The 72,089-nt window shown below is 35.6% G+C and overlaps 4 protein-coding genes across 5 annotated transcripts; all 4 read right to left on the bottom strand.

Moving 5' to 3' along the window:
• Positions 1-1,621: 1,621 nt before the first annotated feature.
• On the bottom strand, positions 1,622-2,782 carry LOC109184072 (dof zinc finger protein DOF5.4-like). The gene is made up of 2 exons (XM_019334103.1): positions 2,763-2,782; positions 1,622-2,726 (listed from the first exon to the last, which is right to left on the bottom strand). The coding sequence occupies exon 2, from the start codon at positions 2,715-2,717 to the stop codon at positions 1,941-1,943; it is 777 nt and encodes a 258-aa protein (XP_019189648.1). The 5' UTR covers positions 2,718-2,726; positions 2,763-2,782; the 3' UTR covers positions 1,622-1,940.
• A 26,131-nt stretch (positions 2,783-28,913) lies between these two features.
• On the bottom strand, positions 28,914-29,918 carry LOC109184065. The gene is made up of 3 exons (XM_019334097.1): positions 29,788-29,918; positions 29,333-29,513; positions 28,914-29,233 (listed from the first exon to the last, which is right to left on the bottom strand). Exons 1-3 carry the CDS (start codon positions 29,848-29,850, stop codon positions 29,160-29,162), a joined length of 318 nt encoding a protein of 105 aa, XP_019189642.1. The 5' UTR covers positions 29,851-29,918; the 3' UTR covers positions 28,914-29,159.
• Positions 29,919-30,732: 814 nt separating this feature from the next.
• On the bottom strand, positions 30,733-32,294 carry LOC109184064. Its single transcript, XM_019334096.1, has 2 exons — positions 32,017-32,294; positions 30,733-31,777 (listed from the first exon to the last, which is right to left on the bottom strand). Exon 2 carries the CDS (start codon positions 31,735-31,737, stop codon positions 30,865-30,867), a length of 873 nt encoding a protein of 290 aa, XP_019189641.1. The 5' UTR covers positions 31,738-31,777; positions 32,017-32,294; the 3' UTR covers positions 30,733-30,864.
• A 12,368-nt stretch (positions 32,295-44,662) lies between these two features.
• On the bottom strand, positions 44,663-51,776 carry LOC109184202. 2 transcript variants are annotated; one of them, XM_019334258.1, is made up of 2 exons: positions 51,549-51,776; positions 44,663-47,561 (listed from the first exon to the last, which is right to left on the bottom strand). In XM_019334258.1, the coding sequence occupies exon 2, from the start codon at positions 47,490-47,492 to the stop codon at positions 44,784-44,786; it is 2,709 nt and encodes a 902-aa protein (XP_019189803.1). In that variant the 5' UTR covers positions 47,493-47,561; positions 51,549-51,776; the 3' UTR covers positions 44,663-44,783. The 2 variants fall into 2 exon arrangements, with proteins under 2 accessions (XP_019189803.1, XP_019189802.1); XM_019334257.1 differs by lacking the exon at positions 51,549-51,776 and adding an exon at positions 51,074-51,157.
• Between the last annotated feature and the right edge of the window lie 20,313 nt (positions 51,777-72,089).

A 72,089-nucleotide genomic window follows, 5' to 3' on the forward strand; every position in this document is an offset into this window, starting at 1 on the left:
CTCCTGGGTCTCTCGGAAGCAACGCACAGTTGCGTGCTCTTCGACAGAGGCTGAATACAAAGGTCTGGCTGATGTTTGTGCCGAGGTCACCTGGGTTGTGTCTTTATTACGGGATCTTGGCTTAGGTCCTACCACTGCGCCCATGTTGTGGTGTGACAATCTAGGCGCTACCTACCTATGCGCGAATCCGGTTTTTCATGCCGCACCAAACATGTCGAGGTTGACTACCACTTTGTCCGGGACAAAGTGTCGGCTGGTGAGTTTCAGGTTCATTTTGTGTCGGCTGGTGAGTTTGGTGAAGCTTGCAGATATCTTCACCAAATCGCAGTGGAATCAGTGGTGGTGGTGATGGTCGTGATGGCATACAGGGGAGGTGGCAATGGCGATAGTTTTGGTGGAGATGGCCGGAGTCTGGAGGTGTGATGAGCATTAATTTCAAAATACTATTGGATAATCTCAGTCCTTCGGGGCCAGATTTTGAACTGTGTAAGCTAGACTACAACACAAAGCTCCAAATTTTAGAGACCCAATATTTAATCTTTTTATCTAGTTAGTTTAGAAATAAAAATTAAAAGTTTTTAATTAAACTTAAAACGCTCCATGTAGAAACGGTAGGAATGTGTGTTTATTGTTATAATTGTAATTTATTTCATAATGTCTTTTGGCTTTAAAATTGTGATTTTGATAGGACCTCATTTATTTATCAGAGCAGGGCCACAAAAATCTAAAAATCAGCCTTGCAGTCTTCACAATTCCCTCCGCATTCATGTAATAATTGCGGTGCATGCATTTGTTCAATTCACACTTTCACATTGAAATGACCGTTCGTAGTGATCCCAAATATATATATATATATATATATATATATATATATATATATATTGTGTGTGTAGACCAAAGCTATATTCTTACAAATTCAAGAACTATATATACATGATCACGTATTAAAACAACCATTGAAACATAACTTGGAAATTAAAGTTATGTTTACAGTTAGATAATTTTTTAAAAAAAAATTTTTAGAAAAAGAAAAACAGGGAATTTGTTTAATTATACATCAATATATCTTGAAAAATAAAAGTACTAAAAAAATAAAGAATGGAAATTTTGGAAACACTACTGGAAATTCTGAAATTTCCGACCACCTAAAAGTTATCTTAAATCAAGTCGAAAGTCTTGTTCCGACCACTTTTGGTATCCGGAAAAACCCTTGTTACTATTTCCGACCACTTTTTGCTTTTAACTTGATTTAAGATCACTTTCAAGTGGTCGAAAATTCAATAATTTCCAGTAGTGAAAATTGAATTAAAAAAAAAATAAAAAAGAATGGAAGTAAAGCCACGCAAAACTCACTTTAGCTAAATCTTGTAGTTCCTCGTTGCAAGGAAGACTCGTTGTTTTGGGGCGTTGCCCCCCCCCCCCCACCCCCACCCGCCCTACTCGTTGTTTTGGGGCGTTGTCTCCCTCCCCTCCCCCACCCCCCCCCCCCTCCCCTAACTCCATTACGGAGTTCTTGATTTAATCTACTCAGTTATTAAAAAAAAAAAAAAAAAAAAACTCACTTTTCCCTTAAACAAATATTGAGAGGGAGAGAATAAAAAAAAAAAATCATCCATGAAGGTTATATAATATAATTAATTATACTGCATATATAAATTAAGAAATAACTACCAAACCTTAATCCAGTTGCCAAGATCTAAAAGCATGACTTCAAAACATCATATGAAATGTCTCAATAATCCTCCTAGGTGGTTAAAAGAAAATCCAAGAAACCAGAAAAGAAAACGTGGAATTTGTGAATATTAGAGTAGTTAATAGTGTACTCAATGACATTATTAATATATGTTTTTTTTTCTTTTTTTTTTCCATGATTTTGTCTATTATTACCTCGGAGTTGAAGTTCTGAAGAGCTTAATAGCTAATACTGGACAGAATAATGATTAAGGGAGGTAATTAAGGGTGTGATCATCATTCCAGTATGATTGATCAACGGCTCCGGTAAGATCAAACAGCCCGTGGCCTTGCCCACCTCCGATTTGCCAATCCAGCGGTGAGAGTCCACCGTTGCTTCTCCTGCTCTGCGTAGCATCGTCTAAAAACCCGGCTGCCGTGATCTCCTGCATCTTTCCATCCTCGCCGTCCATCTTTGCCTGCGGGCCCCACTGCAACCGTAGCGTGTCGGCGGCGGCAGCGTCGGTGAACTCCACGACGAGAGACGGGTCGTCCGATGACGTCATCAGGGTGGTGAAGCACCCGAGCTCCTGGAAGATCTGACCGTCCGTTGAGTGATCCATCAACGGCTGATCGTTCGCACTCTCCGCCACCACTTCGGTGGCTCCGACCGCCGCCGCCGCGGCGGCGGCCGTGATGCTAGAACTCTCGCTACTGGAATGGGAATTGGACTCGGGCTGCTGCGGCGACGACGACGACTCGGCTGTTTTCTGCTTGGAGCGCTTGGTGGTTTTCCGGCTGCCGCCGCCGACGGGAACGTTGCGGAGGACGCCGCCTTTGGTCCAGTAGCGCCGGCAGCTCTTGCAGAAGTGGCGCGGCTGGGAGAGGTTGTAGTTATTGTAATAGCAGAACTTGGTATTGAGCGAATCGCAGCGGGGGCACTTCAGCTCCGCCGTCAGGTGGTGGTGGTTTGGCCGCAGCCTCCGATCACCTCCACCGGCGAACATCCTAGCTCCGCCGCCGCCAATTGGATGAACATCTTGCATATCTCAACCACTTCACAGGTAAATTAATTATCCGCCAAGCTCTTAACTAAACGCGCGTACCCAACAACGTGCAAATTAAAGCTCGATCTTAATGTTAATTTAACACAGACTTTATAGTAGTAACTCGAGAATTTGCCGGCGGCGGCGGCGAGGATTCACATTTGCCGACAATTGAAACCAGCTGCGCAGTATGTGGATTTTGTGTTGCAACACTACTAACGTAATCACCTTATTATATATTTTCATGTTTCTACCATTCTTTTCCGTACTTCTATGCCTTTAGAATGACGAAAGTACCCTTGCTCCAATATATATATATATATATATATATATATATATATATATATATATATATATATATATATATTTTATATTCAGAGTTTTTACCGTCGAACATAGTGACTAATTCTCTTGTTTTATTGTCATAAAGTTCAAATAACAAATCCAAGTGAAGCAGTAACAGATCCATCAAATCTTAAGAATTTACCATCAATCTACTTCTTCATCTATCAAAGTGTACCTATAACTCCTCAAAGAAAAACTTATAATTTGCTATAAACACTTCCATTTATTGCATCAAATTTTAAAAATCTACCATTGACCAAACTATCGAAAATGCTTGAAGAATTAAAATACTTAAAACTTCAGACCAACTTGAGCAGAGCCGAACGACCTCAAACCCGAGCTTGTATATATCGTCTATTTGGGTTCGATACGCATTTCGAGTGACGAAATGCACGACCTTGGGCTAAACAATCCGGCCATATTTCCCATCTGTCTCGCCATCGAAGAGGTGGGCGTTGTTTAAGGTGAGCCAATGAGATGGATCAGCAACTCTTATATCATGGAATAAGGTTCATATTGCATTATGGATACTGGTTCATGTGTATGTGTTTTGTGTTGTGACTTGTGTTTTGCGTTATGAAATTGTGTACCGAGTATGCATTTTGTACTTGAAACAAATTAGTAATTGTGTCTTGTGTTGTTAAATTCTGTGCCTATAAACACAAATTTATGTACTTAAATCGTATTTGAAAAATAAGTAAATATATAACATGCGTATATGTCTTGTGTTATGATTTTTATGTCTTGTGTGTATGAAATTATGTACCATACGGGTATGAATTAGGTACCTCGTCTTTACAATCCAGTTGGGTTTATAATGCTCTGCTATGTGTCTTGCGTTGTGATTTTTTGTGCTTGATGTTATGAAATTTTGTACCTCGTTATTTCAATTCAGGATCCATATATAATGCTATGTGGAGCCTGGTCCATGATATAGGTTGTCATTGATCAGCAACCGGGGCAACATTCGAAGATACGAGTGCCTTCACAATAGCGTCGTCGCAGTACTATGAAGATCCAATTGTTATGCCGTGGAATCGTGTCCACCTTGCAAGGTGGACACTGTTCTATGCTCATAATTACTGAACTCTATGTTCATAATTATAAAACTCTATGTTCATAATTTTTAAACTTCATATTCACAATTATTGAACTCTATATTCACAATTAGTTCATAATTACTAAACTCTATATTTATAATTATAAAACTCTATATTCACAATTATGAACAGTTAAGATGGTAACGGTTCGACAACATAATTTGCCGAGAAGATCAGGACAAATAAGAGAAGAAGGCCAACTGGTAATTTTGGGAATTTTGGGATTTCACTAATTTGAGTATTGTGCTTCTCCATCGACCGTGGTTTTACTTTCTTTCCTTTTCTTTTGTCCTTTTTTTTTTCCATTTAAATTTACTTTTTTTTTTTTGTTGTTTTAATTTTCTTTTTTACTTTGCTTCAGTGGGAACCTAAATATGACTGTTACATAAACTTTTGCCGAAGGTTATCGAGCGCGCGATTAACCAGCTGAAAGAGTAGATTGTACTAAAATAATCAATTCATATACTCCGTATTTAATTATAATGTTTGAAAATTTAAAGGCCTAATTGATTTTTCGTAAAAGATACACAAATCCGACCATTTTTTCAAATACTTATAAAATCTTTACTTATTTCTCTTTCAAACTTTCATACATTATTGTGATTGGAAGTCCTCCAAGTCTACCATTTGTCCATTTGGCGGGTCCTTCAGGAGGAATTAGGAAAGTTCCTTGTCTTGTTTAGTTTAGATTTTTTCTTCTACCGAGACTCATCATTTTTTATCGAAAAATATAAAAGAAAAAGGAAAAACTCCAATGCACTGTGACTAAAAAAAAATTATATCCCTAGGTGAGATTTTTATCCATTTCAAATTTATCAATATCTTGTACTTAATAAATTAATTATAATTAGTTTTCAATTGATTAAAGTTAATAAAATAATAACTATTTAAACATCCATTAAGTATATATGCAAAATTTATGCCACAATTTTTTTAAAACCGTCTAATTTTGTAGTTTTATTGATATAACTAGCATTGTGTACGCGCGATGCGCGAAAATTCATGCCTAATATTAAAATATTGATAAATTCAAATAATTAAAAATTATAAATTGAATGATATATATACAAATAATATATGTATTTTGTACACACACATATATAATTTATCATTCATAGAAATTTAATTAAAATATAATTAAGTATTAAATTAATATATAATGATTTTAATAAAATGATAATTAAAAATAGGAAAAAGATATGATAGATATAGGTGTATGGTAATAATGATGTGTTATTAAAGTTAGAATTAAAAATTAACGGTGTTATACCGGTGTAAGGGTAGTTTAGTCTAATAACATTGGAATGTACAACATTTAAAGTAAAATTTACACATTTATTTGCATTCAAAAAGAGGGACATAAATCAAGGATATAACTTTCATTGAAGCTTATTATGTTTTTAGATTTTCATTTCAAGCTAAACATTCATTATATCAAAATTAATGGCTAATCCACTAGTAGTGAAGTTGTGGACCTTGTGGTGAAACACATCAAGACTAACTTCTCTTTACCACCTAAAATACAATTAATATATAAAGGTATACCCGCATGGGTAGCTCAACTGGTCATAGAGGTGAAACTTTGGAAGAATAACCAGGGATCGAGTCTCACCAGCGGCAGTGTGGAAGCAACCTCTCAAAGTGAGGGGGGCTCCTTGTGCGCAGTGAGCACCGGTCTAGCCTCTGTGATTGGTAAAATAGTTACTCTATAGGATAATTTTGACTATAATTAACTTTTTGATTTGGTTAAAAATTAATATAAGTGTTAGGTTAATTAGTTTTTTGTAACTTCAAAATGTTATTAAAATTCAAAAAACTGCTCAAAGTAACTTTTTCAATTAGCTTTTGAGAAAGGAAATTATACCAAACAACTATCAGCTAACAGCTAATTTACCAAACACATTTCTACAATCAGCTAATGTTATCAACTAGTTATACCTTCTAATTAACCCAATCAGCTAACAGCTAACGGCTATCAACTAACAGCCATTTACCAAACAGAGCCAAAATATCATCATTTTTTATTAAGATTAATTCATTGTAAATTTAACGTGTACGTGGAATATGATCTTCTTTTTTTTTTAAATGAATGATGATAGATGTTGAATTAGGAGATGTATTTTTGTGGGATTAAATCGGTCACTTTATTAAGTAATACATTAATAGCAAGAATAGTTTATGATGAATTAAATTTGTTACTTTGATAATAATTGAAGGACTAAATCTATAATTTGGTCATAATTGATGAACTAAAATGTCATTTTTTTTCATAATAATAATATAACGTTTAGCAAATATAATTTTTGGTCAAACAATTCTTGAGGTTGATATATAGAAACATATGAATGAATCGATATATATATATAGGAGACATTGGACGGTGATTTGAATCTTTGATATTCATGTAAATTGGTTGGGAAGTCCCATCATCATCGTCCTTATGTCCTTGTTCTAAAACCTAGGCATCCATATATAGGATACTATGGGCTCCACCATGCACCAATGCTATAATTCATAATGTTTGTGTACAAAACCAAATTTATTTTCCCACTCACAAAAAAAACGGATTCTACACTAAAATTGTACTAACGACATTGGTCCAGTGTGAAAACGACTAAAATTTTCATTTTTCATATATTCTTTACGACATATGATTAGAAAAAATTGTAATTTATGTCACATACAAATGTGTTAGTTATCGATATCATTCATATATTATTAATAGTATAAATGTTGTCCATCAATTTTTAAAACGTGACATATATTGTTACTCTCCTGAATTATTAATGATGTAAATATGGTTACCCATTGTTTTCTTTGTTTGAACCACATTTTTTTCCTCTATTTTTCTTCCTTTGTTTGTTGTCCTTCCGCCAATAACAATATATATGACGTTTTTGAAAATTGAGGGACAACATTTACACCAATAATTCAGGAGTGACATTGATAATTAGTATATTTGTAAAGGACATAAAATACAATTTTTCTTATGAATTATACAACTATATATAATTTAAAATCAATGTCTAATTTAAGTAATTTAGTACTAAATTATATGTTAAATTAAAAAAATTCAAACGACATTCAAAATATGTTACACTTTGAGGCCAATTATATTAATTTGTACAACTGGTTTTCAAAAAAAAAAATATTAATTTGTACAATTAGCTCAAAAAAAGTATTAAATTGTACAATAATTCGCGTTCGGATGGACATATATAGTTGATAGAGCAACACACTCCCTTCATAATTCCTATTGCTTCTAGGCTTCTAGCCAGTGACAAAATAGGAATCTCACATTGCGCTTGTAATAAATATTTCACATAGAGTAGTCAAAAAAAAAATCACATAGCAACTAACAAATCAATTTTAAAATCAAAATTTGTTGTCGACAAAATATACTTTAATATTAAATCATATACAAAATAAATAGTTGACGGTTCACTCATGACCATATTTTAGAAGAATTTTCATTTTAATAATAATAATAATAGTAGTAATAAAAGACTAACCCTAACAAGGCGTTTGTTTGCAACAAGGGAACTAAAGTGGAAATGAATTGCAATTCAATGGGAGATGAATAATGTTGGAATAAACTGGTACTTAGTTGAGCTGCCCATGCGGGCCAAAGAAAGTAAATCTCACTTAGAGATGTATGATTCTTTTTTTTTTTTTTTTTTTTTTTTGAAGCCGATGTATGATTCTTTTTTCCAAGTGACTGAAAATATACCAAATTTATTTAATTACGTATTTATCATTTTTGACATCATGTTAAAACTCTCTTATAAATAATTAAATATAAGGGAAAATGGTCAAATAGGTTCTCGAACTTTACCTGAAAAGTCAATTAGGCTCTCAAACTTTTTAAAGTTGCAATTAGGTACATAAACATGTCAATTTAGTTCATAAGACCAATTACCTGTTAGTGACGTGTAATACCAGATCACTGAAATTCCGGCGGTTGTCCGGTAACAAAAATTGACGACGAAGACCAAGGCGTCATCGGAGAAGGTGTGGCCATCTCCGGCAATTGGAGATGGCGAAAAAACTGGCCGCCATCTCTCAGGGACAGAGAGGGCAACCAGTTTGGTCACCATCTCTAGTAGATGGAAATCGCGACCAAAATAGTCGCCTTCTTCGTCGACGGAGATGGCTACTAACCTGTCGCCATCTCAGTTGACAAAGAAGACGACCAACCAGTCGCCATCGCTGTGACGAAGAAGGCCACACCTTCTCTAGCGACGCTTGGTCTTCATCGCTGATTTTTATTGTTGGACAATCGCCAAAATTTCAGTGACCTAGTATTACATGTCACTAACATGTAATTGGGCCTTGATGAACTAATTGATATGTTTATGTACCTAATTACAACTTTAAAATGTTTGAGGGCGTAATTGACTTTTCAGGTAACGTTCAGGGCCTTTTTTTTGAAAGCCAATCAATAAATGATTGTATTAATGAAGCAAAGCTGCAACAAAGTCAGGTGGGATTGAATCCCACGTCACAACCTGATCCTGAGTAAAAGCTAATGAAGCTAAAACATGTGCATGTAAATTAATCTGCCTAGAAACATAACTTAATGAACAATAAGTAAATGAAGCCATCAGCGACCTACAGTGGTCGACTGTGACCTTAACATAAGACATAATAGTCGTTGACTCCTGGCTCACAACACTCCGAAGTTTCAAGCAATCCGTGCGTAGATCCACATCAACCATATTCCTCTCGAGCAGCCAGGATAAAGCCTCCTTGCAAGCCAAGGCCTCTGCCATAAAAGGTGAGAAACAAGTTGGTAGCCTTCCGTTCCGCGCCGCTATGAACGATCCATTTGGCGAGATTAGGACCACACCAAAGGATGCCTCCCCCGTAGCGTGACGGTAGCCTGAGTCTACATAGCACCGTGGCCTGGCGTGAAGACCATGCTCCGGTTCGTGCGGTGCCGGCAGCGTGAGACGGTGGTTGGCGAGGCGGAAGGAACTCATTGCCGCGGATGCTCTCCTCCACAGACCGGCAGGATGAGGTAAAGACTTCTCCCACACGGCTGAGTTGCGACTCTGCCATAAGTGATAAAGAACCACCACCAAGGTACCACTCTGTTCCTCTGTCGAAATTGCAAGCGCGGCTGTTAGCCAGGCAGGGAAAGAATTGGTAATAATATTTGTGATAGGTAGACATGCAATATTCCAAATAAGTTTAGAATAATCACAAGCAACTAGTGCATGCATAACATCTTCATTCATTAAACCACACTTCTGACATGTAGGATCAAAATATATCCACCCTTTTTATAATTAAATTAGCAGTGGTAGGGAGGATATCACAAACTACTTTCCACAGGAAAGTTCTCCATTTTGGGGCACCTTCATTTTCCATATATTCGTCCATTTATCAAACACCCTTTTTGGGGTCATGTAACGTTCAGGGCCTATTTGACCATTTTTCCTAAATATAATAAATTTTTCTCTCTCAACATTATGAAAGATAACAACACTATTTATCGAAGAAATTTTTCTCTTTCAACACTTTTTTTTTTATACATACGTATTGTTTTGACTAGTCTTTTTTATGCGTGATGCGCAAAAACATATGCCCAATATTTATATTTTTAAAAATAACTAACAAATTTTTACTACTTAAAATCTAAGTGAAATAAAATTTATTTATTATATATTAATTAATCCAATATATAATGTCTAAGGTTGCAAAACACATTAGGCCTAGGGCGCCAATTTTTTATTTTTTTTGGTAATTTTTTTTAAATTTTTTATTTTTTAAAAAATAAAAAAATAATAAAATTTAAACCTAAAAATTTTAAAATTCACTAGTAAAACATAAGGTTCCTTTAGTTTTTTCTTACAAATTATTTACGTAAGTGGTTGTAAAATCGTTTTGAATATTGTTAAAACCATCTAAATACATAAAAAAAAAATTAAAATTAAGAGCAAAAGAAGCATTTTTTTTGGAGAAATTAGAGGGCCAAACGGACAACCGAGTCAAAAGTTATGCCTTACCAAAGTTTCTACACTTTTCAAAAAAAAAATTAAAAATTAAAAATTAAAAATTGTTCGGCGGTTTAGCCGGCTAGGCGGTCTAGCTGCCCGGCCGCGGAGGAGGCTGATTTCGGCCAAATCGTCCGCGGCCGGGCGACGCCTAGCGCCTAGGCGCGATTTTTGTAACACTGATAATGTCTTACAAATATTGTTATCATTAAAGAATATAAGAAAAAATATGGTGGATGAATGTGCATGGTAAAAGTAATGGAAAAGATAACGAAAATTATAACGGTAAGGGTATTATTGTTCAAAAAATTGTATAGTAAAATTCAAAAAGCATAATGTACAAAACGATTAACATTAAAAACATGAACATAAATGCGAGAGATATAACTTTAATTATGTTTCTAAAGTAACACCATGTTAATCAAATTTTCGGGCAAAGTTATTCCTATCAAATACTTACAAAAATACCAAACACCCTCTTAATGTTTTTTATGTGCAAAATAGAGAGAAAAAAAAAAAGAACTTTTTGTCACATATTAATTTTCTTCCTTTTACAATTTGATCGATGTAATTTATATACGTACTCTTGTTGTTTATATTTGTTGAAAGAGGCACAAAAGTCAAAGATATTTGAAAATTTTCTATAATATTTGATGATACTAAATGTCGGTTTGGAAATTCCGAAATTGACTTTTGGTAGTCATATTCAAGGAAAATATTCATTGTGTTCAATAAAAAAAAAATAAAAAAAAAAAAAAAACTTCAATTTGGCGGAAAATTTCTTCCTAGAATCTTAGTCGAAAGACATTTTTTGAATTCTTTAATTTCCTGCATTTATCTTTTATCTCATATCTTTTCAAGCTAATTTCCGAATTATTATTGCCAGAATCACTACCACCACCAACATATATCACCACACAACCACAACAACCACCACCACCACAGCCGCCACCATCACAACCACTACCACCACACGACCATCACCACGACCATCATCATCACCACAACCAACATCACACCACCACCACTACTATCACAACCACTACCACCATAACTGTAACACCCCCGATTTTCACCACATTTTTAAAACTTAAATGCATGAGCAAACATCTAATCATCAAGGCATAATGCAACGGAAACTATATAAAATCAGGGTATGTTATGCCACACCTATCTCAGACATAGGTGCACAGGCAGGAAAAACTAATCAATTCAAACAAGTTATTAAATGTCAAGGCACACAGGCCGCTAAAAAGGCTCACAGGCCATCAAAACATAACGTCTAGACAAGGTAGCTAAGCTATCTATCGATCCACGTCTAGCGCTCTCAAACCTCTACCCAAAACCTATAGAACAAGGAAAACATAACATGGGGATGACACCCAGTCGGCGAATAATGCTGGTAACCCATCAATACGCGTTAAATAGCATATATAGATAAGTATAAATCAAAACCATTTTGAAACGGAATACAGTATATATCATTTCAAAAGCCATACAGATAAGTCAACTTCAAGGACTCATTAAACACTCTCAAAAGGAAAAGGAATCACCATCCTTACAACAACAACAAGACAAGAACATGAAAGACGATACAACTCAAGATGCATTCTACTGATCACAAAGTAGAATACATCAAAAGACATGCTCATAAGCAAAGAATACACATTCACACATTGGTAACTACATGCCACAGTGACAACTACATGTCACAAGTATCATAATTCCAACCTTATGCCCTGTTCCAACCTTATGGCTACCCCCGGCCTTATTTCGGTTCCAACCATTACCTCCTAGTGCCACCTTGTACTTCTGAGACCAACCTTTCGCCTCTGGGGACCGTCGTCCCCCCTCCAACTCTCCTATTCACCGCCGAACTCTCAGTACACGAGGGTACCATTAATTTCATTCACATAGCCTCCAACAGGTGAGCCAAGCTCAAATAACACACCACCAATTTCAATCATAGTCACACAAGATCATCATCATTACCAAAAGGACTAAGGCTCAACAATAACCTTAATCAAGTATCAATCAAAGGGTACAACAATTACATACGTTCACATTATAGGAATCAATCAAAGATCACAACAAAGACATGAGACTATACTCAACAATAAAGGATCACAATCCAACAGCAAATAATTGTCAACACAAGTTGCCAATCCCAATAGGAAGGAACAAACCACACATACTAGCATTTCAACATCAAACTAGCATGCTTATCAAACGGGTAAACCAAAAGTAGTTCCAAAGAACATTCAAGACTCACATTAGCCCAACGAATCACAAAGTCGGACCCTTAGCACGATTCAAGACACCAAATCCTACATGGATTCCTAACATACCGTTCTAGACATACGAAACATCAAGAAGACTCACAAATAGCCCAATAAAACAAGATCGGGAGGTCAAAACATCAATACCGAGTCAAAAGAATCATGGGGAACAAATCCCCGGCCAACACCAAAATGGTATCCTGCGGGTGGGGCCACGGGTAGACCTCCACTCGCGGGTACATAACCCACGAGGCCATTGTTCCCCGCGGGTGGGGCGGCGGGTAGGCCTCTGTCCGCCGTTTCGCCCGCGGGTACACCCTATACACCAACATTTCCCTTCGGAGATTTTCAACAAGTCCAAATTCAAGTCCAAAACACCCAAAATCTCACACACAAAAACAATATGACTTGAACCCAAGAAATAGCCAAGCAATGGCATTCAAGAACCCTAAGAACAAGCTCTAAACATGCATCACCACAAGACAATGCATCAAATCTCACAAATCAACACAAGAATCACAAGTAGAAGCCAAGAATCATCATATAAGTAAGAAAATAGATTTTGTAAACCATGGGTTACCTTTGTTGCCTAATAAGTTCCTCTTATCACCCTTAGAAAGCCTTTCCTAAAGCTCCTCTTCCACACCAACTTCATACACAAACCAAAAGACAACAAAGATTCTATCTTTAGAAAAAGACACCAAAGGAGGTTAAAAACATCAAAGGACCAAGGATCTTACCCTCCCCTATGCTCAAGATGAAGAAAGTAGGAATCTTGAGAGACAAACTTGCAAGACTTAGATGCTCAAATCCTAGCTTGGAGAAGAAGCTAACTCTTTTTAAAGAGAGGCTAGAGGTTTTTGTGTTTAGATTTTAGGGTGAATGAAATGAAAGGGTGTTGCTAGGTTAGCTTGAATCACAACCCTTAGGAAGAAAGACATTCCTACCCTTACTAAAGTTGGAAAGACAAGGGAACAAGGGCACAACCCAAGAAGCACAAGGTACAACCCTTTGACTTAAGTGGCTAGTCAAAATCTAGCCCCTTGACTATTGAATTTCAGGATTTTTAGGAATAAATTAATAAAGAGACTAGGATTAATTCTCTAATTAATCCTTGATTAGTGTTTAGATTTACGGGGTATCACAATAACCACTACCACCACACCACCACCACCATCGCATCACCACAACCACCACTACCACTATCACCATTACCACCACCACCACCACAACACAATCACAATCACACCACCACAACCACACAACCACCACAACCACCACCACAACAACCACCACTACCACCATCACCTTATTATTATTATTATTATTATTATTATTATTATTATTATTATTATATAACAAACAATATGTTCATTTTCAGGAGAATGAACCAAACATTTAAAAAAAATGTAATTTCTTAACATTCAGTCATAATTTTCTAACATTCAATCAAACATTAGAATATTAAATCATTTTTCAGAAAATGAGTCATTTTTCAAAAATTATTTTCCATAAAACATTTTCCAGGTTTCCAAACAGATCCTAAATTAATTAATACGTAGTACAATAAATGTTGAAGGATTAATATTTGATGCACCGCCAGTGTATAGATGCTATACACCGGCGGTGAATGAAAAGACGCCACCTCATTTAAAACTAAAATCAACATTAGTCAAGTCCTTGTTTGCAAAATTTATATTCCTTTCTAAATTACTGTGTGTTTAATAAAGAAACTCTTTATTATTTATTAACATAATAAAAATACTTAATTTGAGGTCGGCATTCATGATTCTGGTTTCAATTCACCTCTCCATATATATATATATATATATATATACTGAATCAGAATTTGAATCAATTCTGGCTTCAAACTGAACACGGTGGATGGGCAATACTGAATAAGACAACTTGTTCAAGTTCATCGGCACCTTCCACATGCTAGGTGGAAGTTTCCCGCGGGTTTTTGACTTCTTCCATTGTGCGTGGATTAGAATGATAAAAGAACGAAAGAGATGAAGTTGAATGCTACTGCCATCATTATTATTTATTAGTGAAAAATTAAAGCAACCAAATAATGACCAAAAATAAAATTTTTACGTTAAATTTTTTATTGTATATTTGGTTTCAGAATTTTTACGACATAATAAGCCATCAGGGTGATTGTTGTTTGATTCAAATTCTGCGTTTGTTGTTTTATAAATTAATTATGAGCAAGCACGAAACAACCTTTACTCGATGTGTTTGTTGTTTTATAAATTAAATATGAGCGGTACAGTAAGCACCAAACAACATTTACTCGATCTTTAGGCTGCACAATATAATGCAATTACTGTTTGAGTTTAGCTTGATCAATGATCATTGTATATATACAGAGGTGAATTGAAACCAGAATCATGAATGCTTGACCTCAAATCTAAGTATTTTTATTTTGTTAATAAAAAAAAAAGAATTTCATTATTAAAATTATAATAATTTAAAAAGGAATATAAATTTTGCAAACAAAGACTTGGTTGACGTCTTTTCATTCACCACCGGTATATAGCATCTATACACCGGCGGTGCATCAAATATTAATCCAATCTTGAATGTAAAAAACATGTGCCAATCTTTATAAATGGAAGCAAATATATAAATGGAATGAGGAGAGTATCACTTTCAAAATTTTTATGCAGGGAATTAAAATTTTACTCTCACCTAATTGTGAAGGCAAGTAAATTTCTTCATTTAGTTGGAGGAGATTGCAATTTTCAGAGTTACGATTCTCTTATTTTCATTGAATTAGAATCTTATGCTATATGCTTCCTTGGTATTTTCAATTCTGCCGTTTTTGAAGAAAAAAATATCATTGAGACAAAATTACCATTTTCTTTTAATTTCTAACCTAAAATTGATGTTTCATTTGTATGCTCACGTCTCCCTCTCATTGTGTATCTTCTCCTTTGGTTCGTTAAGAAAGAATGCCGGCTCGAAGACTTTCTAACACTCTCGTTCTTATTTTTCTGAGCAATAATCAGTAGTCCAACCTCAAGCAAGTATGTTTTCTCAAAACTCCCTTATCTCTTTTATTATTGCTTTCAATTCAAACCTAGGATTAAGTAACTTTTGGGAGCTAATAAATATGTTATAGCGATACAAGTTTATATTCAAAGTAAACAATCAATTTAAGATATGAGCATATTTCAAATAGAGTTTTTTGCACTTTTGGTCCCACGACTATAGTGGCACTTTAAATAACAAGTAAATTTTAAATAACCAGTCCTATGACTCCTATGAAGAAGGGTGCCGTCGAAGGAGAAAAAGATACTTTGAAAGATCCGATGATTGGGACTAGTACAACGGTGTTTGAGAAAGTATAAGACATATATATGTTTCAGAATAAACATGTTATTGTACCAAATAATTATGTGTGATTTTTGATTCCTTTGTAAAAAAAAAAAAAAAAAAAAAAAAAAAAAAAGTAAATTTGTGTTAAAACTATAATGAAATGCAATTATTATTTGGACCCTTTAGATATATATAAACTGGTACCGCTAGAACATATTTAATAGCTTCCAAAATTAAATAACATAATCATGCAATGTTAAGTTTCATAAGCTCACATCCAAACAATCAATTGAAGATTTGCTACCTTTTGAGGTCCTACATACTTAGCGTGAACTAAATTATTTTCGGTGTGTGGTTGCTAATCAATGAGCTTAGAAAATATGTGGTTAGACAAAAATAAGTAAAAGTTAATATACAAAAATTAAAATTATAAATACTTGGAATCATGCTATGCACATATCCTGAATTAAATGTTGCTATAGTATTTATAATTTACCTTACATATGTACTTGAAAATATTTAAGTATTGGACTGCTACTATACCTATGCAAGTTGTAAGGAGTAATAAAATTTTCAGACAAGCTAGGCTGTAATGGCAGAAGAGGTATACTTGTTGAATGTTCACGTGCTGACATGCACATTTCATGCATGGTGGGGACTCATCAATCAAGAATTAGGCATCCATTCTGGTACTTGTGCATATCCCACAACAAGTTTAGCTCTCTTCTACCCATACTATTAATGTATAGCAGAACCCATATAATGGGCACTTACATATAACATATGGTGAACACAGAAAACAGATAAGGGTTTCATGTGCGGAGGGAAACAAGGCGTTTCCATGGGTAATTTCCTCGGTTAAAACACATGCAGGAAACAAAATGGGATTTTCTCATATAATATATGTTATATATTAACGATTTAATGATATGATGCAAGTTGACTAGGCTTATTGAGTAGTTTGGTTGAACTGAATGACTAAAAGTTGTTTGACTACGGTATGTTATTAACCAGAAAATTAAACCTATATTGATGGAATATAGGATATACAATATATAGCACATACACATTCAGCTCAATGTACTCATATTGCTCAAAATAATCTCAATGCACCATCTAAGGTTCGGAGTAAGACAAAATGTCTAACCTTATACCTACAGTTCTACCACTCAAGCTAAGAGGCAACACGACTGAGAGGACATCAACTATGGTTGGAGATTAATATCGCTTCTGCTTCTTCCACTACAAGGTTAGGTTTCTCTGCTCGTTATCAAGTTTACATTCAATCAATGTTATATTATATTTATATCTAGCGTTTGGTATCATAGCCCTTATAATCTTTGCCTAGTTGCGTTTGTATTGCCGGAATACAATGTTTTGAAAATGGATATTAATTTGATATACACTCATAAATGTTTTGTTTTTCGAAAATGCCCAATTTTTTTTTTACTTGCTGGATATGTCCGTTGTCGGAGCTCTTCTACCAGCACCTTTAGGAGCGGCTATACAGTCCAACAGCACTGTGGGGTGCTGTGACGACCAACCCGCATTTGATTTCTTGGTGACAATGATAAAATATTCTTTATTTTTAAATATACTATTGACTCTATTACAAGATACGTAGTATATCTGTTTAATATACTTTCTCCATTTATTATGGAACAAAGTACGGGTTATTTAAACACGAGAGTCTTATTTAAAGAAGAGTAAATACTCAAAATGGTCCCTCGACTATAGCTAAATTCACAAATTGGTCCTCAACTTTTAATTTCACCCAATTAAATCCTTAACTTTGTAATTTTAACACAATTTGGTCCTCTGTCTATTTGACCGTTTGTTGACTGTGATTTTTGAGGATATATATGTAATTTCATGGTCCATCGTCGGTTTTTTAAGGTTCCGGTTGCATTTCCAGACCGCATTGTTACATTTGAATCCACTATCGAAAGCAATCTACCAAACCCGGTCACCTTCTTCATCCTCCCTTTGGATTCAATGTAGTTGAATTCGTACCAGAGCGAAGAAGACGACGTGTTTCCGAACCGGTGCAACGTCATCCTGGAGGCATCCACGTGCTCCGACGAGAGCTGAAGGTTCTTCTGGAGATCGTCGATCACGGTCAACAAACGGTCAATTAGATGGAGGACCAAATCGTGTCAAAATTACAAACTTAAGGACTTAATTGAGTGAAATTAAAAGTTGAGAACCAATTTGTGAATTTAGCTATAGTCGAGGGACCATTTTGGGTATTTACTCTTTAAAGAAGAATCGAATTCTTCCCACTAGGGCGGGCCACAAGTTGTTGGTAACATAGGGAGTTTTTGACTAAGGAGATGTTGGATGGAAATGCAAATTGAAAGGTGTCCATTATATTATAGAGGGTCTTATCCATCTCAATCGTAGAGATTGCAAAAGATATGGTGTTGCTTGGTCCTCTTGTTTGTCTAGTGGAAGTCACTGTCTGAAGGCACCCATTGCAGTGGATGCGCCCCACTGCCTTCCTAACCACACATTTCTCCGCCTAGGATTCTTACTGTACGTGCATCTCTGTATTCCACCGCTACGTATGCTTGCTTATGTGTTTCATTATACCACAAATCACTCTATCTTACATTGTGGAACATGTTTTAAAAATAATATTCAAATTCTGTACTACTTATTTTTGTATATGTAAACAAATTGAAGATACATTACATTATGGTAATTATAAATACATAACATGATAACTACAAACACATAACATGTTAACCAGCATCTTATATGTGTTTACACTTAACATATGTTGTATATATCTCCAATTAACAATTTATGTGTTTGTAATTATCATGCTTTGTATATATAATTATATCATGTCATATGCCTTCAATTTGTTTACAAGTACATAAATTGTTAGCTGTCATGTACAAAATATGTTAAGACACAAGTCATGTTCCCGTGCGAACAGTGCTTCCCGTAATCCCGTGCGGTCATGCACCATTAGGTACGCATAAATGCACCACAAAATATTCGAATATGCACCATTAGGTGTGGTGCATTTTGTGATTCATTTGTGCATTTTTGAACAATGAGTGGTGCATTTATGCATACCTGATAGTGCAATCCACACCAACTACACGGGAAACCCTATCTTCATTTGAATCAGTATCCTACAAACTAGTGTTGCAAAAATCGCCGCTAGGCGTTCTAGATGCCCGCCTAGACACTCTAAGCGTTTTAGGCGGTCCCCAAGCGCCTAGCGATTTTTTCAACATTGCTACAAGCACATACTTTTTAAATCATGATTTATAATACAATATAAATCCTGGTGGATGATATATCAATTGGTGATTTAGGAATCCAAAGATAGATGTGACGCAGGGGTCAAATCAATGTACAGAATCGTAGGATGCAGAATCAGGTGCGTCCGAATAAACGCTTTCTAATCGACAGTCATTTCAGGTTGATATATGAAATTTTGAACTGATTTGATGATCTTATAGTTCTAGCAGCTAGCTAGTCGTGCCAATAGCATTATCACGCTCTGTTCCCATTTTCTAATGTTTTTTATGGTCCCACGCAGATACAAGAGATCTGCCTATTTTGTTTTCAACGTCACTTTTCATTCAATTTAAGAATGCAAGGTTTATGTCAATGCATGATTACTATTATATTTCCAACAATTTAAAAAGAATCCCACATTGCACAATTTGAATCTTAATTGAAATCATACCAACTATTTTAAATTAAGTTTCAAAATTAGTATCCACGGGACTCCAATTCAAGTTCTTGAGTTTTTAGAATTACAACGTACAAATGGATGGAGACTTATACTTAGTGACAAAACACTTTTTTTTTTTTTTTTTGGTAAATTAGTAAAAGTTTGAATGAATAGTAAATTATGTCTATTACTCCCAATGTGATGTGCGTTTGAACTTCAAGATCTTTGCATGTTTATTTAGGTCAAAACGATGTGAATTTTGAGTAAAGAGAGGGGACACCCCAGGAAACATTCAAACTTCTCTTACAAAAATAATTAGGGATGTCACTTATACCCGCACCTGGCGGGAAACTCAATTTCCCGTCCCTACGGGGACGGGGATGGGAACAAAAATAGGGGATCGGAAATGGTCGAGATGGGGGCAATTTTGAATTCTCCGCCGGAGACGGGAGTGGGGATGGGGAGTACTCTCCCCGCCCCGCCCCGTCTCCGACGTACGTACGTATGTATGACCACACAACACACACATATGTATTACTTTGTATATAATATTACATAATTTTAGAAGCATTCTTGTCATTATATGTCATACTTATGAAATGCATATTTAGATAACATGTTTAATGGTAAAATATTGAATACTACTTTAAGTTGGGGAAGAATATATATATATATATATATATATATATATATATATATATATATATATATATATATATATATATATGCATTATTTATTAAATATTTTTAAATTTTTAATTTTTTTTTATAACTTATAAACGGGGTGAGGATTTTCCGTCCCCGAATAATCTCCATGGGGTAGAAATGAAGAGATTTTTCCATTTTTCCGTGAGAATGGAAACAAAAACGGAGAATGGAAAAAAAGTCGGGGACGGAGATGGGGTATGTCCCCGCCCCGTTGACATCTCTAAAAATAATCCTCGTTCACATCTTCCCATCCTTGTACATTGCTTTCATTCTCACCTCTCTAGTGAGGATTCACAATATCATACCAATCAAAAACTTCCATGGAACGCATGACAAATGAGCCAATCCGTCACTCCATTTTATTCCCAATAAATATGATAAGGAATAAGGGTCAAATAGGCCACTCAATTGCACATCAAAGTTGGAGACGGAGGTCCGTCTCCGGCAGTTCAATGGCCTAATTGCATTTTGATGTGCAGTTGGGTGGCTTATTTGACCTTTATTCCATATGACAAACTAAGAAGATGTCCCAATATTTGCTCATCCAATTTCTACTAGCCTCAATCACACTCTAAATAGAGAGTATAGTTCATTCCTTCAAATGTCTTTGAAGAATTTTGATCTCTAATTCTTCTTTAATATCAGCCATAGCTCCTTCCTTTTAATAAAATTTGAGCATGGTTCATTCCTTTTTATTAAATTTAGAGCGTGGCTCTTATTTAATACTTCATCTGTCCCATTTTACCTGTCCGATTTACATTGGGTCAAACTAATACTTTCTTCTTTGTTTATTTTCTGTAGTATTTTTTACTTATTTTTAAATTTCATTTTTGTGTTTAATAATACTTTTAGTGTAGTTTTTAAATATATAAATTTTGTATACTAATACTAAATTTAATATTTTAAAAAATTAGATTAAAAATAACTTCAGTCTAGCCTCGTTAACCGAACCAAGACACGAAGGTAGTAAATTAGAGCGTGGCTCTTATTTAATAAATTAGAGTGTAGCTCATTCTCAACAAATAGAGACCGTAGCACATTCTTAATTTGCTTATAGCAAGATTCAAACTATGTACCAATTAAAATTGAGACCTTAGCTCATTCCTTTATAAAATAAGAATCGTGGTTCATCCTTAAATAAATTGAGAGCGTAGCACATCTTCTTGAATTAATTCCAAGCGTGACTTCATTTTGAATAATAAACTGTGACTGATCTCCAGGAATTAATTTCAACCGTGGCTGATTTTCTAAAATACTCCAAGCGTGACTTAATTTAGGAATCAAATCCGTGACACCAAAATAATCCAAGTGTGACTGAATTCTTGCATATTCTGACCGTGCTTGGTTTATAGACCTTAGCTCCTCTTCTTCTTCCTTGATTTCTTCTTCATGGATTTCCTTGACATATAATCGTTGTTTCTTAATCAAAATAAAATTACAAAAATTCATACGAAAATAGGGGCCTAAAATTTTTATCCTAAAATAAATTACAATTTGACTCATCAAAATCTAATTACAATTTATTCCTAACAATTTTTTCCTTTTCTTCATGATGCCAAAATCTATACTCAGTCATTTAACGTAGTCATAAAAGATTTGAATTTTATTTTCACTAGACTTGGATGAGTTTAACAAAATATATAACCTAGAAGAATTGTTTTTAGACAGATTTCTAACCTCAATTTTTAGACTAATGTTGATTAGTTTAAATGAAAATTTTCAGGCATGCAATTCATACAAACTAAGTCTAAACACATTTCATAAGACAATATAGGATAGCATAAGCTGAACCAAAAACATAATATTAATAGCATAGATAATTATTACAGAACCATCTGACAGTAAGGAAATAAAACTTATTAACAGAGAGATATCATTTTCTTGAATTTTCTCTGAACTTGTTGTTGATATGATCCCTGAGCTTCCTAAAATCTTTCAGATATTCATCAACAAAAGATTCATCAGAAACTTGACATGTATTGTAGTAGCTAAAGGCTTGTATAATATTATCTCCTGGTAGTGCTCCTGCTAAAAATCACTTAATGCATTCTTCAAAGGATCTTCCTTCTTCCAAGAACTCTCCTTTGTGACCTGCATAATGTTCTAGTGCATTTATCATGTAAACATGTGGATCTGTTGAACTTTTATCTTTTTTTTTTTTTTTTTTCTTTCAACTCCTTGTTCTTCTGTGCAACTCATAATCTTTGATCTCCTTTCGGTTGTTTCATCATGATTGCAAGGACATTCTTCATGGTATATGGTGTAGTTCTATCATCAGCAAAGTACTGTATTGCCCCAAACCTTGGTCTGGGAGATCATTTGCAAACCTGGAAATCCAAAATGACCTTTTTCTTTTCCGCTCCCTCTGCTATTATTGCTACCCATAACAATAGAGGAACCGAGAGCCAAATGACTGCTCTCTTCCCCCTTTTTAGCATTATCAAGTAATTTTTCAACATCATCATCAATTTTATCTACTTTGGCAGTGTGTTCACTCCTAAAGGCAGATAACTCATTATGTAAATCATAGATTTTATCTTCTTGTTGGTGAATTACTTTTAGTAGACTTGTGCACTAAGCTACTGTTAAACTATTAGCATTATATCTCTCAACATCAATTTTCTTGGAGAATGCTACAAATTTCTCATCATAATTCTTTTCTTTCTTCTCATTGTACTCTTGCATTATTTTGTTTAAGTTTTTTGGATGACACTTAAACTTCTCATTTGCTTGTAGATATCTTCATAGATATGCATGTCAAGATCTCCTCTAACTTCCATTGCATTGGCAATTTTTGTGCAGATATTTTCTTGACACTCATTAACCTTTGATTAAACAAACTACTCAGCAAATTTTCTTCATCTTCAACCATATTTTTGATTAGATCCTTCTTCAGCTGCTTTAATTCCGTGACTAATTCCCTTTCTTTCTGATGAATGGGAACTGTGGTCAACTGCATTCCTTCTTTTTCAGTTGACACTGTCATCTCTTCATGGTCAATTTCACTTGAATCAGATGGCTCGGACATGATAAATCTCTTTCTTTTTACTGATTTTAAACTTGCTTCTTTCTCATTAGATTCAAAATCTTGCAAGTTCTCTTCATCAACCACCTGTGTATCAACAAGATTTTCAAGTAAAATATCATTAGCATTTTCCAAGGTTGTAGGAAGATTTTCAATAACAATATCCATGGCAGTGTGATTTTGTAGTGAGTGAGTTGTGATCTCCACTTCTTCTAATAATGCACTTGGAACATCATCAGTAAATGTAACATTTGTTTTCACTAAATTTTGATCAATATCAGCTGCTGCCTCCCACAGATTTGTTCTGTTGGAACTATAACTGAACCTGATATTCTTTCTTCGATTAATTTACTAGGAACCGTAGCCCGTTCATCAATTACAATTGTAGCCGTGACTTTGGCTACACATGTTTCTCCATCAATGTCATTTGAAACCGTGACTGTGGCTCCAATTAGATCAGTATTGCCAAGAATTGTGACTGGTTCCTCTTTAATTTTCGTGGCTACATTTGTGACTCCTACTTCAACTGGATCCTCAACTGGTATCTCATTTTGAATCTCGGTTGGTACCTCATTCATTACACACAACTCATCTGGATTCATAACTGTAATTGTGGCTTGATTCTGCTCTGAAACCGTGATTGATTCCTCATTCAAAATAAGATTTTCCCTCTCATTTCTAGTCACACGGCCTTCGCCCTGACTTGTAGGATTTTCAACACCTTGAATGTTAGAAGCTTCTCCTGGATGATAGTGAATGTCGACAAGAGATCTTTGTAATCCTTCTTGCAAGTTTGCTTTATCTATCTCTTCCAAATCTTCACAAATGCATGAATATTTTTGTCCATGACTGACAATTTTTCTTTGGATCCAGCCAGCTTAGCTTGTACTTTGCTAGAATAAACATTTTCAATGGTAGACATCTGGATAGCAATAGCTATATCACTTGTTTCCAGCTAAGCAGGAACAAATATTTTTTCCTTTTCAATCTTAGGTCCATCTTTGAAAATTTGAGATTGATATTCTTCTAATCTCCACTTCCTCCATTCTTTCACCCTTACTAATTCAGTGGCAAAAATTGGATCTTCATCAACAAATGATTCACTTCCTTCTTCTAGAATATTTGCTTCAAGTTGTGAGTCCAGTCCTTCAATTTGCAATGGAGATACAAGGTTTTCAACATTAGTAAAGACAGTTCCGGTTGTGATGGTGGTATGGTTGATAGTATCTTCCAATTAGCATTACCAGCACAAAGGCAATTACATTTAAATTTGAAGTTACTGCCCCATCATTTGCAGACAATCACCAAGGGTTTCTTTCAAGAATTCTAGAAGTTCTCCCTAATGGCCTACCTCTTTTCTTTTTAGGAACATCAGAACCCATAGTTTCTTTATTGGTGAAAGTCTCAGTAGGTTTTCTTCTTCTCAGGGTTTTTAAGTTTCTAAATAAATATTTGAAACTGGCAACATTCTTTTGTTTCCTTAGCTCTGATTCCAAGCTGGCAAAATCTTTCTTAATCTTCACATGAGAGATGTTGCAGAATATTGTCGTTCTGATGTACCTCTAAAGAATAACAAATTTAAACAATATGTGAGTATTGGATTTGTTATTTGTGAGATTTTAAAGAAGAAAAGAGTACCACTAAGGAAACAAAAAAATGTTGCCAGCTTCAAATTTTTGTTTAGGAATCCAAAAACCCTAAGAAGGAAACCTACTAAGACTTCCACCAGTAGAGAAACTATGGGATCTAATACTCCTAAAAAGAAAAAAGGTACGCCAGTAGGGAGAACTTCTAGAATTTTTAAGGGACTTGGATCACATGACGCACCCTTGGTGATTGTTGAGTTTGCAAATAATGGAACAGTAACTTCAAATTTAAATGTAGTTACCATTGTGCCTGTAATGCGAATTGGAAGATACTATCAATCGTACCACCATTACTGCCAACCGGAACTGTCTTTACTAATGTTGAAAACCTTGTATCTCCACTGCAAATTGAAGAACTAGACTCACAACTTGAAGCAAATATTCTAGAAGAAGGAAAGGAATCATTTGTTGATGAAGATCCAATTCTTGCCACTGAATTAGTAAGGGCGAAAGAATGGAGGAAGTGGAGATTAGAAACACATTTCCAGAGCGGGACCTAAGATTGAGAGGGAAGAAATATTTGCTCTTGCTTGGCAACAAGTGATATAACTACTACTATTCAGATGTCTAACATTGAAGAGATCTTTTCTAGCAAAGTACAAGTTAAGTTGGCAGGATCCAAAGAAAAACTGCTAGTCATGGGGGAAAGTTTTCATGCATTATCTGCTAAAGATTTGAAAGCGATAGATCAAGTAAACTTGCAAAAACGATTACAAAGATCTCTTGTGGACTTTCACCATCATCCAGGAAAAGCTTCTAACATTTAAAGTGTTGAAAATCCTATAAGTCAGGGAAAAGCCGTGTGACGGAAATGAGAGAAAAATTTTGTTTTGAATGAGGAACCAGTCACGAGTTCATAGCAGGTTCAATCCACGGTCACAGTTAAAGTTCCAGTTGAGATTTGTATAACAAATGCGATTCCAGTTGAGGCCCCAAGTCACGGATGCAGACAAGGAAAATGTAGCTGAGATTGAGGAACCAGTCACGGTTCCTAATTTACCTATTACTAAAAAGATTCTAGATTCAGTAACAGTTCTAACAGAACAAATTTGTGAAAGGCCAGCAGTTGATATTGATCAAAATTTAGTGAAAACAAATGTTACATTTACTTATGATGTTCCGAGTGCAAGATCAAAAGAAGTGAAGATCACGGCTCACTCACCACAAAATTAAATTGCTATGGATATTGTTACTAATATCCTCCTACCACCTTAGAATATGCTAATGATATTTTACTTGAAAATCTTGTTGATACACTGGTGATTGATGAAGAACACTTGCAAGATTTTGTATTTGATGAGGAAGAAGCAAGTCTGAAATTAGTAATAAGAAGATTATCACGACTGAACCATCTAATTTAAGTGAAACTAACCATTATGGAGATGAAGAGATGACAATGCCAACTAAAGAAGAAGGATTGCAGTTGACCACAGTTCCCATTCACCAGAAAGAAAGTGACTACGCAACTAAAGCAGTTGAAGAAGAATCCGACAAAAAATATGGTTGAAGATGAAGAAAAATTTGCGGAGCAGTTTATTTATCAAGGTTAATGAGTGTCAAGAAAACTTATACACAAAAATTGCCAATGCAATGGAAATTAGAGGAGATCTTGACAGACATATCTATGAAGATATCTACAAGCAGATGAGAAGTTTAAGTAATCATCAGAAAAAACTTAAACAAAGTAATGCAAAAGTACAATCAGAAGAAAGAAAAGAATTGGGATGAAAAATTTTCAGCATTGTCTAAGAAAATTAAAGTTGAGAGACACAATGATAACAGTTTCACAGTAACTCAGTGCACAAGTATAATAAAGATAATTCACCAACAAGAAAATAAAATCTCTGATTTACATAACGAGTTATCTGTCTTTAAGAGTAAACACATTGCCAAAGTAGATAAAATTGATGATAATATTAAAAAATTGCTTGATTATGCCAAAAAGGGGGAAGAGAGCAGTCATTTGGCTCTCGGTTCCTCTACTATTATGGACAACAATAGTGGCAGAGGGAGAGAAAAAGGAAAAGTCATTTTGGATATCCAGCAAATCATCCCAAAACAAGATTTGGGGCAATACAATACTTTGCTAACGATAGAATAACACTATATACCATGAAGAATGTCTCCGCTATCATAAAGAAACAATCGGAAGGAGATCAGAGATTATGGGTTGCACAAAAGAACAAGGAGTTGAAGGAAAAAGGAAATGATAGAAGTTCAGCAAATCCACATGTTCACATAATAAATGCACTAGAACATTATGAATGTCACAAAGGAGAGTTCTTGGAAGAAGGAAGATCCTTTGAAGAATGCATTAAGTAGTTTTTAGCAGAGTACTATCAGGAGATAATATTATACAAGACTTTAGTTACTACAGTACAGGTCAAATTTCTAATGAATATTTTGTTGATGAATATGTGGAAGATTTCAAAAAGCTCAAGGATCATATCAACGACTAGCTCAGAGAAAAATCAAGATAATGATATCTTTCTAGTAATATGTTTTATTTCCTTACTGTCGGACGGTTCTGTAATAATTAACTATGCTGTTGATATTATGATTTTGATTCAGTTTATGATCCTATATTGTCTTATGAAATGTTTTTAGACTTTGTTTGTATCAATCGCATGCCTGAGAATTTTCATTTGAATTAATCAATATTGGTCTCAAAAATGCGGTTAGGAATTTGTCTAAAAACAATTCTTATAAGTCATATATATTTTGTTAAACTCATCTAAGACTAGTCAAATCTTTTATGACTAAGCCAACTAACTGACTATAAATTTTGACATCAAAAAGAGGAAAATTGTTAGAAATAAAGTGTAATTAGATTTTGATGAACTAAATTATAATTTTAGGATAAAAATTTAGACCCCTATTTTTGTATGAAATTTTGTAATTTTATTTTGATCAAGAAACAGAGATAATAAGTTCAGGAAATCCATGAAGAAGGAATGAAGGAAGAAGAACAAGAGCTAAGGTCTACTACTGCTTTAATTAACAAATAAAGCTCAAATAGTAAAATTTGTTAAAAGTCAGGACAACACGATGAGATAGGAAATTAGTTATCAACTTTTTGTTAAGAATAATACTTAGCTACTTATCTTATTCACCCCTCAAATCAGACTGGTATGTGATACACACCCAAGGGAATGGGTGGTTTACTCACGCAAAAAAAAAAAAGGGAATCAACACAAGATTGGAAAGTAAGAAATTTGGACAGCAAATCAGGCAAATCAAACAATCAACACACTGATCAAGGGACAAGCTTAAATCATGCAATCTGACAGAAATAAATCAACTTCTCAATTCTCTCCCTTTACTATATTTATTTTTTGCATTGCATTATAAATTGTAACCTCCTGAAGAGAGGAGGGCATCCAATAATCTTCCTTAGTCTTTAAGCTTTAGTAGCTAGGCAAGAGCCTAAAACTCTTGTGACTTCCTGTTTCTTTTCTTTAGTTTCTAGTCAATCAAAATACCTCCTTGTTCTTTTCTCTAACAGTATGACTGTTCAGAATGGGATCTTGAGGTATAAAAACAGGATCTACATTGACAGACAGGTGAGATAAGGAGAAAACTAATGGGAGAATTGCATAACTCAGTTGTAGGGGGGCACTCAGGGCAGCGTGATACTTATATGAGGTTCAAAAGTTTGATTTATTGGCCTGGTATGAAGAAGGAAATCAACTAATCAAGGAGTTTATATAGGAATTTGACATTTGCAAGGAGGAGAGTGTATGAAGTCTTGACTACTGCGGACAGACTTACCAACTATAGTCACTTCATTGCTATATCCCATCCATACACAGCTGAATCTATAGCAGAACTATTAATGAAAGAGGTTTACAGGTTTCATGGTATATCTTAGCCTCTTAGGATATTGCATCAGGCAAAGATAAAATTTTCGTTAGTAAATTTTGGAAGGGGATTTTCAAACTTATGTGCACTAAATTGAGTATGTCAACCTCCTATCATCCACAATCTGATGGGGTCAAACAAAAAGAGCAAACAAGTGTGTGAAAACTTAGTTAAGGTGCATGGTGTTTCAGAATCCAAAACAGTGGGGGAAATGGTTACTGGCTTTTGCAGAATTTTGGTACAATACCAACTTTCATACAAGACTAAAAATCTCACCTTTCCAAGCTCTATATGGATATGCACCTCCAATGTTGTCCACAGATTTTATCAAGAGAGGGCAAAATGATTCCACACTAGCTTGGCTGAGAGACAGGAAATACTATATTGCTTCAGTTGAAGGATAACTTTGTGGCTAAATAGGATCCCACTCCATGACCATATGTCCAAGAATATGTTTTCTACTTCACCCCCGCTAAGTGTAGCGAATTGTTCTGTTGTAGCAAAGTAGTCTTTGTGGCTAAATAGGATCTCACTACAACCCCCAAAAAACAAAAAAAGGATTTATAAAAAGAATTTACTTAATACATGTTGAATAAATAAAAAATTTACTAAATATTTAGAGTCAACATACCTTTTTGGGTGTTCCTCAGTTTCCTCCATGAATGCATAATTTGGTATGATCTTCTCTCTGACAGTAGCATTGTGCAGGTATGTTGCGTGTTCAGTCCAATAAGGTGACCATAGATACAGGGGATGTTCTTAAACTTCCTTGTTGGCCTATTACGCACAGTCACGTCCTCACAAATTCTCTTCTACAGTTATGTGTTTTCACATAGAAACACAAATTACATTCTGGAAGTTCACAATTCTAATACTAAAACTACACAATTTAATCTTTTTAAAATTTAGTACTCTGCCTTGTGTTTTCAAATTCTCTTTTTCAGATTCACAATTATAATGCATTAAAAACACAATATTTAACCAAGTGTTCATAAAACAACAACATAGCACACATAATAGATTCAATTGCAACTTATGAATTAAAATAAAAACACTTTAGAGATACTCAGAATTAGTTTATTTTACCATTATGAATAATGCTATAGGTCCGGTGAAAAAAATCTCTTGACTTTTTCTTGATTGCAACATGCACGAGACTGAATATCACAGTCTCTTTTGAACATGTCCCCATTGTATCCTCTGCTGGCAATTACCTCAGCCATAATGGCATAACAAAACATAACCAGACAAAACCCATAAAGAATATTGACAAATACACTTCACTTCAACTATGTTACAGAATCACAAACGTAGTGCTTAATGTTCATAAATCATAATAATAATACATAAAATATATATTAAAAAAAAGAATACAAAAACATAAGAAAATAAATCACACAATACAATCAAGTATATAAAAGTAGAAAATCATCAATACAAATTTACCGAAATCACATACATTGTTAATAATAATCAATGTAAATCACAAATTCAAATATTGAAAACACGAACATGAATAAATCATAATTGTAACAGCAAATTCATCGCACTAACAACACAAAAAAAAAAAAAAAAAAAAAAATCGAATTGCTAATGCATCTTCATACGTGTCGAAACACTAGCAAATCATTAATAGTATAATCAAGCTCTGACTGTAAAAACCAGGATAGAAAAAATCGTAATATTGAAGATGAACCATCAATGTTCAATTCTGTCCGATTTGTTGCCTCTTTCATTAACGAAATCAAAATTGTGGTCAAGAAGAAGAGCTCAATCGCAGTGAATCGAAGATACAAAGAAGAAGAATAATACGATTTCAATCAGAAAGAAAGAGAAATCAGAGATACAAGTAAAATATCAATAAGATTGTATAGGAATTACCTCAAGAAGCAAAATTTCCCAATGTTCTTATTCGCTTTTATGCATTTCCAGAACGTTGTGTTCAACCGTGTTCTGCATCATGATACCTTTTTTCCTTTTAGTGCTGAATGAGTGACAGATACAGATTAACTCTTACCAAGAGGCAAAGTCGCAAAGACAAAGTTACAAACATCTTATTCAAGTCGGTATACATGGTCCATATATTACATTGATCGAGACGACAAAATATTTACAACGTTGCCATCTGTGTTTATTTCTTTACAGAGATGTTAGATCTGTTCCTCAAGTAGATATCTGGAATTGCCTTCCCTTTGCCCTTTTGATTGCATTGAGCAACTTGCGCCGAACCCCAACAGCGAAAATTCCCATTTCTTTGAGGTCATCAAGAGTGAGTAAAGGCAAAGTTTCTTCATCCACCTCATGCATTTCAAACAACTCAGCATACTTCCCAAACCCAATCTCCTCAAGCCATTCCCCAACGCCGTTTGTTGTATATTCTTCTCGGGTTTCTCCCTTGTCACCTTCACCAGTAGATAAGGGAAACGCGATCTCTGCTTCATCACAATAATGTTCATTTGAACTCTGCACCATTTGCACACTGGAATTGGGTTCCGCAGTCTCCATCGCCATCGCACAAGCGTCTTCATTGGTCCATGTAGTTTCGTGCCCGGAAGATTCATTGATGCCACACTTTAATGTGAAATCTTCGCCTATATTTCTCGCCAGATGAACTTTGGATCCCCAAGGATCGAGAAAAAGGCTATCCGGGCTTCTCCTGCGACGCTTCATTAGCCTAGACTTCCTGGTAATGCTACCAAAACAAAGCTCAGCAGCCTTACTCCCACTAATTTCATCCTGATCAGAAATTTCAGGAACTAATTTCAAAGAATTTGGGTTCTTGTTTTCACTGTTATCTGCTGGCACCTCTGCAGGGATGCCAAATTCCAAGAACCCAAATTCATGGGGAAACTGCTGAGGAAAACCAGAGTTACCATTATTCTCCAATTCATTATTTCTTATCGAATCATCTTTCCACCTTCTTTGCTTAATCCTCTGAGAAACACCGCATGTAAAAGCTGCAGGTAGGTCTCCTACCTCCCACAATCTAACATTTGGCCTCCTTTGCCTCTTAGAATTCATGTTAAGAACTAACATTTTCTCACCGATCTTATAGATTCACAACTAGGGCTGAAACCTGAACAAAACCATAACAAATATTCGTATTTAACCACACCATCAGAAATTTCACAAGAAACCCTAATTCCTCCACAAAATAAGTAAGCAGAAACATAAACTAATAACATAATAATCATATTTCAAGGTAAAAACAAAACCAACAAATAACCCCAAACACTTATCAATGATCTATGCTAACTGATTATTAAAATTTGCATTTAGGAACGAATTCTAGAGAAAACAGCATAAAGAGTGTACCTTTTTCAAGAGTGCAGGGTACGCAAGGCAGAATCACAACTGAAATCAAGAACACTGGGAGGCGAATGCGATTTAAGCAAGTATGAATTATACGCGGATTGATTTCTCTTCCATCCAGAGTTTAAGCAGATATTCCGAAAACAGAAAAGCAAATGGGAGAAGTGAGGAAGAACAAGTGTAAGCTGAAGAATTTAAATTTTGGAGAGAGTAGGATCATAGGATGGGACATACTGACATTTGGCATCAGTGTAGTGTAGAACTGTAGATGGACACAATTCTTCAAAAATCAAAAGCAGGGAAAAGTCAATCACAAGATTTGAACTTATCCACAAGTATATGTAACATGGGAAGCTTTGTGTTGCCATGTCAGGGGATAAAACCAAAGCTACTTTAATTTGTTACCAATTTCAAACATAATATATATATATATATATATATATATATATATATATATATATATATATATATATGCACGGCAAAGGTCCTCCAAGCATGTCTAGGAACCATTGCGGTGGAATCTTGTAATAGTTGTGAATTTGTGATGCAATCCTTTACACGGCGTTTGGTTGGAGAGGGAGAATTACGTGGGAAAGAAATTGCAATTCCATGGGGGATAAATTACTGGGAATAAAGTGAAAATTTAAATTTCAGTGTTTGGTTTACAGGAATAGAATTACTGGAATTTCAATTCCAATGTTTGGCATACATGGAAATTGAAAGGGAATAAGTAGTAAAGTCAAAAATGTTCATTGTTGTTGTTAGGCATTAATTTTAGGTTAAAAAAGGAAGTGGTAATTTTGACTCATCATTATCTTTTTTTATTTCTAAAATCCCAGGAATTAAAATCCCATGGGATTTTAATTCCATGAAAATGGGAGAATTGCAATTCCTTTCAACCAAACAAGGGAATTTTGTGGCCTTTGAATTTAGGTGAGAATTAAGTGGGAAGAGAATTTAAATTTCATTCAACCAAAGGCCCTGTTAGTAGTTCACAGATTAAGACTGATTTGCGCCTAATTATGTACCTATATATATATATATATATATATATATATATATATATATATATATATGTGTGTGTGTGTGTGTGTGTGTGTGTGTGTGTGTGTGTGTGTGTGTGTGTGAAACGATGGAGTCATTTTCTTATTTGATTTCTTATTCATCAAATATTACAAAATAAAGAGTTTAGATTAGATTGGTTCTTATATGAATTGGATTTTAAGGGTGTGTTTGGTTTGCATATGGAATCGGAATCGGAATGCGAATTACATACTTGGTAATGGTAATAAATTTTGGTAAAAGTATTTTGCATGTTTGGTAGGAGGGTGGAGCTGGAATGATTATCAATATTGATATTTAGTTGTGTATGACCTTATAATAGGAAAAAATGTTTTAAAAATACGAAAATAAAAAATCATGACAATTGATTCTAATATAATGGCATCCAAAGTATCAATATAAAAAAAAAAAAATCAAAACAAAAATCTAAAAGTATTAATCCAAACTTAAAAGTTAGATTACCAATAAGATGGAACGATAATCCTTTATAATTAGGAAATGAAATTTTTAATTGAATGGGTAATTAAAATTCAAAACCCATAATTATGTTTTAAAAAATTGTCACTGACTATGATTTTGATTTCTATTCTTAGTGTGTAAACACATGAAGCAAAGACTACTCCTTAATAATCTTTATCCTAAAGTTTTTTGTCATGGTAAATCATAATTTATTTAAAATTAAGAAAACAAATTAATTGGATAATGTTGCTAGTTGTAACACTGCAAGATTTTGTTATTCTGTAATGTATTGGAGACAGTGGGCTCAAATTACCAGCGGAACATTGCTTTTCTCAGAAAGTTTGCTGTCATGGTGTTGCTGTTTAGTGTTTAGTAAAATATAGTATAAAATTTCAAGAAAATAAAGAATATTCTTTCAGACAAAGAAATAAGGGAAAATGGCACTTTTTGCCCCTGAGTTATATACGTATAGCACTTTTTCCCCCTCAATTATTTAGGTAAGCACATTAGCCTCCTCAATTATTCTAAAAGTGGTGTTTTTTCCCCATGATATATTAAATTGACATTTATACCCTTAAAGTAAACATTTTATTTATTTTACTACTCCAACAAATTATTGCGTATACGTAGGGATGACCACGGATCGGTTTGAATTGAACCGGATACTAAAGCAATCGAATTAATAGTTTTTGGTTATAATTCAAATCTAGAACCCAATATTTAAATGTCAATTTATTAAAATTATGTATCAAAAAAATTGAATCTTAACCGTGAACCGGCAGTTCCGGATTCGATTCGCGATTTTGAACCGTCTTTATTTTAAAATCTTATTTTTTATTTTAAAATAGTCTAAATTCAACAATAAATGTATTTTATTTTTTCAGTTCGGAACATGAACCGTCCGTTCCGGTTCACGATTTTAATAAACTCTAAATATCGAATTTCGATTCTAAATTGTAATAGGAATATTTCGGTTTGGTTGCTATAGTGTTTGTTTGGTTTGAACCAAATTATGGTCATAATTTGTTGGAGAAAAAAATAAATTAAATATTTAGTTTAAGGGTAAATATGTCCATTTAACATTTCAGGGGGAAAAACAGCCACTTTAATAATTTAGGGGGGAAAAATGCTATAGGTATATAACACAGGGGGAAAAAGTGCCATTTTCCCAAGAAATAATATAATTACGTTTCTTGGTTCCACGTATATTACCAATTAGTATACCATGGATCAGGATTTACTTTACATCGTAGATCCTAATTCAAAAATTATATATTTGTATTTGATATATCATGTGCCTTCAGTTAATAAATTATGTACTTATAGTTAATATATTATGTGTCTCCAATTTATTTACAGTCACATAATTGTTAACTGTAAGCACATAAAATTTTAACTGACACATAATCTGAATGTTATTTAGACTATTTTCTATAATACAATGTGAATCTTGGTCCATGGTATAATTTGTCATATATTACCATCACCTATATTTATTTCATAGAAACCATAGTCTCCTTAAATATATATATATATTTTTTTGTTACATTTTTGAAAAAAAAATACAATATAAATTTCTATATTACCATCTATATCTTTATTATTTAGGGGTATTTGAGTCTTTATATTATCATTCTCAACAATTTATTTTTTATCAACACAATGAAATTTTTATTTGAAGCAATTTCTTTTCCATTAAATTTAAATTCAATTCCTTATCAATTCTTTCCACAAACTAAGCGGACCATTGCTGGAATTAACTCTTACAGGGCGTTTGGTTGGAGGGGGGGGGGGGGGGGGGGGAAGGGGGGAATTATGTGGGAAAGAAATTGTAATTCTATGGGAGTTGAATTACTGGGAATAAAATGGGAATTTAAATTCCAGTGTTTGGTTGACAGGAATAAAATTACTGGGAATTTCAATTCCAATGTTTGGTATACATGGGAATTGAAAGGGAATAACTAGTATAAAGTCAAAAATGTTCATTATTGTTGTTAGACATTAATTTTAGGTTAAAAAATGAAGGGGTAATTTTGACTCATCACTATCTTTTTTTTCCAGGAATTAAAATACCAGGGGGGGGGGGGGGGGGGGGGGGGGGGGAGGGGGACATGGGATTTTAATTCCATGAAAATGGGGGAATTGCAATTCCCTCCAACAAAACTACGGAATTTAATGGCCTTTGGAATTAGGTGGGAATTAAGTGGGAAGGGAATTTAAAATCCCTCCAACCAAATGCCCTGTTAATGTTACCACAATACAACGTTCTTCAAAATTTTGCAAAAATTATATATTATTTTATTTTACATTCTCGAGAACTAAATAAGTACATAGTAGCTAATCACTTTGTGCTCAGATGGCATGTAGTGACCTCTCCTATGTGGGAAGTCATGAGATCGAGCCTCAATGGAAGTGTTGTTACAATGTAATAGAGTCAGTAGCATTCAAAAATAACACGAACTAAATGCTTTTTAGATGTGTTTTAGAGGGATGTTTGTGATTAAAAAAAAAAAAAAAAAAAAAAAAAAACCTAAATCATTCTCGAGAATTTTAAAATATCTCTATAAATCTTGCACCCTTGTAGACTAAATAAGGTATAAAATACTTGTAAATAACAGTGTTGCAAAAATTCCGCATAGGCACCGATTAATCATTAATCCCTACCTAGGCTAGGTGCTGGTCGGTCGTCTAGTGTATCACCATAATCAGTGATATAGGCGGTTGGCCGACTAGGCCGCCTAAGCACCGCCTAAGTCGCATAGGCTCTGACCACCTAGTCAGCCGATTAGCTATTGTTTCTTTCTTTTTTTTGAATGGGTTATTTCACTCAAAACGATGTGTCATTTTGAACAAAATAAGCTTAAATTGTTCAAATTCTATGTTTTTTTATTAATATTTAATATTTTAATATTAAATATTAAAATATTAAATAATTTATAATTATCAAGTCTTAAAAAATTTTTAAATTTTTTTAAAAAATAAAAAATATACAAGACGCCTAGTAATTTTTTTAACCATGGTAAATAATACTCCGTAGAAGATTGTGAGGAAATATCATGAACAGAAAACGCCCACAATATTTTCATGCTTAGTCACTATCAGCATCGCATATAATATTCTTCGAGAACAATAATACTGTGGAAACTGTGGATAAAAGCATCACATAGGAAAGTGATAGATTCACACACCTTTGCTTTTCTTCAAATTCTTCTTACTTCAGAGATTGTACAATAATTGTACCTTCCTTTTGTCACAATTTTACTTGTGAGAAAAAAATCAGCATTGGTGTATATATGCATCTCCTTCATTGACTTTGTTTAACAATAGGTGGTTAGCGATTAACTATGTAGTGAATTGTATTAATAATTTTGATCAGTGAATTATATCAATGATTTATAAAACAATATTTGATAAAATTAATCGATTAATGTTAGCGATTAACATGTAAAATAACTTATAAGGATATACATAAGGATATCCTCAACTACCAAAAATTTTCAATGATTTTTGTTAGGGCCACAGGGATATAGAGGAGAGAGAAAAACGGTGGAAAAAAAATTCAATGATTTTTGATGATCTTAATGTTGTGAATTGATTATACGTGTAATTTTGTATTTAATTATGTCTAGAGCTTGTCTCTAGGGTTTATATCGTGAATCTCGTTGTTGTGATGTTCTTGGGTATATTTGGGTGGGTTTATGCATGATCGGGTGTTGAGTCTAGCCTAGGATTTATCTTTAGGACTTTGCATATAGATTTATTGATGTTCTTGAGGTTCCGGATGCTCCTGAACCGTTATATGAATTCATGATGAGTCTTGACATGTTTAGGAATCGTGTTAGAACGTATTTGGTATGATTCTTGATTTAATCCCATTAATTGAATCCGTGGTGTTGTCGTTATGTGCTTGAATGTGTCTGGACATGGTTTTGAGTTCCACTAGAGATCCCGGGACCAAAAAGTTGCCTGAGTATTAGTGGGGGTAGGTGGGGGCACGGGTACCCGCTGCCCGGGAACACTGTTCCGCCGGCCGCCCGCTGGAATAGTGGCTGGCCGCCGGCAGGTGGCTGGCGGGTGGTTCTCCACCCGCCACCCACCCGCTGGAAATTGTTGGTAGGTCGTGATGTTTTTCCCCGTTTGATGTTTCTCGTGTCCCGTTGTACCCCGTTTGTCGTGTATGAGTCTCGTTTGATGTTTTGAATACCGTTCTAGGAATTTATGTGTAGTACGTGTCGTTGTCGTTATGTCCTTATTGTTATTGATTGATTATGTGTTGATTGAATGGTGATGAGTATCGTGGTCATTGCGCAATGATCGGTGTGACTGATGATGATGATGATGATGAGATTATGATTGGTGAAATTGAATTGTTGGCGGTTGGCATAACGAGTGCCCGGTCATTGTACCAAAGGTACAGGCCTAGCGGTTACTGTGCTAAAGGCACAAACCCACCTTCGACTAGCTTGCCGTTGAGAACGGGTCAAGTTATAAGTGATGCGGTGTCATGTCGGGGCTATATGCGTCGACCCCTTGATATTGGTACTAGAGGTACGGATCATGCGAATGGCACTGCGGCGTTATCTTGATATGTTGGTAGTTGAAAGGTGGTTTGTCGGTGGGGGCATGTAGTTGCCCGGAAAAATAAGGGAGGCGATATAAGGGTGGCCTGGAGGTATAGGTTGGAACTGATATAAGGACGGAGGGGAGCTACAAGGTTGGAACTTGGTATAAGGTTGGAAGATGGATTGTGTGCTTTGATGATTCTTGTTAATTGATTGTCTTTGAATGCCATTGTTGTCTCTATTTGCTATCTATGAACTTATTTGTCTATTATGTCTTGTATCGTATTCTTAGGACGCATGCTAGCCTTTATGATTATATTGTCGAGTCTATTATCGTGTCTTGAGTCTTGATCTTGGATTAAAATTAGAGCCTCGTAGGTTATATATGTATTCCGGTTTCAAAATGATTTTTCTTATATCTACCTATATTGTACTTAACGCGTTGGAGTGGGTTACCAGCATTATTCGCTGACGATTGTTACTCCGCATGTTTTTCCAGGTACAGATCAGTAGCTTCGGAGCGCGTTAGATGGACTCGTGGACTTAGCTTAGTATTAGTTAGATGGCCTGTGAGCCTTGAATTGTATTATGGATATTAGTTATAGTTCATGCCTTGTTTGGTTAGTTTAGTCTGTGCATCTAGGTTCTCAAACCTAGATGTGACATAGCACCCCGACTATTATGTTTCGTTTATGCTCTGTTTGGGGATTTAATATTAGATTCGCCTTTATTTTATAAGTTTTAAATATTTTAAAATTTAGGGGTGTTACAGTAATGGTTGGAACTGAAACAAGGTTGGGGGTAGCCATAAGGTTGGAACCAGGCATAAGGTTGGAACTTGAAACATGTTGTTGAATATGAATCTTGTCTTTCATTGCTTATGAGCATGCTTAATGTGATTCTTTCATTGCTTATCGTATGTTGTATCTTGTTGATGAGTACGTTACTTCTGTCGTTCTTGTTGACCGATTGAGTAAGTGTTTAATGTTGATCTTGATTGAGAGTGATTTTATGATGAGTCTATTGTTGTTCCCACTCCTCATTTTTAAAAGACTATATTATGTATTCCAAGTCTCAAATGTTTTTCTCTATATTTATATTATATGGTACTCAACAAGTATTGGTGGGTTACCAGCATTATTCGCTGACGGGTGCTACCCTTGTGTTTTCAAGTGTCGAATAGATCGTTGAGAGCGCGCTAGTGGAAGACTTAGATAGCGTAGCTTTCCTTTTGTGGTTCTAGACTTGTGGCCTGTGAGCCTAGAATTATTGGATATTAACTTATGTTGGTTTTGATTAGATGCTAGCATGTGCACCTATAGTTAAATGGGTATGGCATAACTCTCTCGTGCTTTATTGTTAGCTTTCGCTTTATCTTAATTAAATGGTTAGTTTGTCTTTATCTTTAAGTTTTTAATTGGTTAAAAATCGAGGGTGTTACAATAGTATATGCTTTAGTAAAAATCAATAGTATATTGTTATGCATAAAAGTTATTAAAAATTGAGGTAGTGTAGTTGGTATTTAGTAGTTTTTTTTTTTTTTTAATATATCTTATTGTTTTTTATTAAATTTTTAAAAAATTGTATTGTAATTCAAATATAGTTTGCCCAACAAGTTGGAACTATCGAATGTGAATATATTATGTGATGAAATTCATGTTAGAAATTATTTCAACGAATTTGTTGAAAGGAATGGATAAAGCAAGTAATTTAATAAAATATCTTTATCCTTTAAATTTTTGAAAATATTAGCTTATTGATTATTTATCTATTTTCAACTTTGTAGAGCTTTGAGAGATTAGGAAGATTGCGCTACAATGAACATGAGATTGATGAAGTTAGAGACACATATTCCAAGTTTCTTATTGATGAATGAGTTAATACAACACTTCTTTAGTACATTAAATAATTATTGATGTTGATAATTTTAGTTTCAAATTGTTATTATTAATTAGTATCAATTGTAGAATTTATTAGCTTGATTAATTGAGAGATTTATTAATTTGATTAATTGTGAGATATTGTAATAGGCGCTAGGCGCTAGTCGGGCGGTAGAGTAGCGCCTAGCGCCTAGACAGCCTAGGCGGGGCCTAAGCGGCCTAGGCGGTCGTCTAGGCGGCTAACTGAAAAAATGAAAAACAGTGCACGTGTGTAGGTGCATATATGTCATATTATACATACATACATACATACATACATAGCTAGGTGCATGTATGTCATATTATACATACATACATACATACAATCATACATAGATAGGTGCGTGCATATATGTCATATTATACATACATACATACATACACACACACACACACACACACACACACACACACACACACACACACATATAAATGAAAAAAAATTAGCAAGGTCGAGTCAGCCGGGTTAACTCAGCTAACTCGACAGAAATTAACGAGTTAACTCGACGTAATCGGCCGAGTTAGGCGCTAGGCGGCCGAATTAGGCGCTAGGCGGGCGCCTAGGCGGCCGGTCTCCTAGGCGGAAGCCTAGGGGGGAAATCGCCACGGCCTAGGGGCGCCTAGCGCCTAGGCGCCGATTACTTGGTGCCTAGGCGGGATTTTTGCAACCCTGATATTAACTTGATCAATTGTGAAAGTATGAATGTAAAATTGCATAGATTTTGAATATTGATGTGAATTGTATAACTTTTTTGATTTTTTGGGTGGAAACAATAAAATAAATGTGATATTTAAAAATAATATGCATATACCACGTTGATTTTTTATTTTATTTTTTTTTTTAAAACGACATGGTATATAAATTTTTAAAAAGTTTAAAAATTGATATGACGTCGGTTACATAACAGATGTCGTTATAATTTTAAATTTTTAACAACATACCAGTATACCTAGTCAGTTATTTATAAATAACCGACGTGGTATATTTTACGAATAAAAAAATAATTTTAAAAAGTAACATACCACGTCCATTTTTTTTTTTATTACTAACCGATGTGGTATGTTTTCTATTTAAAAAAATATAACCGACATCGTATATATTTTTAATTTTTATAATAAGATAATAAGATACCACGTCGGTTATTTAAAATAAAATAACCGACGTGGTATATATCTCTATATTATATTTAATATATACATATGATGTCGGTTTGTAGTTAAAAACGACGTCGTATGTACCTATTTAAAAAAACAGTTATAACCGATGTTGTATCATTTCTTTATTACATCAGGAATAACGACAACGAAAAAAAAAAAAATTGACGTCATATATCACAATATAATCGATGTTAAAGAGTTTTTTTTTTTTTTTAATTATAATTTTATTTATCGTTTTGATGTCGATTTGACAAAAAACTTTTATTGGGGTATATGTTATTTCTGCCCAAATAATGCCAAATTATCTATGAAGATGGGTGCATTGGTTCTAGCTGGTTCTTCTTCACATTCCTCAAACATACTCGCACACTAAATTTGAAATTTCGAAAATTAGAAATAAGGAACTTTGGGGTTTTTTTTTTTTTTTTTTTTAATAAATGGTAGTTAACAATCATGTTGCCTCATAGTGGTTCTTATATATCATTCTTAGTGCAGAAAATGCTACCCGTTCATGATTAATTTTAAGATTTTTTTTTTTTTTTTAAACGTAATAGAATATAGGAATGATCTTATGGATGGATGAGAGCATCACATACCAAAGACAGAGAAACATGATATGTATTCTGTCTGAGTTTCAGACTGACATTAGTTAATATGAGAAAATTCCACTACTCTGAAATAATTAAATCAGATTGGACTTCACAAATATACACAAGAAACCATGGATGGCATAAAACATTCCTCAGTCAGAACATGGTATACATATCAAACACCTTCCTTTTAATACATAAATACATTCAAACAAATCCATTATACCTAATAATTTCATATATAAATATTTAAAATAAATTGTTTGATATGAGATAGCATGTGCAACCTCTGCTTTTGCTCCTTGTTTACCAGCAACATGTTCAGCACTCAGCAGCAGTAAACCTAAATGGGACAAAGTCCCTAGGCAGCCCTCCATATCCCACCCAATTATTTTTATTAACAATATTCTTCCCTTTAGAACATCCCCATTATTAGGGTGGTTTTTGGTAAAGTTTTTGAGGCTTTTAATCTTAAGAGTATCTACATCATAGGAGAAATAGAGGAAAATTCACTACTTTTGAGGTCAAAACGTTATGGTGGCAGAGAGAGAACCAAGAGAGGAAAGGGTGGGGAACATCGGCAAAGGTTGGGATATTACTCTGTCCAAAAAAAATGAATTAATGATGGAAGAGGGAGAACGAATAGAGAAAAAGAATTACTCTGACATGCTTTTTTTTTTCTTTTAAACCAGTTTTGATTTTTTTCCCTCCCCTCCCACATTATTTTCTTTCCTACTCACTCTTACATTCTCCCCCTAATATCGCCAACGGATAAGGATGCTCTAAGAGCATCTACATCAGAATGGCAGAGAGAGAATCAAGAGAGAGAAGGGGGTGGGAAGCATATGCAAATGTTGGGATATTACTCTGCCCAAGAAAAAGAATTAATGATGGAGGAGAGAGAACAAATAGAGAAATACATGCTTATTTTTTATATATTTTTTTATAAAATCAGTTTTGATTTTTTTTCCCCTCCCACATTATTCTCTTTCCTACTCACTCTTACATTCTCCCCCTAATATCTCCAACTGATAAGGATGCTCTAAGGGCATCCCCAATAAGGGGACTATGCACGTATTTTAAGAGAAAATTGCCAACATGGAAGGATAATAATGAGGAGAGAGAATGTTAGAGTTGGTACTGCAAATGTGGAGATTTTGCAGAAAAAGTGGGACCCACCCATTTTAATAATTTTTGTCTCTGTTTGCGTGAAGATCACAAATGGTGCCCAGCGGGTGCGTGCACTACACCGGGCACGTTAATGACAGTCTTTTTTTTTTTTTAATCAGCATTTTTTTTTCCACATTTCTACCATTTTCTCTTTCCTAATCACACTTACACAAACTCATCAAAACCCACACCAAAATCCATACTAATTGTTGAGCATATAACCATTAATGTGCAATCCAACTATCAGCTTAAACTTTTAGTTGAGATGGAGCACATGCTTCAATTTGGTATCTGAGCATATAACCATTAATGTGCAATCCAACTATCAGCTTAAGCTTTTAGTTGAAATGGTGCACATGCTTCAATTTGGTATCAGAGCTCAACACTAATGAGGATGCCCTAAGTGGAAGTGAGAGGAGTAGGAGAGAGAATGTGAGAGATAATTGCAGGAGGGGTTGGTTTTTTGCCTCAACAATGGGCCCCACCTAAAAAACAATAGACTCCCGCCCTTGTATGTGACTACGTGAGTCGCACCCAGCCAGTGGCTCTATTACATTATAGTATCTGTTCATATACTTACACAAAGAACCAATAACGCCTCCCCTGAGGCTTGAACTCATAATCTTCCAAATGGAAGTCCAACCCGAATACCATTAGACCACATAGTCCTGGTATATATATATATATTTAGATTTTTTTTTTTTGTTTTTCTTTCTTCTCGTCTCTCATCTTCTCTTTCTAGTCACACCTGCAAAAATGTCTCAATAACTACAACTATTGGAGATGCTCTAGAGAACCAGGAATGCTAAAACAAGAAAACATACATCTTTCTCATCATCATCATCCAAAATGTTAAAAATACTTTGCTGCTTGATTTCTTGAGACGAAGTAAATGACTAGTGGAGTCTGTTAAGAATCTCGCATTGATAGAATAATATATAGCACATGAGTTTATAAAGCTATGAGTTAAACTAGCTAATTGATTGTATTCAATCTTTTAGTGTCGTTTGACCCATGTGCATTATAGTCCAGTTGAGTGACCTAACACAATCTTAGATTATCACCATGTGTCAAGGCATGAGATTGAGCGGAACCAATCATTATTGTGTGGATCATACTATCAAATAATGTACTTTTAGTATATAAAAAATGTACATTATATTCCAGAAAAGTATATTATCTGAGTACTAAAATTACATTATTTTGTATAATGTACATTCAGTACACAAATAATGTACTTTTAGTATATTAAAAATGTACATTTTGTTATGGTCCACATAGCACTGTGTAAACTATGGTCCACACAATAATTTGCAGAACGGGACCTAATTAATAATTGTAAAACAAACTACCTTCTTTTGATTTGAGCCAACTGTGTATCGTAATATCCTGCAGAATAACAACCTGAAAATGCACCATGAAATCTCCTTCTACCTTCATCTCTGACCTAGAATTCAAAAGTTTCAGCAGTAAGGACACTTACAACAAGGCATGTGAACAAAAGAGGAAAGAAACAAATATGGTGGTTTCAAAAGAAACTAAACATAAGACCCAAGAAATTGGCATAGATAGGATATAAGAATTTTGAGTAGCATATATAGTTAGGTGCAGCCATAACAATACAAGGTGGGCATGCTTGAAAACTATCTTTTACTAGCAGCCCAGAAGCCACAACTTCCTTTAAACTCATCACTTTAAAAAACAAAAACAAAAACAAAAACAAAAAATCTTGACAGTAGAGAAGTTCTATCATAGCTCTAGTGAAGTGGTTAACTACATGTTACAATCTAAGAAAATTGCTGTACAATCCCTCCTAAAGGGAATCTAAACTTGAAAAAGATGAAAAGAAATTAGAGAAATCTCTCTGAGTTGATTAAATATTCTTGATATGGTTGAAAACTTCTCTGAAAATTTAAGTCTTGCCTCTTCAACTGCTGAAACAAATCCAGCTCCGTTGGTGTCAAGTCAAAATCACAACCATCAAACTTCAACTGTAATGGGCATCCCTCATCAAACAGCTCCAATGCTGTCACCTTGTCCTGTGCATCAGAGATAGGCTCTTGGCGTTTTTGATAAACAAAGGTCTCATACATCATATATTCAGATTCTTCTAGTGCCACATCTGGAGAAGAAAATGTAGGTCTGTGTATACCCAAAACGTTCAGTTTTTCAGCCGCATTTGGCATGCCATCGGTATCATCAGCAAGGGAAACTGGATTGTCACCGAAGGGCGAAGAAGATTGCAATGCATGTATTGCTTCCATTACTTTATCACAATTGAGTCGGAGTTCATCATCAACTGGTAAAATATCCCTTTCATCCAATTGCTGGTCACGAAGTAGAATCAGAATATGAGTAGGAAGAACTGGACTGACAAGGGCATTGGAAAGCTGCACTTTTTCAGATGTATACCCAAAGGGGAAAGGCAATGGGTTTTTAACAAGAATATCACCCACATTAGAAGTAGCTCTCTTCTGCTTCAGGTGAGGATCAGAGAGTTTAGAGGCAGAGAAAGCCAATGCCAGGAGATTTATAGGCAAATTGCCCCAAATGCTTTTCAAAGAAATCTCATGAATGCTAGTAGGAAATCTGGCATCTTTGAGCATATCTGAAATAATTTGGGGTGATCTCAACGCAGTTATGCCGCAAATCTTCAACTCCTCGCATATTTCTTGATGGAACTTTGATTGATTTTCCTCAGCATAGTTCTGAAGCTCTATTTGTCTCCTGCTGACAATTTTAGCAACATTACCATTCAAATACTCTTTGAGAAACTCAATTTTCAGATATTCATGTTTCTTTTGCAACATATTCTCATCATTGCCTATGTCATACAAAAAATTGTCCTCAATGCTAAAAGTTGACTCCTTGTGAGCTGCTTCTAAAATTTTATCAAATTCCCATGCTGCAGAGTATCTTTGTGCTTCTAGTTTGCCAGAGGACATTAACCTAATAAGTGAAAACCCAACAAATTTTTCACAATTATCCCATTGAACATGCAGATCATTTTCAAGAATGCCAAACCCCAAAATAATGTCTTTCTTCTGTTTCCAATCAATCCAATCGGGAAGAAGATCCTTCAGGCAATCTCTTCTTATGAGACAACTTCCGCAAAAACAATCACGACCAGACAAAGAAAGTTCTGAAGGGAGTCCCCACGAATAGAATGAGTTGCAGACTGTTGAAATCTCAGAAAGAACAGGTCCTCTCTCATTATCTGGTCCATAGCAAAAAAGAACAAATTCACAATTCCAAAATGAACCCAACAAAATACAGTGGCCTGATTCAGATGCCCACTTGAAATTTTCATCTTCTGTGATTGGTCTTAACTCAGACAGTTGGAAAACAGTAACATATCCTGGATTTTGGAGACTATGGGTCCACTGCAACACTGGCATGGATGGTTTTCTCACATCACAAAGTAGCAGCAAATTGTTTGAAGCAGCAGCAAAACAGAACCCACTGGAATCTGACCTAGATAGGGCAACAAATCTATCAAATTTCCCCACAGAAAACAACTCAATCTTCAGTAAAGTGCAAACTTCACACTTGTCAAACCTCAAATCAACAAGGAAAACAGCACTAGAATGAGCAACAACCAAAATTCTTGGGTGCCAACTAAATTCACAACTCAACCAACTCTCATTTTCATTCAAATTATCAAAGGAAACACTCAATTTCTTTCCTTCTATGCTTAACAATCTCTCATTTTTCAACCAATAACTCACATCAAACAAGAATAGTTTACCACTCTCCAGCAACACCACACACTCTTCATGCAAATGTGGACTCCAACAGGCATGAACAACTGCAGAACCCTGAAACAACTTAAATCCAGCATTGCCTTCATAATCTAATACTATACTTCCCACCCCTTTAGGCATCTTCACACTGTACCAATGCACAGAATACATGGTACAAACCATGATATACCCAATACAAGTATAATTCGAAGATGAATAACAATAATTACCGGAAGAAGAATAATAGCAATCAAAATCAGTAGCAGGGTTTACCAATAATCTCAAAATCCGATGATTCAACTTGCGACTATGCACAACGAAATCTTTCCCATCCTTGAATTTCTTGACGTTCAATTTAGAATCATTTAAATTGATCATAGTAAACCCAAGCTGGTCATAATTATCTCCAGTGGGGAAAAAAGCAAGAACTGTATTATGCATGTTATTGTCGTTAGCTTTTATTTTTGGGCAACGAAGCAATTGAAGAGCATTGAAGTTGTGGATGGTGTCAGAAACCTGGGGCCCCATGTTTGATGCAATGGTAGAGGCAATAGACTGGTTGGTTGTGCTTGAAGTTAAGATAAATCTCGGAAGGGTAAGGTCTGGATATGGAGGAGGGAGTCGAGGGGCGAGAGAGGGGGAGTTCAGGAGTTGGGTTAGTGTTTCCTGGCATGGGTTAAAAATCAGAGGTCCGATAGGGTTCTTCTCAACATGACGCCGCTTGGAAGAGGAAGATCCTTCGTTGGGGAGGAGGAGTGGAGGAGAGAAAATAGAGGATATGGGCCACAGGGACTTCCAATCCTCCGAGAAGTCCATTAGATTTCGGATTTCCTTAAAGAACCTAAATCCCTGTTCACATAATCATCGATTCAGAACCTTCAATCCCTGTTCACATAATACCAATACATACATGGGTCATCAATTTTGCAAATTTAAAAAGATGGTGCAACAAAAAAAAAAACGGATGAAAAAAAAAAATTACGAATTATTATTTTCTTTTTTTAGAAAGGTAAAAGAAATATTTGATGAAGACACAAAACAAGATTGATTTCAAAACATTAACATTCACAAAAATCATCAGAAGTAGCAAGGACCCAAGAATCCAACTCAGGCAACACAAGGTTGGCTTTATAGCCCATATTTGCACAGCTCTAGTGTGATAAGCTCATGCTAAGAAGTTAGTTGTTTAATCCTAATTTAGTAAGGCAATCACCTGAGTTAGTTACTTAGCATCTCATATATCTAAAAGGTCTTAAACTTTAGCATCGTTCTCAGTTATCACGCAATCTTTATTGCATTATAAGCATTACAAAGTACCATCTTATAATGATATAATCTGCATTTTATCTCTCTATTATAGCAATAATACAAAGCCTTTGTGCCCATTCTGTATTTTCTTTGATTTTTGGTTTGTGTTGGGCATACTTTGCATGTTTCTCCACTTTCATCATCTCCCCAGTATAGCATGCTATCATTTAGGCATGCACAAATAGTAATGTAATTAAGACTAAGTTTCTTTATAATTTTTTTGCCTCGTAGAAAGATTCAGAAAGCCTTGCTTGTTCAAAGGCATCTTTTAACAATTCAAAAATCAAGGACATTGTTTTATTGCTAATTCCACACAATCACTGATATGATACAACTTTAACAAAAAAAGTCAAAATTGACAATTTTGAGTACTTGATGCATCCTTCATACACGTCTTGATTTCCATCTTTGAACAAGTGATAAAATATCTTACTTTCTTCACTATCCTCTTCGTGAACTACTTCATCTCTAAGAACCCAAAAAACTGCTTGGTATGATGTACAAGGTTCATGTATACCATGTGAAATATGTGCAAAAATATCATGAACAATGTTTACTCCAGGGTTATTAATTTGAACATCATGCACAATATTAGGAGTAGTACTATAAGTGTTCATAGACCCTCCCTCACCATGCCAAACCCAATGAACATATCCAGGTAAAACCCAGACGCAAATCAAGTGTTCTTTCATATCATGTTTATGTAACCAATGTATAAATTTACATTTCACAGAAGGGCATAATATTCTTCCAACAACACATCTATGCCCAATTGCAAAATCAATAAATTTATCTACCCCATTGTTATAAACTAAGATTGGGCTAGGGTCACTCAACTGGGCTATAATGCACATGGGTCCAAACCCCACTAAAAGATTAAATCCAACATATTAGCTAGTCTAACCCATGATCTTATAAACCCATATATTCTCTATTATTTTATCAATGGGACTCTTAATGCTCCCCCTCAAGTGGACAACCGGGTTATTTTGAATCTAATCAGTTGACCACTTGAAATTGGATCGGACCCTTCCTCTGAAACAAAAACTCTAAACGCCACCAAAGTGGACTGTACAAGCAAGCTTACGAAAGCTTGGACGCCACTAATACCCATAACCGGGTAAACACAAAGTGGACCGAACAAGCTCTGATACTATGTTATAAACTACGATTGGACTAGGGTGACTCAATTGGGCTATAATGCACATGGGTCAAACCACACTAAAAGATTGAATCCAACCTATTAGCTAGCCTAACTCATGGCCTTATAAACCCATATATTCTCTATTATTTTATTAATATGGGACTCTTAACACCCTTCAAGATGTTGTAAAGTATTTCGCAGAAAATTGATCCAAGATTTACCCACGCAGAACTACTTCAACAATTAGAATAAAAATTTACCCCTTATGCATTAAATATGAAGATTTCCCTGTAGCAAGCAACTTTAGTATACAAGATCTACAAAGAAAAAGAAAGAATAACATGGGGTAACCCCAGCCAAGATGTCAAGAGATCCACACTTGTAACCACAAGGTCACGAGTTTGACTTCTTGCCCTCTTGGTTTGAATCGGTCAGCTATGGGTAACTTAGGCCAGTTTACTTTATTGTGGTCCTTTGCCAGCTAGGGTCACAGGGCAAGGTTTACCTACACCCGAAAGGGTTGTGGGGTTTCCCTCGTCATCCAAAAAAAAAAACATCAAATAAAGCATTAAGTTTTGTACTTATTGGTTATTCTTCTCTTGAAGTTTACCTTACCTACACCCGAAAGGGTTGTGGGGTTTCCCTTGTCATCCAAAAAAAAAAAAAAAAAGAATAACATCAAATAAAGCATTAAGTTTTGTACTTATTGGTTATTCTTCTCTTAAAGTTTACCTTTCTAAATTTCAGTGTCGTAAAATCGGCCTAGGGGATTTTAGCCCTAGGCGACTTTTAGTTGGCCAGGCGACTAGGCGCCCAACTTGGCCAAGTAGGGCAAGTGTTTTTCTAAAAAAACATTGGTTTGTTTCCCTCAAAACGACTTCGTTTTGAGCAAAACAAATCAATTTCGACTAAAACCAAAAAAAAAAAAAAAAAAAAAAAACACTGAGCGCCCACAGAGCTTAGCGTCACCCTCTCCACAAAATCATAGCCTTAATCGCCATCGCCAATCGTCTAGCCGTCTAGTTGTTGCAGTCGTAGCCACACTCCTCCTCGTCCGCTCGTCGCAGTCGCACCTCGCCTGCACGTTGTCGCCTGCTTGGCTACTCCTCTTCCACACTTCTCCAGCCAAGTACTCAACTAACAATCTAACATATGTAATTGACTAGTTTGGGGGATTATAACAGTCTAATAGTAGTGCTCACTGCCTCACTACCCACGGCCTTTTTAAAAAAAAAATTACTCGACCACCTAGGCGCTACGCGCCTGACTAGCACCAAGTGCCTTCTGCGGGCAAAAAGTTTATTAGTTTTCCTAGTGACTACTTTTTCTAATATTCCTAAAGCTTCATATGGGTATAAGTTGCTAAGGGATATAGAAGAATAGGAATAGTCAATTCAGACATATACACATATATTACAACTTAGAACAGACTAGTAAATAGAAATGCATATAAAATATTGCTTTTTTGTGTGTAGAATCATAAAATTAATACTCTGCAACTAACCAAGATGAGCTTTCACAAAATTATCACCATTTTCATTTTTCAAATAATAACAAGATACAACTATCACATTGATCACCAGTCTAGTTGAGCTGCAGAGTTCTAACAATTCTAGCAAAATCATGACCTATAATACTCAATAATATTTAAAATAATCATTTTCTTGCAACAAACAATCAATTTTGTAATACTAATCTCTTTCAATGCATATATAAGGTAATCAGCATATAAATTAAACATTTTCTAATAGAAATATGAGAATAAAAAATCATAAGATCATAAGAAAATCCAGGAAATATTAGTTTGATATTGAAATAAAAATGATTTATAAAAAATTAACCAGTAGATTCACCAGACTACAGCAAGCAATCAATTTTGTAATACTATTCTTTTTTAGACTACAATCTAGCAGTAACTTATAGAAATTCACCAGTAGAGCTTTACCATAAACACTCTTCTCTCCAAATCTCAATAACCGCCCCAGCATCTTTTTGTCCAGTGCTTCACTCCCATCAAATATAACAATTATCAAACAATGGTGAATGGAGTGACTGTTTAAGAAGCAAATCCGCAGGGAAAAAAACAGAGGAATGGAGAATAATATAAAGGATTTCTAATTATCACAACAAATAGAAATTCACCAGTAGAGCTTTACCATAAACACTCTTCTCTCCAAATCTCAATAACCGCCCCAGCATCTTTTTGTCCAGTGCTTCACTCCCATCAAATATAACAATTATCAAACAATGGTGAATGGAGTGACTGTTTAAGAAGCAAATCCGCAGGGAAAAAAACAGAGGAATGGAGAATAATATAAAGGATTTCTAATTATCACAACAACAAATTCAATAAAGGAGCGAAGAGTGGAAAGTTTATAGACATAGAGTGAAGAGTGAAGAGTGAAGAAGGGATTAAATACCTTAAAGGAATCTATGGTGGCGTGGCAACAATTTCTTCTTCCTATGAATGAAGGTTTCAACGGCTGATGCTTCCTCGTCTAGATCAATGGTGGCGTATCTTAGAAAACAATGGAGAAGGGCAAACAAAATCTGTACAAAGCGTTGTAGGTCGAAGGAGCAATTGAAGAAGGGGAAAGAGAATTCAGATGACCACCCAGGCGGCCAGGCACACAGGCGGTGTTTGGAGGGGTTTTTGAGAGTTTTCTGCCACTTCTTAAAAATACTTTACGGTGAATTATCGAAAAAAATGCTTTTGGAAGTTGTTTGTTTTTTTTCCACCTATTATATGCCTAATTTTATTGGCTAGGAAATGAGATAATGCTTGATGATATTATTTTTAAATAAAGATGTGTTTGAAAATCCGGAAAATGATTTTTGGAAATCATTTTTCGGGTTTTTTTGTGTTTGGCTAAGTAGGAAAATGAGAAGTCAAAGTAAAATCAACTCTGGTCAATAAAAAATAAGGTCATTTTCCATTCTCTCATCAATGAAGCTAAGCCTCCAAAAAATCAGAAAGAACCAATCACCAACAAAAGAAATTCGCAACTACTGAGGAAGAAAGGCAGAAAGGGACCGCCGGAGACCGTTGCCGCCGTCGATCTGCTCAACTGCGTCCACCATTTTTGTTACCGCCGGAGAGAGACGGAAGTTCAAGGGTCGTTGCTTCACCACCGAATCTGTTGTCCACACCGGAATCACCATTTCTGTTCCCGCTGCTGCTGAGGAAAGGAAAGCTACACCACCGGTCAGCCGGAGACCGTCGCCACCGGAGAGATAGACGGAGGCTTCAGCGTCGAATGTGCTGTTACAATTTTTTTTTTTTTTTTTCTATTTGTTTGAGGTGAAATTTGTGAGTTGGAAAATTGTTGGGTTTGTGATTTCACCATCTGGATTTGTGAAATTTGTATAGTTTGTGAAAAATTTTGGGTTTGTGAAATTTCCGTCTGTAGTTACAATTTCACCATTGATGTTTGTGATTTTTTCTTTTGGGTTTTGTCATTTTCCTTCTCATTTTCTAGAAAATGAACCAAACACACAACAACAGTTTTCTGTTAGGTAGCCAAACACAGGAAATGAAAATGACTTCTGGAAAATGACTTTTGGAAAATGACTCATTTTTCATAAGTCATTTTCCTGCTTTCCAAACGGACCCTAAGTACTTTAAAGTATGTCAATGTAAGATCATATAGAATATGCATGAATAATTGAATGTTGAATTTGTTTATTTAATTAAATCAGTAATTCAAAGTATATAAATACAAGATAATATATAAGAGATTGATTGTTTTTTTCTTTTGAAAATAAAGAATTTAATTCATTAATCATATGCTGAAACGTTTACAATAAAGATCGATGGAATGGTTAAACATTCTTTACAGTCAGACACAGAAACAACTTCCCTAGCAATGCTACAGAAAACTTGATTTGCATACTGTTTCACAAATTTGAACTTGAATTCTTTGAAGGAACTTAAAGCTTCTTTAATGATTTGGTCAAACATACTCAAGACTGATACTGGTTGAATAGTCTTGCACACAACCTGAGTATCTATTTCCATTCTTCTATCCATTGACAATATCTCCATCAAACTGAACTGCATATCATAGTTCAGGGAAGTCTCTTTTTCATTGTCATGTTTGTCACCCAGGATGAGATTCACATACGCCATGACTAGTTTTATCGTTTCACGCTTTATAAAAAAGAACTCGCCAAGTAAACAAGATGAATAAACTCGTCAAAACAACGAGATGAAAAACACAAAATTAAACTAGTAAAACAAAACAAAGGGAAACAATAGTGTGAAATTAAGAAGTAACGACCGGTAGCGATGGAGATGGAGGAAAGACGGTGAAGGCAGAGAAAACAATGAAGGCGGACGCGATCTACGGTGGAGATTGTAGCAGGGGAAGATGATCGGACGCCACCTCCGATCCGGTTGCTTCACGGAGGCGGCGGCTGTGTAGAATACCAGGAGAAAAAGCAAGGATCGGCGACGAAATTAGGTTTTCGTAGGGAGTAGTAAGATATTGATTATAATTGTCACTAAAATAAATGTTTGTAATTTTGTAATAACGTTAGTCTTAATACTTAGTCTAAAAACGATAAAAAAATACGGAGTACTACTTTTGATTTAAATTTCTCTAAGTCTTCTTAATTCTCTTTTGGGTAGCATTGTTAGTGCCTTCATCTTTAGTACTTTTCCTCTTCTTTTTTATTGGTAGTGTGTCGTATGCAATTGGGTTACTGGTGATAGCATAGAGTGCAATGTCATTCAATGAGATTATGGTGTAGGAAGTTTTAGATTTTCCTTGTTGTGTATATGGCTGGGATCTTAGTCGTACCATAAATTCTTTATCTTGCAAGCGTCTGTTGATATTTGGCCGTGGTAGTTTTTTCCCTACATGTTTCATGTGTTGTGAGATGCGTGTTGTAGATTATCATGTGAAAGTATTGAACAAAATAATAATATTTATTACGGAGTATATTTGTATATAATACTTGGTAAATAACTACATAACATATTTTGTATCATAAATTTGATATTTAATTACAAGATAATGTAAAAATAAGTCAATGGACAATGTAGTGAATATAATTAATTAATGAATTTGAAGGTAAACAATCTTTGAATTGTAAAAAATAAAGATAATATAACTAATAAAATTATATCTCTCATTCAAAAAAAATAAAATTATATCTCTTTTTAATTTTTTTTTTTATAATGAATAAAATTGTTTTGAATAAACATTATAAACATCTAAATCTAAATTAATTAAATGCATATGTATTATTTTTTGTTGTACCTATTAATGTATTTCTACTTCTATTTACAATCTACTATCTACTATCTATCTATCTACTATACTATACTATACTAATAAGAGCCAAAGAGAGTTAGGCCTATAATGGGTAGAAAAAATAACGGTCAAATTTTTTAATCAAATGAATGGCTCAGATTGATCAAATTTTATTAAGAAAGGTCTTAGGTTCAAACCACATCCCAATCAAAGTTGGCATAATCAATACTCTATTTTACTCTTATTAAATTAAACTAGCTTTTTTTTTTTTTTATTTTTTTTTTTTACGCGTTTTGCGCAAATGGGATAATGCGCAATAATTATATTTAAATAAGTATTTCAAAGTATATCAATGCAATATTATATAGGAGATGTTCATGCATAGGTAAATCAATGTTGAATTTGTTTATTTAAATCGGTAATTTAAAGTATATAAATGCAAGATAATATATGAGAGATTGATTATAAATGTGACTAAAATAAATGTTTGCAACTTTGTAATAACGCTAGTTTAAATACTTAGTCTAAAAGTGATAGTCTAAATAAATACTACTTTTGGTTAAAATTTTTCTAACTCTTCTTAATTCTCTTTTGGATAGCATTGTCATTATTGCTTTCACATTCAGTACATGTCCTCTTTTTTATTTTATTTTTTATTGGTAGTGTGTCATGTGCAATTAAATTACTAATGGTACCGCATGGAGGGATACATCATGCAATGAGATTATAGTGTAGGAAGCTTTAGATTTGCATTGTTATGTATATGACTGGAATACTATGAACTCTTTATCTTACAAGCACATATTGATATTTGGTAGTGGTAGTTTCCCCCCTACATGTTTCATACGTTGTGAGATGTGTATTGTAGGTTATCATATGAAAGTATTGAACAAAATATTAATATATATTATATCTGTATAAAATACTTGGTAAATAAATATATATAACATATTTTGTCTTATAACTTTGATATTTAATTACAAGCTAATGTAAAAAGAGGACAATGGACAATGTAGTGAATATAATAAATTAATAAATTTGAAGGTAAGCAGTCTTTGAATGGTAGAAAATAAAGATAATATAACTAATGAAATTACATCCCTTTTAAAATTTTTTATAATGAATAATTTTTTGTAAATAAAGGCTTTATAGACATCTAATTTTAAATTAATTAAATGCATATTTATTATTTTTTGTTGTAGCTACTAATTTATTTAATTTAATAAGAGTAATAAAGTGGCGTACATACTCTACATCAACAATAATGAAAGCATTGATTTTTTTTTTTAATTTCCATTCGTTGTTGAGACAAATTGTTTTGAGAGTTTGTCAATGACAATTGCTACAATTGTTGTCAATAGAGGATGATAATAAATAATTCAAAATATATGGTTACAATAGATATTGTTATAATGATATATTAAAAATTAAATTAACTTACAAATTTCTTTAGAAATTTTCATGCATTGATAGTATTCTGAATTTATGATATGTAAACTTGTTCAATTGGCCGGAGCCAGTAGAATGTCAACATTGTCAATTCTTTGAAAAATGGTCGTACCGTTTTAGAGTCCATGTGTAATGGTATTTATGATCAATAACTTTGTAGTTAGGTCGCGCATGCCTTACAATAATGTAAGAACAATTTTGTCTGATAAAAAAAATAATAGTATAATATTTGTAAAATAATGTACAATTGTACCATTATAAAAGTACATACAAAAACATATTAATATCATAATGACCTAAATCATTCCAATAATGCAAAAACATAACTGAAATATTAAGTTTTTTTCTAAATTGTAACACCCCCAATTTTCATGCCATTTAAAACTTAAATATGCAAGATATTCTAACCATAAGCATAAGCAAAACACAGCGGAAGTCTAAATATATAAAACTGGAAAACGGAGAGTGTTATGCCACGTCCACACTATGTGAACGCACAGGCAACAACATCATCAACATCAATCTAAGAAGTTTAACAAAAGAGGCACACAGGCCCAAAACATAACTAAAAGAGCCTGGGGGACTAAACTAGTCATCTCTATATCGCGCTCGCCACTACTCGGGACCTGAAAAACACATAAATAAATGGGACGACGCCGGTCAGCGAATGATGCTGGTAACCCATCAATAAACGTTAAGTATCATACATAGATAGTATATACAAAATCATTTTCGAAACCGGAATACTGTATATATAAGTTCAAAGCCAAGGATAGAAGTCAACCACAAGACTCTATATCACTCACAACGAGATTAAGGGGAACACAACCCAAGACACGTCAAGATGAAACAACGACAACACAAGTAAGGCTCAAGACGTATTCTACCATCACTCAGTAGAATATCACCCAACATGCTCAATGCAAGAAAATAAAGAGACACACATTGGCACACATGCCTTCGTGACATCACTCATCACGAATAGAGAAACACACATCGGCAATACATGCCTTCGTGACATCGCACATCACGAATACAATAATCCTTCCTTATGCCCGGTTCCAACCTTATGGCTACCCCCAACCTTATAGCTACTTTCAACCTTTACCTCTAGGACCCCTGTACTCCAAAGTCCAACCTTATGCCTCCGAGGACCGTCGTCCCCACTCCGACAATCTCCAACAATACCAGCGATTTCATAGTACACGAGGGTACCGATCACACACATAGCCACAGCCTCCCAAGAAATACGTGAACCTTACACACAGGTCACAACCTCCATAATCACATCATGGCCACCACGATGACCACTACCGTACCTTGGTGACTAATGTCTTATTCCATTAATCGTGCAATCCAGGTATAGCCACACACACAACACCATCATAGGAATCAATCAATGGATCACAACAAAAATATGAAACCATACTCAACAAGGAAATGATCACAATCCGACAACAACGATGATCAACACAAGTCATCATCCACAATAGGAAAGAACAAACCACACACGCTAGCATTTCAACACCAAACTAGCATGCTTATCAAACGGGTAAACTAAACATAGTTCCGAAGAACACACAAGACTCATCATGGTTCAACGAATCACAAGGTTGAACACTTAGCACTATTCAAGACACCAAAAACCTACATAGAATCCTACCATATAGTTCTAGACATACGAAACATCAAGAAGACACTCAAAAGCCCAACAAAAGAACATCGGGGAGTCAAAACATCAATTACCGAGCCAAAAGAATCACGGGGAACAAATCCCCAACTAACACCATATATGTACCTCGCGGGAACACACTCCCACACGCCTCGTTCCCCCGCGGGTGGGGCGGCGGGTGGACTCCTACCCGCCGTTCCGCCGGAGGTACAACACCCTGAACAAAATAATCCCTTCGGGAATTTTCAACACCAAGCTCAAATTCAAGTCCAAAACATCCAAAATCTCATCAAATACAACAAAATGACTTGAATCAAAGGAATAGCCAAACAATGGCATACAAGAACCCTAATAACAAGCTCAAGATATGCATTTTCACAAGACAATGCATCAACACTCACATTTCATAGCAAAATCACAAGTAGAATCCAAGAAATCATCATATAGGTAGGTAAAATAGATTTTGTAAAGCATGGGTTACCTCTTGTAGACAAAACCTTTATTTATAACACTTCTCAAGGCTCCTAAATTGGTTCACCTTCAACACCCACTTCAAGAACACACCAAAAGACCACAAAGATTCCATCTTTAGAAAATGATACCTTAGAAAGCACTAAAAACACAAAAGGAACATAGATCTTACCCTCCTAGATGCTCAAGAGTAGGAAAGGTGGAATCTTGAAGACAAACTTTGAAGATCTTGGAATGCCCAACTTAGCTTGGAGAAAAAGCTAGCTAAATTCTAGAGAGAAGGAAGAGCTTTTTGTTGTAAGAGTGTATGCGAAAGAATGAAAGGCAACTCTAGGTTAGCTTAGAATACAATCATGAGGTGAAATGTCTTCATTACCCTTACTAAGATGGAAAGGTGTAAGGGAACAAGGGAACTATTCACAAAGCTTAGAGTACAACTCATTGACTTTGGTTGACTAGTCAATTACTAGTCCCCGACTATTGAATTTTCAGGAATTTAAAGAATAAATTATCAATTAGATTAGGATTAGTTACTTAATTAATCCTTAAATGGAATTCGGATTTATAGGGTGTCACATCCTCTCCCCCTTAAAAGAAGCTTCGTCCCCGAAGCTTGGGTACGACGAATTAAAACAAAATGGTGAAACGGAACAACAATGTGATAAGAGTTTCAAGAATACCCTTTTGGTCAAACTTGAAGGGTTCAAAAGGTATCAAAACAAGCAAGTCATAGCATTGAGACGTTGAAAGAAATAACCAATAGAGTTCTTTGAGCATAACAACACTAAACCGAACACAGCCACCAACCTCTAACCAACACTAAAGGTTCTAAACCACTAACTCCTAGCACAACCCACAAAACTAACAAACAATAACGAACACACAAGGCAACCAACAAGCAACAAACGAATGGCAACAACAACAACAACAACAACTAAGCAACCAACTACCAACGAGCCGACAACCAAGACAAGCAAGGGAGATAACGGGGTTCAACAACAAAACGGTCGGCTTGCGAAACGGGCGACAAAGCGTAAGATATAGGTTGCAAACGAGGTTTTAAGCAATAAAGGTGTTCACCACTAACCAAAGTTAGAGGAACCAAGGGTTCAAATTAAGGTGATAAGATTGATAAGCTTGGACACAACGAAGTTCAACACCAAACCGTCGGTTAACAAAAACGAGTGACCAGGCTTAGAGATAGGCTGGGGGTTCACAAAGGTAAGACAAGAAAGAAAGATAAGGTGATAGATAGAAGATTTACCGGGAAGGGAAACTGATTCTACTTTAACTTAGCTCCCTGCTTAAAACTACCCCACGACCTACCCAAATCTAACGTCCCAACTAAGGAACAAGCTACCACAAAAAACTGGCACCACAAAACCCTAAGCTAGATCACCCGGGATCAAAGAACAAGGATAACGTCTTCAACTGCTCTCCACTGACTTCTTCAACCAAAGGGAGCAAGATACACACACCACACATCTTGAGCTCGGCATCCGCTTGAACTTGATCCGCCACTTCCAGACAAAGGCTGCAACTGCCAGATCCAAAACTCGAGCAAGATGTCATTCTTCTTAACTCTTGGGCTAACTTGACGCAGGCTTCCGACTTAACACTTGCATTAGCACACATCCCCCAACTCTTCTACGAAGCAACACTTGAAACTTCAAAACCTTCGGTCCGGATGAAAGGTCCAAAACAGGAACGGTTTCAAAGGAGAAAGGTAATTCAGAGGGAAGAAGGCTTACAAAAAGAGATTCGGTTCAACGGAAAAGATTAGAGTGAAGAGTTTTAAGGTTTTGAAAACTCGGAGATCACATTGGTTAGGAAGGGAAGAAAGGTAAACAGGGCTACAACTTAGGAAGTAAGGAATCAAAACGGGGTTTTAGGGATTTGAAAAGAATTTCTCACGGAGGGTATCTGATTTAAACTCAAGGATAGCGCTGATTAGGAAGGGAATCAAGATTCTCAAAGTTACAACTTAGGAAAACGAGGTTGTCACCCTATGCATAAACAAATTAAAAATGAAACAAGAACGAGGCTCGAAGAGATATGAAGCATTTCTCGAAAAGAGACATTTGGTTTGACAAGGGAAGGTGAGGAAAACGGCTTAAAGAGGGTTAAGGATTCTCAGTTTCAGGCGAAAACTTCGGCTTGACGCTTCGATCACTACACTCTTGACGAACTGAAGGTTCCTATAACTTGATTCCGACGCGTTCTAACGCTAAGATCTTTATCGGACCCTCTTCGTAAGCTGAGATCACAAACATCTTCACCCCAGACTTCGTTCAAACACTGGTTTCTTCTTCAACTTGGTTACGGCCGAGCGAGACTGACACGAACTAGGCAACTATGAGTTGGCTTGCTTCCCTTATCGGTCTTCATCACTGCGTCGGTAACGAAGCTCCTAGCAAACTTCCTTAATCTTCTTAGAGACCGGGCTTGTTGTCCGTCCTTTCTAAACCATTATCGATTCGAGCATTGGCCAACTCTTTCCTCTTTCTTTAAGTGCACTCGGTTGTCTGTTCTTGTCATCCAAAGACTTTGGTGATTTTCAAACCCAACTTTCTTCCTTGTTGTACCTGAAGACCATCGAGGTTTAAACACCCACGTAATCCTTGTACCTTCATTCGCATCGTGACCGTTGGCACTCTAAATCTCACAAAAATCTTGTAAGGAGTCCTTTGAATGCTTGACAATAACCATCACTGAAAGGGGAAACTTGATCCATCATTAGAGCACAATCTACGGCCTTCGCAAACCCATAGCGCAAGTTCCCAACTTGCCTTCTTGATCTGTATGATTCTTACCCGTTAACCATCTAAAGCTGGTTGAATCGTAGAGCACAACTGCAACCTTAAGCCAAACGCAACCGGTAGAACTTTTTGTAATCTGAAGTCTTTACCAAAGTCAACATCTGGAGGCCCAACTTTTGATTGCAACTCGGTTACGTCTTCTTCCCTTCATGTTGCCAAACTCTTCTTACCAAAAGTCTTCATGTTAACCATAACTTTCCAGGTGTGCCAACTAGGATAAACGTTACCCTCATATACTAATTGTTACTCACCCTCTTCACGTTTCACAAGATCAGGCGACTTGTCAACAACGATGTTCTTCTCTTCTATGTACCTTAGAGGTCCAGCTGTTCAGGTATGGCCATCTTGATTTTTATTACTTCCGAATTCGTTGCTTCGAACTTTCCCGATCTTGATTTCTCCGTAGGTAGGTAGGACTACTTCTATGTTGAACACATCGATCTTTCCCTTCAACTCTTCGAGCTTTAGAAAGGTCCAAGATTGACTCGTAGCTCTTAAACTCTAGGAGGCTTCTATCACGTTGACCCAAAGACGACCACTCGGCATGTGTTGACATCTTCTTGGAGCGTTTGCGACCGCTCTTGACTCCCCCTCGTGCGTGGGGGTCCTCAAATCTTGATCTTGAAGCTTTAACTGACGTTTTGCTTCTTTACGGGCTTCAGATGCGCGGAACTTAGACTTCAACTCTAGGATTAGCGTAAAACTGATGACGATGTCGTACGAGAGGCGACGCCACTTGCTTGAACGAGAATTGTTGTAGCTGACTCCAAGTTGCGAGAAAAGCAGTCTATCTTCTTTGCGTTGACCACGTGCCCAACTGCAAACACCACGACTTGACTGTCTTGTAACAGCAACCTTCGGGTCTTCTTCCTCTTAGCCACCGTCTTCGTCAAGACTTCAAGGAACTCAAAACGAGGCGGCTTACCTAGAAGGTTCACACCAACCGAGAATAACAGCCACAACTACTAGAGCTAACAACAGAACAAGATAAAAGAACTACACAGATAACAAAAGATAACTCACAACCTCAGCGCGCGTCCTATGAATCCAATTCTTAAGTACTTAAACACTTAAAGGCTTCACTAAGCAACTTAAGGTCTTAACTTAGAGCACTAACCTAAGCTCAACTTAGGTTCTTAAAGTCCAACTCTTAACATCCTAGGCTCAAACCTAGGCTCTGATACCAACTGTAACACCCCCGATTTTCATGAAATTTTAAACTTAAATATGCAAGATATTCTAACCATAAGCATAAGCAAAACACAACAGAAGTCTAAATATATAAAATTGGAAAACAGAGAGTGTTATGCCACGTCCACACTATGTGAACGCACAGGCAACAACATCATCAACATCAATCTAAAAAGTCTAACAAAAGAGGCACACAAGCCCAAAACATAACTAAAAGAGTCTGGGGGGACTAAACTAGCCATCTCTATATCGCGCTCGCCACTACTCGGGACCTGAAAAGCACATAAATAAATGGGACGACGCCCAGTCAGCGAATGATGCTGGTAACCCATCAATACATGTTAAGTATCATAGATAGATAGTATATACAAAATCATTTTCGAAACGAAATACTGTATATATAAGTTCAAAGCCAAGGATATAAGTCAACCACAAGACTCTATATCACTCACAACGAGATTAAGGGGAACACATCCCAAGACACGTCAAGATGAAACAACGACAACACAAGTAAGGCTCAAGGCGTATTCTACCATCACTCAGTAGAATATCACCCGACATTCTCAACACAAGAGAATAAAGAGACACATATTGGCACACATGCCTTCGTGACATCACTCATCACGAATAGAGAAACACACATCGGCAACACATGCCTTCGTGACATCGCACATCACGAATACAATAATCCTTCCTTATGCCCGGTTCCAACTTTATGGCTACCCCCAACCTTATAGCTAGTTTCAATCTTTACTTCCAGGACCCCTGTACTCCAAAGTCCAACCTTATGCCTCCGAAGACCGTCGTCCCCACTCCGACAATCTCCAACAATACTAACGATTTCATAGTACACGAGGGTACCGATCACACACATGGCCACAGCCTCCCAAGAAATACGTGAACCTTACACACAGGTCACTAACTCCATAATCACGTCATGGCCACCACGAGGACCACTACCGTACCTTGGTGACTAATGTCTCATTCCATTAATCGTGTAATCCTGGTATAGCCACACACACAACACCATCATAGGAATCAATCAATGGATCACAATAAAGATATGAAACCATACTCAACAAGGAAAGGATCACAATCCGACAACAACGATGATCAACACAAGTCATCATCCACAATAGTGTTAGGAATAAAGTGTAATGATTTTGATATGCCAAATTTGTATTTGTAGATCCCCCAATTTTATTTTATAGGTCTAGCAGAGTCTTAGACCATGATCGGGAAATTATTTAAATATGAAAAGAGAAAAGCAGAGGAAGATGCATGAAAATAGAAGAAGAAGATATAAAGCCTAAAATCAAGAATTTGTCTGGAGAAAATGACAAATTGAAGAAGAAAGATGAATGATATGAAATCACGTCAATGCTACTCAAAGAAGATATCCCAGAAGAATTTTCGTGAAGAAAATTAATGTTGGAAGAATGCATGAAATTGACTTGGAGATCAAGCATCTATGGAAAGAAAGGAGTACATCAAATATGATTGGAGATTTAATCAAAAGCTGTACGGACGAAGTCGATGATGCTTGATATATTATGCAAAATGGCTCAAGTTTGAAACTCACCATCAACAATTTTACAAGGTAAAATTTGAGAAGCCAAATTAAATTAATCTAATGGAGTTGGGCGCTAGTTTAAGCTTTGGGCGCCAATTACAAGTGGAAATTGGGAAGCAATTTCACTTGGGTGGCAATTGAGATGCAATTGCACTTGGGAGCCAATTCAAAGGAATTGGGAGCCGATTTCGTAGCAATTGAAATTGGGAGCTAGTTCGAAGCAATTGAAATTGGGAGCCAGTTTCAGAGAAATTGAAATCAATTGAAATTGGGAAGCAATTGAAATTGGGAGCCAGTTTCAGAGAAATTGAAATCAATTGAAATTGGGAGCAAGTTTCACATGAGAATCAATTCAAGATGGGAGCCTGGGAATCAATTCAAGATGGGAGCCAATGTAGAATTGAAATTGGGTGAAATTGGGAGCAAGATGGGAGCCAATGTAGAATTGAAATTGGGTGAAATTGGGAGCAACCGAGCAAGTTTCACATGAGAATCAATTCAAGATGGGAGCCTGAGAATCAATTCAAGATGGGAGCAAGTTTCACATGATAATCAATTCAAGATGGGAGCCTGAGAATCAATTCAGGATGGGAGCCAATGTATAATTGAAATTGGGAGCCAATTTAGGTTGTAGTATGGGATGCAATTTCAAGTTGGGGACCGATTCAAAGAAGACATGGAGATCAAATTGAATTGAGATGAAATTCAATACAAGAAGAAGTCTGGGAGCCAATTTCGAAGTCAAAGTCAATAATTCAAATTGGGAAGCAATTGAAAGCACCAGGAGCGCACCAGGAGCAGATTGGGAGCCAATTGCAAGTCAAAGTCAATTGGGAGCCAATTACAATGGAGAAATTCAAATTGGGTGCCAATTACAAGCCAATTGAAATTGGGTGTCAATTACAAATGAGAAATTCAAATTGGGTGGAAGTTCAGAGCCAGTTTGAAGTTTGAGAACACCCAGACGTGAGAATGAAGAAGATGAAGATGAACTTACAGTGAAAATATTCTCACAAGGAAAAATACTAGTTTAACTAGTATGGGATTAAATTAATGAATATTTTTAAATCCCAAAGATACAAAGACCACTTCAGAGCTAATCAGAGAAGCCGTTCTACACCCAGATATTCCCACTCAACGTAAAACCAGAGGAAATATCAGATGAAGTTTGGGAACCCATTTACATGGAGATGAAGCTCTAACAACGGCTACCTTATCCTTTCTGACATTTTTGCAGAAGATAAGATAAGATCTCTGACAAAAGATACAAGATTTCAAAAATGAGAGCGTCTCTTTCCAACGGACAGATTCTCATTACCAGCTATAAAATGATGAAGATATGAAGACTTGAAGACGGGGAAACATAAAGCATACAATAGAGCAAGAGCAGAAAATTCGAATCCATAAAAGGGATCGAATAGAGCAATTAAGCTTGAAAAGAGCATAGAGCAAAAATCTCATTTGGTACAGAGCATACCAAAAATCTTCAAGTGAGAAGTGAGAAAAGAAAAAGAACTCAGAGAGCTTCAAAAGAGAAATATTCTGAGAGTTCTTAAACAGAGCAAAGCAGAGCAAAAATATCAAGTGCTTTACTTGATATATTCAAAGAGAGAAAACACTCAGAGCTGTCAAGAGAAATCATTCCAGAGTGTTTATCTTCATCAAAGAGACCTGCGCATCATTAAAGATCATCTACAGAGTCTCAGAAGTTGGAAGCAAGACAACACTTGTTTTGGAGCAAAACAAGAGAAGGGAGGAAAGTAGCACGGAGCTGTGAAATCCTGGATTGTCACACGGAGCTGTGAGATCCGAAGCAGCAGTGTCGGAGGCACTGGGCGTGATTGGTGTGGGCTTGGTGATCAAAGCACCAGATCACAGGATACGTTTCTACCGGAGTGTGGAAGACGGGGGGAAAGTAACGCGGAGTCGTGAAATCCTGGGATAGTAGCACGGCAACGTGAAACCCGAAGCAGCAGTGTGGTGTCACTGGGCGTGATTAGTGCGGGCTTTGTGATCAAAGCACTAGATCACGGAAATTCATTGTATCTTGGAACCAAGGAGTGGTAGATATAGTGAATTGCTCTTGGAGATAAGAGCAAGTGGAGTAGGAGGATTACACCACCTCGCGAACCACTATAATTGTCTTGTGTTCTTTACTGCTTTCTTTACTTACCGCTCTTTACATATTCGCTCTACACGAGATATACTGCTCACACAATCTCACACACACTTTATGTTTATTTATTTCCACTGTGCACCATACTCTAACAATCTAGTTAAGAGTTTTGGTTTATCTCTGGTTTAGCAATTGTTGTGCTGTGCGAAAAAGTTTAAAAGTCTATTCACCCCCCCCCCCCCCCCCTCTAGACTTTCACCTTACCTCTTTTGGGACCAACAAATAGTAAAGAACAAACCACACACACTTTATGTTTATTTATTTTCGCTGTGCACCATACTCTAACAATCTAGTTAAGAGTTTTGGTTTATCTCTGGTTTAGCAATTGTTGTGCTGTGCGAAAAAGTTTGAAAGTCTATTCACCCCCCCCCCCCCCCTCTAGACTTTCACCTTACCTCTTTTGGGACCAACAATTGGTATAAGAGCGGGTGCCTATCCGAGTCAGAATTTGTCTCTAACTGATACCAACAATTGGTATCAGAGCAGGCTGTCTATTTAGGCCAAATTGCTATCTAAGCACGTGCCTAACTGGGTCAACCGTTTCTGATTGCTAGACAGATCCATTCTACAAAGTGTGTGAATTGGATTAATCTTTCATATCTCTCGTGATGATGATGAAGAAAGATTTAGCTCAAAATCTATTATTCTCACTTGATAAATTTGATGATTGGAAAGTTCGTATGCAGGTACACTTATCGGCTTTACACGATGAAATGTGGAAGTTATTTCCACTGGCCCTATCAAAATATTAAAAGTCAATACGGCGTTTGTTATATCCCCGGATGCTCCACAGTACGTACAAAAGCCAAAACCGGAATGGACATCGGACGATAGAACACGGAATAATCTTGACAATATTGCCAAAGATATTCTATTCAAAGCCGTTGATGATACAATATTTCCGAAGATCCGAAAGTGTGCCACTGCCAAAGAAATATGGGAAACTCTCATCAAGATTGGCGAAGGAGATGAACAAGAAAAAGATAATAAGCTCACAATCGCCATGAAGAAGTTTGAAGATTTCAAAATGCTCTCAAATGAAATTTTTGCAGATATGGAAGCTCGAATGATCAAAGTTCTTGGAGAGATTAGTGATCTTGGCAAAAATATTAGCCAAAAAGAAATTAATCTCAAAATCCTACGAGGCTTACCACCTGCATGGGATATGAAGGTTACGGCTATGCGCGATCACCGAGATTTAAGAATGTTGTCAACAGACAAATTATTTAGTGATCTAAAGGCATATGAGTTTGAAATGAAGGCTAAAGATGATGATGTTCATGAAGCTCGAAATTCTGCTCTAATGGCCGAACAACCGTCAACCTCCAGGTCAGTAGAAAATAATGTTGATTTTATGACTGACGAACAATTTGCTCTTTTTGTGAAAAGATTTAAAAGGTTTATGCGAAAAGGATACAACAAAAATTCTACTCGTGGAAAATTCATCTCTCGCATAACACAAGAAGAAAAAGTCGAAGAAAATAAGGATTTATGCTACAATTGCCGCAAACCCGGACATTTTAAAATAAATTGTCCGTATCCGATCGTTAGCAAGTATCAAGGCAAAAATGTTGAATCTACGCCGAACAAATCCGAAAGCAAAAGGTTCAAGCGCGACAAAAGAAAAGCTCTCGTTAGCAACGAACCAGACGAAAATGATGATTCGGAGGATTCATCATCAAGCGATGAAAGTTCATGTTCGGATGATGATACGGCGCTAATATGCAAGTCAATTGAGTTGAGTACAAGTGAAGATTGTCTTATGGCTCTTGAAGCAGAGGAAGAAGAGGTAACATCTAATTCTTTCAATTCTGTTAATTCTTCTTTTTCTCGTGAATCTATTGACAATCTAATGCGAGAATGTCAAGAGATTATGCTCACTCATCCTCAACTCAAGGAGCGCAATAATATTCTAATTCTTGAAAAAGAAGAAATGAATAAAAAATTGCAAGATGCTTTACTTGAAGTGAGTAAATTGAAGAATGAAAATATTCATCTTCAAGAAGAGTGTAAAGCTAGAGAGGTTAAAGAACATAATCTTAGAGCTACTATTGCTACGTTCACTAATTCGTCTAAAATTATAGATAAAATGGTGAGCATGCAAAAGCCATCAGGAGATAGAACCGGAATTGGTTATGACTCCACATGTTCTCAAACCCCTCAAAATCTGACTAATTCTACTACTACTTTAAATAATAAAGTTCAAGTGGTAAAATTTGTTAAAAGTCAGAATAGCACAATGAGACAAGGACTTGGCTATCAAACAAAAGCAAAGTTGAAAGTTGAAAGGCCGAAACAATTCTATGATACGGCAAAACAACAAAAATTCATCAAGCAAAGATATGCCAAAGAGTCAAGTGCAAAAAGATTTCATAGAAAAGAGGGAAGCTTTTCTAGAAATAAAGTTGGGAAATTTCATCCCACTCAAAAAGATTGGTTGTGTAATAGATGTAATGCTTTTTATAGACCAAAGCAACCATTCTCTTCCTAGGTGCCAAGATATAAAAATAATTTTCAAAACCCGGCGCCAAAAATATTTTCTAACGTGAGTTATGATTATTGTGTCTCAAATGGTTACAAATCGCCTCATCTTAATTCAATAAGATCAAGGTGGGTTTGGTTACCAAAAATCACTAACAGTAAAGGACCCAAGCAAATATGGGTACCTAAAGTTAATTAATCTTTTTTGCAGGATGTTTGGTACATCGATAGTGGTTGCTCACGCCACATGACTAGAAATAAATCATATCTAGTGAATTTCAAAGAAATCGATGGACCAAAAGTTATATTCGGAGGAAATCAAAATTATGGAATTACAAAAGGAGTTGGCACGATCAAGAAAAATGGTTTGAAGATTGAAGATGTTTCTTTCGTTGAAGGATTGAAATTTAATTTGTTGAGCACTAGTCAATTTTGTGATAAAGGCTATCTTGTAGAATTTTCTAAAGATTATTGCCTAATCAAAAATGAGCTCACAAATGAGATTATTTTATCTGGAAAACGGCGAAAGAATATGTATGTTGTTGATTGGAGCACTAGCAAAGATTCAGTGTGCTTAATGGCCAGAAATTCGAATGAAGCTAATTGGGAATGGCACAAAAAACTCAACCACTTAAACTTCAAGACCATCAATCAGCTTGCAAAGAAGAATCTAGTAGAAGGCTTGCCAGATATTATCTTCAAGAAGGACCAAGTGTGTGATGCATGCCAACGCGGAAAGCAAATCAAATCATTATTCAAATCAAAGACACACGAGTCAACGTCAAGACCGCTAAGCTTACTACATATGGACTTATTTGGACCGGTTGATCCAATAAGTGTAAGTGGTAAGAAATATACTCTCGTTGTTGTTGATGATTTTTCCAGGTACACTTGGACCGTGTTTCTCAAGAAGAAAAATGAAGTTGAGCAAGTTCTACCGAAGCTGTTGAAGCAACTACAAAATGAGAAAGAATTGCAAATATCAAAAATACGAACGGATCGCGGAACCGAGTTCGTGAATGGAGTTATACAAGCTTTTTGCAATACACATGGAATTTCTCATCAATTATCTGCCGCAAGAACACCGCAACAAAACGGTGTTGCCGAAAGAAGAAACCGGACGCTCAAAGAAGCCGCACGAGTGATGATTAGTGCTGACGGTCTCCCGAAACGATATTGGGCGGAAGCTATCAACACTTCTTGTTACACGCAAAATCGAAGCATGATCCATAAGCAGTACAAGAAGACGCCATATGAGCTATATAAAGGGAGAAAACCAAATATTGGTTATTTTCATATTTTTGGATGCAAATGTTTTATTCATATTAATGATAAATTGCATCTAAAAGCTTTTGATGAGCGTGCAGATGAAGGAATTTTTCTAGGATATTCGACTACTAGCAAGGCATTCAGAGTTTTGAATAAAAGATCAATGGTGGTTGAAGAATCCATACACGTGGTATTTGATGAAAAATCACAGATCAAAAATGATGCACTGGACGAAGAAATTACACAAAATGGTAACAAGTGTCATATTGATTTTTGTGATACTAATGATACGTGTGAAGATGATGTTTTGCAGGGAATGGATAAGTTGGAAATTAATTCTTTAGAAAATCCCATCCCTCATCTAGAAGAAGTTGGAAATTCTTTTAATAATAATTTTGGGAGTGATGCCGCACGTGAGAATGAGGATGCAGTACAAGTTGGTGATCCAATTAGTGATCAAGTTACTGGTGAAATTGGTGGTCAATTACAAAATGAATTAAATGTGGAAATTCGAACCAACTCTCCCAGTACACAACAAATGGATCCACCCAGTACCATGCACCCATTTGAACCAGATTTAAGATGGCTCAAAAATCACCCTCCAGAATTAATTATTGGGAATATTCATGAAGGCGTGAAAACAAGATCATCTACCATGGAAGCATTGTTCACTTGTTATCTATCTCAGATTGAACCAAAAGAAATTGACGAAGCTCTCAATGATCCGGATTGGATAAATGCTATGCAAGAGGAGCTCGATCAATTCAAAAGAAATGATGTTTGGGAACTTGTTCCAAGACCGGCGAACCACAATGTTGTAGGAACCAAATGGGTCTTCCGGAACAAAGCAAACGAAGAAGGCGTGATTGTTAGGAATAAAGCAAGGCTCGTTGCAAAAGGATACTCTCAAGAAGAAGGAATTGATTTTGATGAAACTTTTACACCGGTGGCTCGACTTGAAGCAATCAGAATTTTCCTAGCCTACGCCGCACACAAAGATTTCACCGTTTATCAAATGGACGTGAAAAACGCATTCTTGAATGGTCTACTCGAAGAAGAAGTTTATGTCGAACAACCCCCAAGTTTTGAGGTAAAAGGCAAAGGTGATAAAGTCTACAAACTTAAAAAGGCATTGTATGGGTTGAAACAAGCACCTAGAGCTTGGTATGATACTTTGTCAATGTTCTTAATAAGCTGTGGATTCACCAAAGGCCTTGTTGACAAAACTCTATTTAGAATTCAAGATGGTGATCATATTTTATTAGTGCAAATATATGTTGATGATATTATTTTTGGAAGCACTAACAATTCTTTGTGTGAGAAATTTTCGAAGCTTATGCAGAATAAATTCGAAATGAGCATGATGGGTGAATTGAATTACTTCTTGGGCTTACAAGTCAAACAACTGAAAGAAGGAGTATTCATCAATCAAGCAAAGTACACTCGCGACTTGATAAAGAAGTTTGGCCTTGATGGAAAATCATCGATCAAAATTCCAATGAGCACATCAATAAGGCTAGACAAAGATGAAGATGGAAAGGATGTCGATCAAACAAAATATAGAGGAATGATTGGTTCACTTCTATATCTTACTGCAAGTAGACCGGACATTTCTTATGCTGTGGGCGTGTGTGCAAGATTCCAAGCAAATCCAAAAGAAAGCCACCTCACTGCAACAAAGAAGATCATACGATATTTGAAATGCACAATCAATGTTGGATTGTGGTATCCAAAAGGTACAGATTTTACTCTAACGGGTTTTTCAGATGCGGATTTTGCAGGTTGCAAAATAGACAGAAAAAGCAGTTCCGGGACATGCCAGTTCTTGGGGGGAAGGCTTGTTTCTTGGTTCAACAAAAAGCAAAATTCCATCGCAACTAGTACCGCCGAGGCCGAATATATTGCTGCAGGAAGTTGTTGTGCGCAAATTTTGTGGATGAAGCAACAATTGAAGGATTACGGAGTTAATTGTGATGACGTTAGTATTTATTGTGATAATACTAGTGCAATTGCTATCACTCACAATCCGGTGCTTCACTCAAGAACCAAACATATCGACATTCGACATCATTTTAAAAGGGATCACGTTGAAAAGAAAAATCTGAAGATCGAATATATCCCTACGAAAAACCAAGTTGCTGATATTCTCACGAAGCCTTTATGCGAAACGAGATTTTCTACCTTAAGGCACGAGTTGGGAATGATCGAAATGAGCTAAGTATCACTGGACTTAATCTCTCTATTTAAATTGATACTTGTGCTCAAAATAAATTGTTCTATATGAATAAATTGTTTTATGTGTTTATATGCATGTTTTTATTCGAAATTTTTATATGATAAAATTGCAATTTGTGTTAGGAATTTAATTATGAATTTGCATGTGTTATTTAACGTGAGATCATATGCCATGCAAATTAATTTGATAAAATTTGCAATTCGTGATTTATTTGATGTTTTGTTTAAAATTGCATGTTTTAATGTGTTAATCAGTTTTTGAGTATGTGTTCATGTTTCTGTAAATTAACTAACTTGTTTGCATGAACAATTTGCTCTAAAAATGATTTACCGTGTTTATTTAATATATGTGTTATGTGCAAAAATG

The sequence above is a fragment of the Ipomoea nil genome, unplaced genomic scaffold (genome assembly GCF_001879475.1).
Source record: "Ipomoea nil cultivar Tokyo-kokei standard unplaced genomic scaffold, Asagao_1.1 scaffold1250, whole genome shotgun sequence".
NCBI classification, from domain to species: Eukaryota; Viridiplantae; Streptophyta; class Magnoliopsida; order Solanales; family Convolvulaceae; genus Ipomoea; species Ipomoea nil.

Bases quoted from the DNA above. Each gene is read 5' to 3' on its own strand.
- LOC109184064 (XM_019334096.1), bottom strand. From the start codon at position 31,737: ATGTTAGTTCTTAACATGAATTCTAAGAGGCAAAGGAGGCCAAATGTT.
- LOC109184072 (XM_019334103.1), bottom strand. From the start codon at position 2,717: ATGCAAGATGTTCATCCAATTGGCGGCGGCGGAGCTAGGATGTTCGCC.
- LOC109184202 (XM_019334258.1), bottom strand. From the start codon at position 47,492: ATGGACTTCTCGGAGGATTGGAAGTCCCTGTGGCCCATATCCTCTATT.
- LOC109184065 (XM_019334097.1), bottom strand. From the start codon at position 29,850: ATGTTGCAATCAAGAAAAAGTCAAGAGATTTTTTTCACCGGACCTATA. The intron at 29,514-29,787 runs GTAAAATAAACT...ACATAACTGTAG, and splicing joins CTATAGCATTATTCATAATG to AAGAGAATTTGTGAGGACGT. The intron at 29,234-29,332 runs GTATGTTGACTC...TGGGGGTTGTAG, and splicing joins ACTGAGGAACACCCAAAAAG to TGAGATCCTATTTAGCCACA.